The sequence below is a fragment of the Marmota monax genome, unplaced genomic scaffold, assembly GCF_021218885.2.
Source record: "Marmota monax isolate L192 unplaced genomic scaffold, Marmota_monax_Labrador192_F-V1.1 WCK01_AAM20220418_F8-fsc00101, whole genome shotgun sequence".
Classification (NCBI taxonomy): Eukaryota; Metazoa; Chordata; class Mammalia; order Rodentia; family Sciuridae; genus Marmota; species Marmota monax.
Genome location: NW_026692786.1, coordinates 1,436,569 through 1,497,516, shown reverse-complemented (window position 1 = coordinate 1,497,516; position 60,948 = coordinate 1,436,569). Strand labels below are relative to the sequence as shown.

Sequence of the window (60,948 nt, the reverse complement as noted above, 5' to 3'; positions counted from 1 at the left end):
ACTTGGTGAATATATACAGAAAACATTGACAAAAATCTAACACTCATGATAAAATCTGTTGGCAAATCAGTAATAGAGTAGAATCTCCTCAACTTGATACAAGCCAGATAGAAAACCATTTAACTAACATTACAGTTAATGGATAGAAAATAAATGTTCCCTTACTTAGATCACCAGCCTACACCATTCTTGCTTGATGTTAGAGAATGACATTATCTAATATCAGTACTTACTGTAAAGTTACAGTTCTCAGGGTGGTGTGTATTGGTGAAGAATAGATAAGTCAATGGAACAGAATAGAGATCCCAGATATAGATGCACTCATATTTAATCCTGAATTTTTCTATATAACTTGCATTTTAATATTAAAAAGGTCATCATTTTAAAAGAACATTGACCAAAAAACATGGAATTCTCAGAAATACACACTAGATCAATAAACATGACAAGATTCTCAATCTAAAAACAAACAAATGCAAATTTAAACAACAATGAGTTACAATTTCACACCTAATAGAATGCTAAATTTTCAGTTTCACAAAATTGAGCAGTGACACTAATGGTTGGCAACCGAAATACATATGAACTCTGGTAGGAGGGTCAATCCGTACTATTTTGAAAAGCAATCTGTCATTGTATAATAAAGTCATAGATGGAACACACTTTGCCCTGGCAAATGTTATTCCTTACTATATACTCTAAGCCTTGGGAGGAAGCCAGCTGAGGCCACAGTGGTTTTTTTTTTTTTAAACTCCGGCCCTTACAGTAATTAAATACCACATTCACAAGACAGACCGTCAAAACATTGTCTAATTAACATCAGACACATAAGGACAAGAAAATTCATAGCCACACTATAAAAGTCAAAATTTAAAATTTAAAAAGAAAGCAAATAACCAAATATACACCAATACTAGATTGTTCTGGCCTATACAGAGCTGAAAAAAAATCATAATTTTGTAAGATATGAATGGCAGATAGAGAATAAATTACAATCTGTGTAATTTATTCTGCTCTATCAGCCATTCAAAATTCTCTTTCCAAGGGATTTTTTAATTTCCTAAAGGGTGTCCACCACCCCTTCAGGCAGGCTGGACAGTCAGACAAAGCCAAAGCAGCACGTCAGGGGACAGAGGCGGGTCAGGCTGACAGTTGTGAGAGGAGCGATTCTTCCCAGGGTCAGGGTTACTATCATCAAAACGCTCGCTACAGTTCATTATTTCCAGGTTTTTTGTGAGCCTGTAATGCACACCTGAATGGCCGACATTAGTGCCATCGAGATGCCTTGTCCTCATGAACTTCCGGAAATGTCTTGGGTTGGTGGACGACGACTGTTGAGACGGTGCGGCCACTGGGCATCGTGGGAGCTATAACAGTTCAGAGCAAGCGGACGCCAAGTATCCCACACGACGCGGACAACGTGACAACAAAAGTCGGCTAAGCAAAGGCCAGTTCTAGGGCGCCAACAAGGAGGAGAGCGCTTTTGGAACTCACCGATGACCCGGAAGACGGTCGTCGCTGCCGCGTGGCTTTCTGGGAAGTGTAGTTTCGTGGTCTGAACGTTCACGTAAGGAGAGCGTCGCCTTTGTCCTGGGAAGGATAGTGAGCCGGAAGACGCTGTGTGCTCCCGTCCCGCTGAGCGCACATCCCCGTTGGCCCGCTTTGGGGAGACATCTCCCGGCGGTACCATTTCCTAGAAAGCCGAGGCCGTTTTCCTCGCGGCGCGCCGCGGCCGCAGAGGCTCCCGGGAAGTGTGGTTTCCGGAGTTCCGCGTCCCCCGTGCCCGGAGCGTCCGTTCCGGACGCGGAGGGGTCCGGACAGGTCGCTGGACTGTGGCGTCCGCTCTGGGCTCGTCCCGCGACGCTGCCCGGCCTAGCTCCGCTCTTCTGGAATCGGTTGGGAGTCTGGGCGGACTATTTCCGGGAGGCGGCGGCCGTTGCCGGCTCTCTGGCGTCCGGAGCGTCAGGTACGCAGAGATGCCCGCTCACGACGCCTGGCGGCTTGGCGCCCGCGGGGTGCTGCTGAGGACTCGGGCAGGTGTGGGTCCCGGGGAGGCTGCCGGCGGAACACGGCGCCTCACCAGATCCCCGGAACTGGCCGACTGCAGGGTCCTCCCGGCGCCGGGTCCTCGAGTGCGGCCTTAGAGTTACCCGGCCTCCGTGTCCTGCTCTGTAGAGAGGGAGTGAGGAGGGACGGCGCTGGCCTCCCGAGAGCCGGGGAAACGCACCGCGCGAGTGCCCGCAGTCCGGGCTCAAGACAGATGCCATCCACAGTTTGAATGTTATTCAGTCAGGACCCTGACGCCGCTGGTTTTGTAATCCTGATCATACGTTTTAAGTATCTCTTGGGTTTCTGTTGTCATTGTTTAACAAGTAAGTCCAGAATAACGTGAATGCCTGTCATGCCTAGAAGGGAAGATAGAACGTGGTGATGCTCCACATTATTTTATTGCTTTATGCATCTGCCTCTTTAGTACACAGTAGTTGATTTTCGTCACCGGTGGAACCTGGTGAAGGTTTACTTCTGTCAGAGACGAGAGCCCAAGAGAGTGATTACCAGTGTGCTTTTCCATTATGGTGAATCACAGAGCTCCAAAAAATGCCTGACCTTCCCCCCCACCCCCCTTGCTCTGCTTCTCAGGAACACTACCCATCCGTAAGCCACGAGGCTAGAAAAGGAACTGTGTGGACTATTGGAAATTGTAATGACTCAGGTAAGTCTGCATGTCCCCAAATCTTTCTGAAATGCTTTCTTACTAGCATTTTCTAGTGTTCACTTTGGGGCTGCTTCCAGTTCCCACTTAAGAACATTTAGGGATTAGATTTATGGTTCCTTCTGTTATAGGAGAAGATAGAGCCCACAGGAGAGTTGCAAGGTACTGTTCTCTCTCAGTTCAACCATAATTTTATACTAGAAGACTCTTTGGAGTCGTTGCCCCAAAATTTAAAATTATAATTCAAAACACAAGTTTGGAGTTTTAGGTTGTTTGCTTTATGGTTGTCATGTGGTCTGAATGGTGTATGGGTCCTGCCAGTTGCTCAAATGAAGAGATGTCTGGAGTTGTCCTTGATTATTTTCATGTATTACATTCAAATGCTCTAGGTGGAACTAAAGTATAAACAATATATATAAAATCTGACTTGGTTACCCCACCACTCCCTCTACCACTGTGCCTCTGATCCAAGCTCTCTGGATTATTGTAGTAGCTACTAGCTAGATTCCTTGCTTCTGCCCTTTACTCTCTTCAGTCTTTTCTCAACAGAGCTGTCACAGTGGATTCTGCTGTTTTCTAAAATTCTGTCATCCCTTGACTTAAAAGTTTTTAGTGGCCCCAACTCAAAATGGAAGTTAGATTTGCAGTGATGTATGAAGTTTGAACAATTAGGATATTATCTCTCTGATCCCACCTCATTTTCTGCCTTTCTTGTCCCTGTGAGTGCAAGTGATTGCTGCCAGGCCTTAGAAGTTGCTGTATCATCTTCTTGGAATGTTTTTTCACCAGATATGTACAAGCTTTCAGTGACCTTCTTTGTATCTTTGCTTGATGATTACTTCCTCAGGAAAATTTCTCTGAACAACTTTTTAAAATTGTAGCCACCTTCCCTGACCTGTCACTTCTGCCTTCATCACTGCTTTGTGTTACATGTGTTCAGTGTTGAGATCTGCTCATTGTTTGTCTCCTCTTACTGGAAGGAATACTGTTTTTCTTTTTTGTGTATTCAGAGTAGTACCTGGCACCAAGCAGATGCTTAGTAAATATTTACTGAGTGAATAAAATAAGTGACAAAAAAAATGGGCAGAATTATGGAGTGGAAGGTGAAGCTTTGAGAAAATTAGACTATTAGAAAAACTTTTTTTGAGATACTGGGGATCAAACCCAGGGCCTCATGCATGTTAGGCAAGCACTTTACCACTTGAGCTACATCCCTAGCCCTCTTATTATTATTATTTTTTTAAACAAGGACAGGAATACCAAAATCATTTGTTGATTTATCTTCTAAGCAATTATAACGCACTTGGTAGGAAAAATTGTACATCAGTTTGGGTATACACTGATAGGACTTCCTAATGTGGTACAGTACTGTCTAAACTTTCTACATTGGTGGAAATGTTCTATATGTGTGCTGTCTAGTACAACAGACACCAACCTCCTATGATTACTCAGTATAATTTTAATCTAATTTTTAATTTATATAGCCAAACTGGTTAATGGCTACTGTATTGAGCACTGCAGGACTGGAAGAAAAATAAGAAAGCAAAAGATATTATGGGACAAATGCTAGGACAGATCTCCTGAATTCTTTCTGGGACAAAGATAGTGAACCCCAGGATACCCAGGCAATTGAAAGGAAGAAAGGGTTGAACCACCCCTGGGGAAGTAAGGGTACATTGGCTGTGGTGACATAGCAACAGGGAGGAAGCTATAGAAGTGAAGTTATATTGAAAACCCCTGAGTATAGATAGAGAGGCCTTAGCAGGTCTTTCAAGGAGCTACACACATTTTCTAAAGCGGTGGTTCTCAAACCAGTGATTTTACCCCCTCTGGCTGTACCCATAGGAGATATTTGGTGATGTGTAGACATTTTTGTTTTTTTCCAGTTATCACAGCCTGGATGGGGGTGAGATGTTATTGCTCCTGGCATCTAGTAGGTAGAGTCCAGGAATGCTGTTAAATGTTCTGTAATGCACAGGATAGCTCCCCACAACAAAGAATTATCTAGCCCAAAATGTCAATAGTGTCAATGCTGTACTAAATAAAGAAGAGAGAATATCTGTTGTTGAGATTATGTGGATTTTTTCTTTAATATTAATATATGTTAAAAAAACATGAAATGACTTTATGGAATGAAAGGTAATGTTTTATGTGTCTATTTTGTGTTGAATTTTTTATTAGGCTTATCAGATTAAATTTGCAAAAGCTAATAATTTAAAAACTATTATGGAAAATAGGAAAAGATAGAAAACATTCAGTTCATATATGACTTAACCCTGTAGTACCTGGCTAAGTGCAAACAGGTTTAAATAAATAATAATAAAAAATAAAAAAGGAAGGAGACTTCCATATCCTTTTCTAGAGTATTTTCTTGTGAAAAATCTATAATTGTAAAACCATTCCCCATCCCTTTGAGTCGTGTGTAAATTTTTTTAAAAGTTAAATCAGCCTCTTGCCCATTTTGCTAGTCCTAAAAGTATTGAAGTCATCATTTTGAAATGTAGACATTATGGAAATTAGTGTCCATCTCTGCGGTATGTGAGTATTTAGCCTAGGTTCTGGCTCCAAGTTGTAAAGACTTGCTTGTCATTAAGATATGAAAAAAAAATTTTATTTTTCTTTGGGATAAATGCAATGAACTAACCCATGGACACTCCAATTAACAGGTGAATTTAGGATGAACTATAAGGTGGCATGTTTTTCTGTTAAGTCCTCTTAGTTGAGGACAGTTACCATTTATTTGAAAACATGTATATAATGGATTATATCTTCCTGGCTTTGTAAAAGAGTGAGATTTCTTTCTGTCCTGGCAATCTTTAGTGGGTTTCCTGTGTAGTGCATCTGTTTGGTTTATTGCTTATTCAAGAATGCAACTTTTCTTTCTTTTCTACATTTGTGGAGAGGATCTTCTGCATTGGTAGGAGATTCAGTTTTTAATTATTTTCTCAGCACTTGTCAAGGGTAAATCCCCCCTTTAAAACTAAAGATGTGTTACTGGTGAACGTACATATAAAACACTGTACATGAGTAGTAAAATATTAAATCAACCTCTCTCGTAATGAAAATTTACCACTGCCAAGTCATGTCTTTTTGTAAATGAAAGCAACAATGCCACTTTAAATGAATATATTTTAATTTGACCAACCAATAATATATTATTGAACATTTAAACTTTTTCTAAAGTTTTGCCATTTTAAATAACATTATGAATGAATTCTGTTGAGAAGAAATTTCTAAACACATCTGTGAGCTTTCCTTTAGAATATAGTCTCTGATATGTGTCCTTTCTTTTATTTTTTTACCCTTACTTTGAGATCCTGTTAAAGTACTATCTATTGGCATGAAGCCATCTGTCAGTCTTCTCACCCATGGGTGTCAAATTATTTTAATTGTCGGTGACTGGCAATACAAGGCTTAAGGATACACCATAAATATACTTTCTTTTTTGTTCATAAATTATTTATGTATATGTCAGTCCATTTGTGCTTCCATGCAGAATATCACAGACTAAGTAATTTATAAACAATAGATATTTATTTCCCACAGTTCTGGCAGCTAAGAAGTCTAAGATTAAGGGGCCAACATCTGGTAAGCCTTCTTGCTGCATTATCCCATGGCAGAAGGGCACAGAAACAGGATATAGAACTCATCCTTTTAAAATGAACTCCCTCCTACCATATCAGTTATCCTTTCATGAAGGCAGAGCCCTTGTGACCTAATTACCTCTTCAAGGTCCCAATTCTTAGTATTGTTATGATGGCAGTTTAGTTTGTAGCACATGCCTTTTGAGGGTCATGTGCAAACCATAGCAGTTTATGTTTATCAGTCTTTAATAGAAAAATGTCTTTTTCTCTGAATCCATTAGATCATTCTTTTTTCCCTTGAACCTTAGTGAATCATCTTGAGTATCTCATGTGAGAGAAATTGGTTTGGCCTTATTTTTCATTACTTACATGACACTTAACGTATATAAGATTTAACTAAGTACTTTAATGTATACTGTCAAATGTTGAATGCTGATTATTCAAATTTTGTATACTTTTATTCTCTTTGATGAAGTTAACTCTTCTGAAGCAAAGTTCTTGTATGTGCCTGTCATTTGTACTATATGACAATGCTGAGCACATAATTATTCAGTTATCGTGTAACTGAGTTTGGATTTCTGATCATTATCACAAGTCCTGAATCTTGTTTGCTTTCTTCCACAACCAAGAAATTTTACCCCTTGTACAGTGTTAGAAGAGGCCTGGGCTGTGGTTGAATCTAAATATCTTGCTGTTTTAGGTGACATTTAGTGATGTGGCTATAGACTTCTCTCATGAAGAGTGGGCATGGTTAGATTCTGCGCAGAAGGATTTATACAAGGATGTGATGGTGCAGAACTATGAAAATCTGGTCTCTCTAGGTAAGATATCTCCCCCTCCACTGCAGTGAGGGAGATCTTTCTTTTGCTACTCCAATTGCTGAAGCTCCTCCTACGTAAATGGCTGAATTTCTGTGCCATGTTCCGAAGGGAATGTGTAGCTCCTTTGTGCCTACCTGAAGCTTATCTTCTCATTTCAGTGGACATCCTTCCACCCTTCCTTTGGTTGCTCTTGTGATGGTCTCTCAACCTTGAGGAGCATAGCTTTAAAAAGTTCTATATTCTTTCTGTAAGCAGGTCTTTCCATAACTAAGCCATATGTGATCACTTTATTGGAGGATGGAAAAGAACCCTGGATGGTGGAGAAAACACTATCAAAAGGTATGCTTCTGGGTGAGTCTAGTGAATCAAGCAAAGGAGGTCTTTGTTAAAGATGCTTATTGTGAGTGTGAGTGTGGAGGCATTTTAGGGACACTAAAATGAGATCTCAGAGGTAAACAAAATTGAGGTACCCTCAGCTTAGATTCAAAACAGTCACCCCACTCCCAGATTATTCAGAATAATATATGATATGATATTAGACTCATATCATCTAATCAGAAGTGAAGGGTTTTGCCATTACAGTAATTCAAATTCCTATTTTATTCATAACACAGTAAGACAAATTATTTTTTAGTCCCATTTAAGGAAATGGACTTACTGATTGTTTTAAGTTAAGAAAAGTTGTCAATTAGATGAAAAATCACTTTGTCTTTAACGCTGAGTTTCTTGGGATATACGTGAACATAAATGTTAGTGGAAATAAGAAATGTATTAGAATATATTTCTAAGAATAATATTTTCTAATGTCCAGTAAGTTCTCATATGATTTCACACAGATATTATATAAACTCAGAAAGTCTTAAACTTTATTACCAAAAAGGAGCACATAGATATATTTTGTTGTCATTGTAACTGTTTAATGTAGTAGTATAAATTCTGTATTTCACGCATGTTAATCTGGCAGCTAGTTGAGATTAACTGAAAGTTGCACAAGAAAAATGTAAAGTAGAATGTGATCTTTCATATGAGTATAGGCACAAAATGATGGCTGAATACAGAATGCTTTCTACATTTTCTTCCTAGAATAGCTTCATTTTTTTCAAATAGTGGTTGTCTACATTTTCCTCCTTTCGCTTGTTATACTCTGTTCCTGCTTCTGTGAGCTCTCTGTATTTTCTGTGCCTCACTTCAGCATTGTTCAGAATCTTTGAAATACATGAATTGTTAGAGCCATGTATTTTCTAGAGGCTTTGTTTCTTATCTAATTCTCCTATTTCCATCTGAGAAGTTTCCTCTCAAAAGTATAGAAAAAGCATTGCTTTGCTTTCTTGATGTATTTCAGATTGGGAATCAAGATGGGAAAACAAGGAATTATCAACAAAGGATATTTATGATGAAGATTCACCCCAAACAGAAAAAATAGAAAAAAACATAAGGCGGCATTGTGAATTTTCAGATTTTAACAAGAACGGAAAATATAAAGGGAAGTTGGAGGGGAAGGATGGACATCAGGTAGAACATTGCAGACTAATGACCCTCACCTTTAGTGAGAGCCCCTCTGGGGAAAGTGTTGACAAATACAGTACGTCATTTAGAAGCATCTTCCATGTAAAGCCTACTCTTTCTGAACCACAGAGTATTTCTGCTGAAGGGACATCGAATAAATATGATATGTTAAAGAAGAGTTTACCAATAAGGTCAGTTATAAAAAACGAGAAAATCTGTGGCAGAAAGAAAGTTTTGAGTTCTAATGAAAGTGTGGCAACTTTTAGCAAAAGCAAATCTCTTACCCTTCATCAGACTTTTAATAGAGAGAAGATCTATACATGTAGTGAATGTGGGAAAGCCTTTGGTAAACAATCAATCCTTAATCGCCATTGGAGAATTCATACAGGAGAGAAACCTTATCATTGTCGTGAATGTGGGAAGACTTTTAGCCATGGCTCATCCCTTACTCGACATCAAATAAGCCATAGTGGAGAGAAGCCTTACAAATGTACTGAATGTGGAAAGGCCTTTAGTCATGTCTCTTCTCTTACTAATCATCAAAGCACTCACACTGGAGAGAAACCATATGAATGTACGAACTGTGGAAAGTCTTTTAGTCGTGTTTCACATCTCATTGAACATCTGAGGATTCATACTCAAGAAAAACTTTATGAGTGCCAAATATGTGGGAAGGCCTTCATTCATAGGTCATCTCTTATCCACCATCAGAAAATACATACTGGAGAGAAACCTTATGAATGTAGTGGATGTGGGAAAGCTTTTTGCTGTAGCTCACACCTTACTCGACATCAAAGAATTCACACTATCGAGAAACAATATGAATGTAACAAATGTCTGAAAGTCTTTAGTAGCCTCTCATTTCTTATTCAACATCAGAGTATTCATTCTGAAGAAAAACCCTTTGAATGTCAGAAATGTAGGAAATCTTTCAGCCAGCCTGAATCACTGAATATGCATTTGAGAAATCACATTAGATTGAAACCTTATGAATGCAGTATATGTGGGAAAGCCTTCAGTCACAGGTCATCCCTGCTTCAACATCACAGAATTCACACTGGAGAAAGACCTTATGAGTGTATTAAATGTGGGAAGACCTTCAGCTGTAGTTCAAACCTTATTGTACATCAGAGAATTCATACTGGAGAAAAGCCATATAAATGTGATGAATGTGGAAAAGCTTTTAGTAAAGGTTCAAATCTTACTGCCCATCAGAGAACACATAATGGACAAAAACCCAGTAATGCAGTAAATATGGAAAGGTCTTTAGACCGTATAAATCAGTATGCATATGAGAAATCATACAAGAGAGAAACTATGTGAAGCATCATTTTTCATAATAAATTTCAGCCACAAATCCTAATTCAATATCAAAATTTTTGAGAACAGCCTTACAAGTGTAGTGTTTATGGGAAGACCTTTATGATGAAACCTTTATTGTCTATCAGAGTTCATGCTATAGAAAACCATAAGAGGATAACAAATGTGGGAAGGCCTTTGTCAGTATTAATCCCTTAGTTGACAAAAGTAAATACAGACAAGAAAAAAAAAAAACTATACACATAGCAGATTTAGGAAAGATTAGGTAGTATGAATCTCTTACAAACTCATATGGGGGAAAAGCTATAGGAATATAGAAAATTCAGAAATTATGGGCAGTCCTTCATTCAATGTATCCCTCATCTTACATCAAAGAATTCACATTGGAGAGAAATCTGATGTAAAAAAGGTAGTATTTGCTAAGGGTTAGTTTGCTAAACATCAAGACATGAATCGTAGAACAACTTGAAAGATGTAGGAATTATGTATATATCTTTCTTTGCAATAATACTATTTGTAAACAGTTTTACAGAAGAGCAGACAAGCATATTATAAATAAATATGCATCTCATAGCAGTAACTTGCAATTTGAGACCTACATGGAAATTAGTTTTACCTAATGGGTATGTGAAGATACTTAGTCATCCAGTGGATCCAATAAATGTTATAATGTTGAAAAATCAAAGCTGCAAAAGAAGAATGGGGTCTCTAATAAAACAATTTTATACATAAGGAAATTTCACTGTGGCTCTATTTCTTGCGGAATTTTTGTTGTTGTTACTTCTTAAAGCTAATTTTAGTCATACTTTAACGGGAAACTGGCAAACCTAAGGAAAAATAGCCTGGTCTGTGTGCAAAGAATATTATTTTGGTGAAGAAAATTTGTAGTTCACTTCTTATGGGCTTTATTTAATTCACATATTTCAAGATAATTTGTTGAGCATTACTCATATATTACAGGTCCATGGGTCAGGAATTTTAGTGAACTTTAGTGGTATGTCAGAATCACCAGGAGAGCTTGTTCAAACACTGATTGCCAAGCTCCACCTCCAGAATTTCTGTATCAGTTTAAGGTGAAGAATTGGCATTTTTTACAAGTTGTCAGGTAACACTAATGCTGCCTGCCAGGAAGCACCTTTTGATAACCACTGTAACAATTAATAAATTTATCCTTTTCTCAGGGATTGGAGTTGTCAAAAGAGAATAATAGCAAATTTGAAATAACTCCCAAATGCTGTGACAACAATTAAGAAGCAATCTATTACGAGAGATTAGAGTGTGCTTTGCTGTGGTGAGCTTTCAATCTAAATCCTGATTTTGTAACCATGTGTCCTGTAGATGTTGTGTGCTGTGGAATTCTAGGTAAAGTAGGCAAGCAAGTTCTCTCTTACATTGTACAGCTGGACTCTGTTCCAGTGTCTAATTTCAAGTTCTGTAGCTTTGAAATACTGCTGCCTGCAGCATTGGTAACAGCAGAGTCATTTTTCCATCCCTTGGTCAAGTTATGGGTTTTTACCTTGAAATCAGTAGTTCAGAAGTAGTAGTCATTACTTTTGCCAGCCTGCCAATTTTGAAAGCTTTAACTTCCTGCATTATGTTTTCGTAAAATACTTAAAGAGTTTCTGTTTTCTGCACTAAACTTAATATAGTATGTGAGGAGGATGGCTTCACATATTCTAAGTTCTTGGTAAGAAATGGAATAGTCTTGGTGACCCTGTGGCTTCCTATTTTGTGATTAGAAAGATAGCACAGATTAATGTGATTAGGAGTGTATGGTCACCTGCAAGCAATGGGCAGTTACGTAGCTTATGTTTCATATTGTGTTCTTTATGGCATTTTGGAGTTACAAATAAAATGTTGTCTTAAAAATGAATATTTTATTGATATAAAATATCATGGAATGAATGACAGGGTTTCTGATTTTAGGCAAGATGCTCTCTAATAGCTGTGTAACTTTAAATGAAAGCCAAAGCAGGGAGCATAGTTCAATAGCAATGCCCAATGCTCAGTAGAGATGGTGGGCTGTGAATGAGATAGTGATTTTTTTTTTCTTTGTTGTGGGGATCAAACCCAAACCTTCATGCATACCATGGCAAGTGCTCTACCACTAAGCCATCATGGGGTGGTAAGTTTTTAATATTCACCGAGATGTATCTTTGATTTATTTTTAGTGACAAGATTTATTTTGAAATTCTATGGAATGCTGAAGGATCTTTAAGAGAGTTATAATTAAGGAAGCATGGCATGGTGTGTGTATATATATTTATTTATTAATGGCAGTAGCTATGTTTCATTTTCTTTCCCATGCCCTCCCAAGCAACTGGTACTGCAAAAATGAAGTAGTTCTATGGTCATTTAATCACTAGATTTTACTCGCTTTCATTACCATTGTTTTTTTTTAGCTTAACTTAAATTAATTAATTAATTTTTATGTGGTGCTGATGATTGAACCCAGTGTCTCACACATTCAAGGCAAATGCTTTACCACTGAGCTACAGCCCCAGCTCCCACTATCATAGTTTATACCACTTTGACATTTTGTTATGAGAGGAATCATGTAAATATCAGTGTGAACTCATTATTTTACAATTCTTGAGTTAAAGTGCCTTTACAATGGCTCAAAACTAGGGGATAAGAAACCAAATTTTAAAATAAAGACAGGGTTTTAGAAAAGCAATGAAATGATGTTACCTTATGGTAAAAAATTGGGCTAAGATCTTAATAATATGCCTTAATTGACAGAATAATATTGTTTGTTTCCAAATAATATTATTTGTTTCCTCAGGTCTGTTAACCATTTCTTGAACATCTGCTGTGGGCTAGACAAATAAGACCATACCTTTCAAGAGCTAAAAGCTTTGTGTGTTGTGTGTGAGGAGCACAAACTCTGGAGCCTGCTATGTGGATTTGAGCCAGGTTGCATGTTTACGGGCTTTGTGTGACCTTGGACAAATTATTCCAGTGTGTCCTGCCTTAGTTTTTCCATCTGTAAAATGATAATAAGACCTATCTCACTGAATTATTATGAAGATTAAATAAGTTACTTGGTATAAAACACAACAGTGGCACCTCAAAAACGGTAAATATTAGCTATTGATTTAATCATTTTTCGTGGCTGCTTTGTCATTCTAGTCTCAAATGTCACATCTAGTGTGTCTTCCTAATCACTTTTCACTCTTCTACTTACTGTTACACTTTTTGTGGGGAGAGGCCTTATAAAACACTTTCATTTCCTTCTAATATCTCCTTTGGTGTCTGAACCATTTTGAAGGGAAACATGTTTCTTGCCCCAAATAACCCAAGGACACAAAGAGACCAGGCAGAAGGTGAAACAAGTATGCAGTAGGGATGTGGGAACACTTCCAAATCCTACAGATTTGGATAAGGAGAAGAATAAAGAAGTTTTAAGTCACTGCAGGGAGAAGAGGAAAAGCTTTACTTTGTGAGGGCTGAAGCCTGCAAATCTTCAGCATCATCCCAGTACAGGATCCCCTGGGCTGCCTGCAACTGCTCTCTTCCTGAATGAAGGTTACAGCCATGTCACTGCACACTGATGCCTGGTAAGTCAGTCATGTTATTAGGCTTGGGCTAGTCGGGCATGATTACAACCTCTTGATCAGTCATTAGTAAATATTTAGAGAAGAAATCAAGGCACATACCACATTACTTTCTGGGAGCCTCGCTCTATGTTGGACTCCCAGGGGGAGTCAGACACTGTCTTTAAACAGGTTGCAATTGGGGTAAAAAGGCTATGTAGAGAAGTCACTGATGAAAGAAAACAATGACAAGGTCATAAGGCCTAAGAGGTGCAGAACATAAGTGTTCTGGCATTAAATGTGTATAGGGGAAAATTCAATAATAATACAGTGTTTGTACCTTATGGGTGTGTGTTGGAGGTTTTGGGGGCAGCATTTATAAATTAAATTAATAAATTTAATTAAGAAATTAAATATTCCCAGTTCTGGACCTGTGTTTGAATTCAGCCTATTGATTCTGACATTTGCCAATTATATAATTTTGGGGAAGTCACATTTTTCCTGATTTCTGCTTTGAAATGGTGGTATAAGAATTAGAAAATATTCATCAAGTAAACACTGCAGTGCTTGGCACATGTAAGTTGAGTGGTGTGTTTTTTCTTCTTTTAGTAATCTTTCCACAGACTATAAGGCAAATTCCATAATCATCTCCATGTTAATAGTGACCTGAGACTCAATTGGTTCTAACAAGTTCCCCAAAGTTATCCCTTTTAGGGAACATAGGCTAGATTTGAACATCCGTCTTCCTTACTATTTGCTATACTTTGGATCTTGAATGTTTCCCCAAAGCCCCTATTTTGAAGGCTTTGTCCCCAACTGTGGCACTATCAGGAAGTGGTGAAACCTTTAGGAGGTGAACTAAGGAAAGAAGTGAGGTCATCGGGAGTGTGCCCTTGAAAGGAATATTGGGACCTGGGCCTCCTTTTCCTTTTCCTTTGCTTCCCAGTTGCCAGGAGGTGAGCAGCTTCCTTTGTGCTCCTGTCATGATGTACTGCTTTTCCAGATAGTCAAAGGAATGAGCCAAACACTCATGGACTGAAACCTTTAAAAATGTGAGCTAAAAAAACATGAACATCTATGTGCCAGCAATTAGAAAAAAAATAATCAGGCAAAATACATAAATTACCTAAATCTACTCAAGAAGAAATAGAACATCTCAACAGTCAGAGGCAACAGTGAGTTGTACTGATTAGCACCAATTCTCAAACACTTCCAAACAATTAAAGGAAGGGAACACATCCTAAATCACTTTATGAGGCCAACATGGCTCTGATAGCAAAGGCAGAGAAAGACATCACAGGAAAATTATAGACCAATGTCCTTTATGAACATAAACATAAAAATTCTCAACAAAATAGAATCCATTAGTACATAAGAGGTTTATTCTTCATGACCATGTGGGATTTATCCCAGGAGTGCAAGGATGATTCAATATTAAAAAATCAGTGTAATTAATCTCACTAATAGAATGAAGAAAATTCTATGCAATCAATTTATATATAGTACCCTTTCATGATAAAAATTTTCAGGAACAGAGGAAAGTTTCTCATCATGATAAGTGGTATTTGTAAGAAATCACAGTTAACATCATATTTAATGGTGAAAGAATAAAAATCTTTCTTCCAAGATCAGGAAAAGTCAAGGATATCTTCTTTCATAGCTGTTATTAAAAACTGCAATGAAAACGCTATCCAGAACTATTTGACAAGAGAAATAAAGAAAAGGCATCCAGAATGGAAAAGAAATTGTAAAACTATGTTCACAGATGACATGATCTTATATAAGGAAAATCCTGAAGAATCCACAAATCTGATGAACCCAGTAAATTTGGAAAATCAATACCCCCAAATAATTTTTATGTATGTATAAAAATGTATTTGTGTATGATACACACACACACACACACACAGTCCAGAAAGGAAATTAGGAAACACATTCAACTTATAATAGTACTTATAGGGAGTAAATACTAGAAATAAACCTATGTTTAAAACTAAACAACACTGCTGAATGAGATCAAAGAAAGACTTAAAAAATGGAAAAATATCCCGTGTTCATGGATAGAAGTATGTAATGTGTAAAAATGTAACTACTATGCAAGGATATAGACAGATTTCATGCAATTCCTATAAAAATCCCAACAACCCAGAACTGGAAAAACCAGTTCTTTAACATCAATATTGATTTATTGATTTATTTATTTATTTTTCTTTCCCCATAAATTTATTTTAAATTGACACATAATATTTGCACATATTTATGGGATCCAGTGTGATAATTTGATACATGTGTACAATTTATAATGATCAAGTCAGGATCATTAGCATTTCTGTCTCCTCAAACACTTACCATTTCCAAGAGTTGCAAACTCTTCTAGTTATTTTGAAATATATAATACTTTTTTTGTAGACTATAGAACAATAGAATAACTGTATTTTGGTGCTTGTTATCCAATCCTTCTTTATTCCCCCACTTTTCCTAGCCCCTAGTGACCACCATTCCACACTCTTATTTCTATAAAATCAACACTAATAGCTTCTGCATATGAGATAACCTGCAGTATATGTCTTCTTGTGCCTGACTTATTTCACTTAACAACATCCTCCAGTTCTAGCTATACTGCCACAAATGCCAGGATCCCATTATTTTTTATGAATTTTAAGCTCATACTCTCATACACACACACACACACTCACATGCACAGAATTGCAGACAAAGACATGCATTTGTACACATGCCCACACTGTTGGAAAAATATACAGTTTTAAGAAACAGTCTTCTCCTAACTGAGATCATCTTCACAAAGAGTAGAGAAAGCAAGCCTTTTATTGTGGATAAGCATTATGCATCCATTAACTTTCCCATGGGAATGATGACAGAACGAAATTTTAAAAAACCATTTACAGAGTTCTCAGCTAAAAGTTTCTAGATCCAAAGGCAAGAGATAAGCCAAAACATGCTGTGCATCAAGGGCAGACTGTTAAGATACAAATCACAATCACTATTTTGTGTGGTCAGCAGACACAACCTGTTACATACATGTTTTCTTTTTTCTTTTTAATTTTTTATTGTTGGTTGTTCAAAACATTACATAGTTCTTGATATATCATATTTCACACTTTGATTCAAGTGGGTTATGAGCTCCCATTTTTACCCCATATACAGATTGCAGAATTATATCAGTTACACATCCATTGATTTACATATTGCCATACTAGTGTCTGTTGTGTTCTGCTGCCTTTCCTATCCTCTACTACCCCCCCTCCCCTCCCCTCCCCTCCCCTCTTCTCTCTCTGCCCCCTCTACTGACATTCATTTGTCCCCCTTGTATTATTTTTCCCTTTCCCCTCACTTCCTCTTGTATGTACTTTTGTATAACTCTGAGGGTCTCCTTCCATTTCCATGCAATTTCCCTTCTCTCTCCCTTTCCCTCCCACCTTTCATCCCTGTTTTCACTATTGATTTAAATAAATAAATAACTCATAGTACCTAACTTCAAACCTTAGTACAAAGCTATAGTAATTAAAACATGGGTACTAGCATAAGGATAAACATAAATCAACTGAATAGGATAGGGAGCCCATATATAACTCTTACATACATAGTCAGTTTTCAACAAGGATGTCAAGGCCATCAAAAAGAAAAGGACAGGGGCTGGGGTTGTAGCTCAGTGGTAGAGCACTCGCCTAGCACGTGCAAGGCCCTGGGTTCGAACCTCAGCACAACATAAAAATAAATAAATAAAAATAAAGGCATTGTGTCCAACTACACCTAAAAAATATTAAAAAAAGGAAAAGAATGGTGTTTTCAAGAAATAGTGCTGAGAAAACTATATATATAAAAGAATGGAGTTGTGGGGTTGGGGTTGTAGTTCAGTGGTAGAGCGCTTGCCTCACGTGTGAGGCACTGGGTATAAACAAAAAATAAAGGTCCATTAATAACTAATAAAATATTTTTAAAAAGAATGGAGTTGCACTCTTACTGTTTACCATATGCCAAAATGAATTGAAAATGGATCAATTATCTTAATGTAAGAGCTAGAACTATAAAACTCCCAGAAAAATTTGGGAGATATTTTCATGACACTGGATTTGGCAACAGTTTTATGGGTATTGACATTGAAAGCAGAGGTAACATTAGATAAATTGACTTAATAAAAATTAAAAACTTTGTGCATCAAAAGATAGTATCCCATCCTTCTATTGTATGAGAGAAATTATTTACAAATGATATAGCTGATAAGAAGTTAATATCCAGAATATATTAACAACCCATAAAACAGTATTTGACATCAGCAAAATGGTGGACTTCACAACATCCAAGCCCTTTTATTTCCAAGAAGACATTTTTAAAAACCCTATAAGATATGTCAAGATCATTGTACTGTCATGTGTAACTAATTAAAAAAAAAAGATGTACAGTTCAAGTTTCTACTTACTAGAAAAAAAAACCTACAAAAACTAGCTAAAATAACCTTATTGGAATTGTTGAAGAAGGGAAAAGGCAGACTTTATTCAAAGGGGCTGCTATAATAGGGTTTTGTTGTAGGAGAGAAAGATTGGACTCAACTCCAAGGACAACAAGAATGAGAGATCAAGGATCAGGATGAGGGTCAAGCAGACAGAAAATTACAAAAAAGGAAACATCAGGGACAAAGGGAATTCTGACTAAACTGAATTGACAGATTATTGATTGCTAAAGGCAGACCAGGTTGATACAATATCAAGAGTTGGGGGGTTTGCAAAACGGACTCATCAGAATTCTTGCTAAAATCAGACTAAATGGACAAAGCCACTGGACTAAAAAAAGAACCCAGGGTTAGATCCTAGTTAGAGGTTCAGAGGACTTTGGACAAAGAGAGAAAATAGCAACCATGTAAATGTCCAATTAAGTAAAACCAGATCTTAGAAAGAAGGAAGTTTCCTGGCATGTGCATTCTTTTTACAGTTCATCATGCTATGGCATTGTTGTGGTCTGTAGGAGACAGCATTATAGTTTCCAATTCTCTTCTTTGAATTAGAGTAGCAGAGCAGATCTTATTGAAGTGTTATAACCTGTTGGGATTGCTAGAAAAACTGAGCTCTGCCTTGCCTAACTCAGATATTGGGTAGAAGAAACATCAGGCACTGCTTGGGAAAGCTTCAAGGAGACTCCCTGCAGACACAAGGAGGAAGAGAATACAGATGAAGGTCCCAAGTTAACCTGCGGTATGACCCTGGGAAATCAAGATATTTAAATGCAGGTGTGTATTCAAGGAAATCAGAAGACACGGAGACCCAGGCAAAATACATGTTCAGAAAAAATACCTGAAAACCTTAAACTTTTTCCTCACACTGGTCTCAAGTCTCAGAATATAACCAGCTGGTATTAAAGGGCTTCTATGGGAAGCCACTCTGAATGACCACGCCTTCCAGTCCTGAAGCACAAGGCTCTGACCAATCACTACATTTTGTGGTGACTTGGGTGTTGTCCCAGCGCAAATAGCAAAGTGGGTCTTAGGTGTAGGCATCACCTGTGGGGGTTGAGCTACACTCACCTATTCCTTTGTAATCCTATCCCTTGTCTCCTTTGAATGGCTTCTTACCAATAAAAGGGTTCATGATGTGCTCCTCTCTCTTTTCATGACCCCTAAGGTCAGAGGAGCTGTCATAGGACCCAAAGAAAAAGGTATTTCTCTCTCTTTCTGATTATTTCATGCAGCCCAGTTCACCTGAAGTGACCTTGAGTGTTTAGTCATGGAACACAACAGGCTTCCCTGGGAACACAGCCAGTTTGCAAGGACTGGAGAAGGGGATGTTTTCTGTTTCTTTCTTTTTTTTTTTTTCAGTGCCCAATTTTCATTGAAAAATCACAAGTCAAAGAAATAGGAAAACATGGCCTATTCAAAGGAAATAAATAAAGCATCAGAAACCACCTCTGAAGCAAGACAGGTATCAGACTTACTAGATGAAGAATTTTATAATTGTATTAAAGATGCTTGAAGGCATAAAGGAAGCACAAAGAATTATAGGATATCAGAAAAATAATAAATGAAATGAAAATATCAACAAAAGCTATATATTAGAAAAAAGAATCAAACAGAAATTTTGGAGCTGAAAAAATTCAATAATTGATTTTAAAAACTCACTAGAGAAGCTCAATAGTAGACTTGAGCAGGAAAAAAAATCATCAGACTTGAAGGTAGGACATTTGAGATTATTGAATATGAGCAGTAGAAAGTAAAAAAGAATGGAAATAGTGAACAAAGTCTAAGGGTTTTATAGGAAACCATCAGTGGATCATTATATGCATTATAGGAGTCCCAGAAGAATAGAAAGAGAAGGGATGGAAAAACTATTTAAAATTTTTTTTTGTAGTTGTAGATGGACAGAATACTTTATTTTATTTGTTTATTTTCATGTTGTGCTAAGGATCAAACCCAGTGCTGCACACATGCTAAGAAGCACTCTGCCACTGAGCTACAGCCCCAGCCTGAGAAAAATTATTTTAAGTAATATTTGCTGAAAACTTTCCCAGACTGAGGAAATAACATGGACCTACAGATCTAAGTTGTTTGATAAACTCGAAGATAAATTTGCAGAGATCCACATGAAGACATAATCAAATGCTGAATGTCAAAGACAAAGAGAAAAAATTGTGGTACTGGTAATTAAACCCAGGAGCACTTTTAATACTGAGCTATATACTCAACTGGTTTTATTCTGAGACAGGTTCTTGCTAAGTTGCCAAGGCTTGACCTCAATTTCTCAATTTTCCTGCCTCAGCCTTCCAAGTCTCTGGGATTATAGGACTCAACTCCCCAGCCCAAATGATTCTCCTGCCCCAAGCTCCCAAGAAGCTGGAACTATAGGCATGTACCACCATGTCAAGCTTACAAAGAGAATCTTGAAAACAACAAAAGAAAGATGACTTGTCTCCTACAAGGGATCCTTGGTAAAATCATCAGGTCATTTTGCAGCAGAAACCCTGCAGGTCAGAAGGCAGAAGTATAGTATGTGTAAAATGTTGCAGCTGGGCAGGTGGTACATACCTGTAATCCTAGCTACATGGGGGGCTTAAGCAGGAGGATCTCAAGTTTGAGGCCAGCCTTGGCAACTTAGTGAGACCTTGTCTTAAAATTAAAAAAATAAAAGGGTTGAGTTATTTCAAAGAGTCTGATCATTTTGAGGATGTAGCTCAGTGGTAGAGCACTTCTGGGTTCAATCCTCAGTACTGATGAATAATTAAATACATAAATAAATGTATTATGTGGAAAAAAACCCTTAATCAAGAATTCTGTATCTAGCACAGCTGTCCTTTGAAATGAGAGTAAGTTAAGACATTCCTTACAAATAGATATTCCCTTGAGAAATACTAAGTTCCTTCAAATTGAAATGAAAGGAAGCTAAAGAGTAACTCAACAGACACATGAAGAAATAAAGATCCATGGCAAATTTAAAAGACAGTATTTTATAATTGTGGCTTGTAACTTCAGTTTTTTTTTTCTAAACAACTTGAAAGGAAAATGTATAAAATAATTATAAACCACAAAAAGGCAAGTGCTGCTTGATATCACTTATGTGGAATTTATAAAAGTTAACTCATAAAAGTAGAGGGTAAATTTGTGGTTAGGAGGAAATGGGGGTGGGTAGGTTGGGGAGATGTTGCCTAAAGGATGCATGTTTTCAGTTAGAGAGGATCAGTTTAAGATATATCTATTGTACAGCTGGGCATGGTACACACTTGTAATCCCAGCAGTTTGGGAGGCTGAGGCAGGAGGAGTATAAGTTCAAATCTAGCCTCAGCAACTTAGCAAGGCCCTAAGTAACTCAGTGAGACCCTGTCTCTAAATAAAAGATAAAAAGGGCTGGGGATGTGGCTCAGCTGTTATATACAATATGGTGATGTAGTTTCATGAACTAATAAATCATTTCATTTTTATTGAAGCCATTTAGAGCAGAGTCGCCTGGAAGTGAGACTTCTACCGGACACACAGCAATTTGTCCTCAGTGTTATTACCTGATACCACTGGGTTCAGGAACAGCCATGTTTTAATCATGCTAAGGAAATTCTCTTGCCATAGCACAGCTCTGTTTTCCACAAAGACTAGTTCACAGAGAGGCCTGTCCATTAAGAAGAAAGATGGCTTCCAGCAACACAGCTCCCACCTCCTGGCTAATCAAACCCCAGGAAAAAGCCCCTCCTTCCTCACAATTCTAGCAGAAAGTCTTAATAATACTAATGGAATTGGCTCAGGGAACACAAGAAATTCCTGAACCAGTGGTTGTAGCTGCAGTTAGAGTGCTCTGATTGGCCAGATTTGAGGTGTGTGTTCAATAAATATCTGATGAATGAGAGTGTGAATAAATGAGCTGCTGCATGGATATACTATTTCTCTCACTGTTAGCAACAAAGTCCTCTTTGGATCATTCTGCATATCTACCAGGTCTGCTTAGGGCTTTTGAGGCTAAATGATTATAAATACCAGAGCCTGATGCATTAGTGCAAATCTCAATTAAGACAGGGGAATGAAAAAAAGAGACCAAAATGGACCTTCTTGCTGACATCTATAAAGCAAGACAACACCTTACATTATGAGTTACTTCAGAGTCTGAAAGTATCCAGCGAGGAATATTCAAAAGAGGGTCAACTTGTTCTCCAGGGTAATATAGAAAATTCTGAGTATTCATAGCTATTTCAATTTTTTGAGGAAATAATGACTACCCTGAAGCCATGAGGACTACAGGTAGAAGAGTACTTTGCTTCCTTGGATATCCTTTAAAAAGACAAAAACACCCCTAGACACTAAATCATTGAGCCATTTTCTTTATGTGTCTGGGTCCCTAAAACAAACAAATATAAATATTTCTTTGAGTTTTGAAATTCACAGGTACAGCTGCACTTAGGAAACTTAAAGGTGCAGAGGACCAGAGTTCAGCCTGAGGTTCAGTAAAGAACAAAGAAATAGGAAGACAATGATGTCAATCTAAATAAGGGGATTCAAGTGGTTTATGAAGAACAAGACTTTTCAGATGAACTGTTGAAAGGATGACACTGAAAAAGGTGTAGAGGTCTGGGGAAGGTGTCCCCTACTGGTTGAGGAAACAGGAAAATGTGTGCTACCATTTGTGAGGGGAGAAGTAGAATCTCAGGGCAGCCAGGACTCAGCCTAAAACAAAAGTTAATAGAACTTCCCGTCCATAACATGCACAGATCAAATGATGGGCACCCATGAGGTGGAAAACATCTCCCAAGCCCTAAAGTTAGCTTCTGAGTTAAAAATACCAGAGATGACCAGAGGCTAAGGTTGTGGAAAGAGTAAAAGGTCTCTTCACCTATGGAATGAAGGCTCTTTTACAGGAATTAACCATGGCTGACCACACAAAGAATTTGAACCCTGATGACTTATGTTTACCGATCATTATTTATATGCTTAAGTATGTGAACCCCATGTGACTTTTGTAGACTTTTACTCTCATTCCAGGCAGACCCTCCGTGTTGTCTGCAGTTAGGAGTCAGGAGTTATATTTAGGAAAAGAGGACCTGAGATCAGGTACCCAAGTACAACTCAGGGTGGTAGAGAGAATTTCATTAGAACTGTAGCACCAACTGATCAGATACCTATGTGCAATTCTGTCCCTGGAGGTTAAAGTTGGTATACTTTCCCCACCACATAGCTCTTAATATCTGAGGATACCTTTTTTCTTCCCAGAAAGTCTACCTAGGAGTTGTTCTATTCTTTTTTTAAAAAAATATTTATTTTTTTAGGTACAGATGGACACAACGCCTATTTATTTTTATGTGGTGCTGAGGATTGAATCCAGGGCCTCACCCATGCTAGGTGAGCGCTCTACCACTGAGCCACAACCCCAACCCCAGAGTTTTTCTGGTTTTTTTTTTTGAGAGAGAGAGAGAGAGAGAGAGAGAGAGAGAGAGAGAGAGAATTTTTAAATATTTGTTTTTTAGTTTTCAGTGGACACAACATCTTTATTTTATTTTTATGTGGTGCTAAGAATTGAACCCAGTGCCCCACCCATGATAGGCGAGTGCGCTACCGCTTGAGCCATATCCCCAGCCCCAGAGTTGTTCTATTCTTATCTGAAAGTTATAACTATTAGCTTAGGGAAGTATCTTCAGCCAGTATATAGGTTTTGCTGAATCAATTATATTCAAATTTTTATTTATTTATTTAAAAATATGTATTTGGTTGTTGATAAAACTTTATTTATATGTGGTGCTGAGAATCATACCCAGTCCTTCACATATGCCAGGCAAGTACATTACCGCTGAGCCCGAGCCCCAGCCCCAGCCCTCACATTTTTATTTTTAAATTAATTTCCTATGTCAAGCAACTTTTCCAAAGTCAAAATATTCCATGTACAACTTCAGTTTCTGGTCAAGTTGGAGAAACAGGAACTAGATTCACTCTCTTGCTGTAAAAAGCTATAAAGGCACACATAATATATGAAAAATAGTTCTGAATATATTGTGTGCCAAGCAAAGGACAGTGATCCCTGAGGGATGGGCACAAAGTAACTGAGCCCTACCATTGTCACATTTCTTTCTGCTGGAGAAAATACCAATGGGAAGGCAACCCAGATGGAATGTGAAAATCTCCTCAGGTGAGAGGATGGATTTACAAATATGGGGTGGGGGGACCGAGGCACCTGGCATTCACAGCCAGAACAACAGAGAAAACCCTACATGTGAGCACCTCAGAGATCTGCAAAGGGTCCCTTCCTGTCTTCATTCAAGAACCAATGAGCGTGTGAGGAAACTACCACAGAGCAGGAAAAGAACTATCAAAAAGACAAGTGAGGAGTTCCGGCTCCCGGAACCGTCCCAGAACCGCCCTGGCCCAGGGCTGCGGAGCCTGCGGAGGCTGCTTCTTGGACCCTGCGCCTATCAGAGCAGACACCAAGCACTAAGCAGCCGAATTCCGGCTCCCGGAACTGAGCCCGCGGGGACTGCTTCTTGGAGCTTACACTTATAGGAGCTTACACAGAGCACGGAGCGGCACTTCCCTGGCCCGGGGCTAGGAGCCCGTGGAAACTGCTTCTCGGTCCGGGTCCTGCTGAGGGCCGGTCAGGACTCACCCGTTGCTTTGGTTGCCCGGCAAGGGGAACGAAATGCTGCCATTCGCATAGGATACCAACATGGCAGAGATCTGATGTCAGCAGAAAGCGGCGGAGGAGAGAACTTCATCAATACCAGCGGTGACATAAGCAGTTGGTCTCCTGGTAGGGGGGGTGAGGCACAGTCACCCGAGTCTCCTCAATTTGTCGTCGAGCCAGAGGGGAGGAGCCGGGCCGCCGCCAGTGCCCGGAGCAGGCCCAGCGGCTCGCCAGCGTGGTGACCGCGTGACCCCAATTGAGAGGGGGCGGAGCGGAGCCGCCACCCGCACCCGCAAGGTGGGCAGACCCGCGACCCAGTGGTACATGGGCGTGGTAGGAGGGGCAGGGCAGAGCCGCCGTTCGCGTTTGCAAGGTAAACAGACCTGTGACAGCCTGGCGGGTCAGGCCCAGTGGCCTGCCAGTGTGGTACACACGTCACCCCAACTGGAGTAGGGGCAGAGCAGATCCTTCTCCCACACCCGGATCAGGCCCTGCCTGTGTGGTGGTCACGTGACCCCAATTGGAGTGGGGGCGGAGCGGAACCGCCACCCGTGCCCGCAGGGTGAGCAGACCAGTGATCAACCTGCAGATCAGGCCCAGGGGTCTGCAGGCGTGGTAGGAGGGGCAGGGCAGATCCGCCGCCCGCGCCTCCAAGGTAGGCAGACCTACAACAGACCGGCGGATCAGGCCCATGAGCCTGCCAGCGTGGTACAAACACCACCCTAATTGGAATAGTGGCAGAGCAGAGTCGCCGACCGTGCCAGGAACAGGCCCAGCGTCCTGCAGGCGGGGTAGTCACGACACCCCAATTGGAGTAGGGGCAGAGCAGAGCCTCCACCCGTGCCCTAAAGGTGGGCAGATCTGCGACCGACCAGCAGGACAGGCCCAGTGGCCTGCCGGTACGACAGACATGTCACCCCATTTGGAGTAGGGGCAGAGTAGAGCCGCCTCCCGCGCCTGCAGGGTAGGCAAACCTGCAACCGACCGGCGGATCAGGCCCGGTGGCCAGCCGGCGTGGTACACTCGTCACCCCAATCGGAGTAGGGGCAGAACAGAGCCGCCGCCAGCTCCCAGAACAGGCCCAGTGACCTGCCGGCGTGGTAGCCACGACACCCCGATTGGAATAAGGAGAGAGCAGAGCCACCGCCCGCACCTGCAGGAAAGATATGCAAGCAGTATGAAAAGACAAGGAAAGAAAGGACCACAAGCAATGCAGGTCAACGCAACTTTAGAAGAGGTAACAGCTGCAGCAGATGGAATGTCAGATAAAGAATTCAGGATATACATGCTTCAGATGATCTGGAGTATCAAGGAAGACATTAAACAGCAAAATCAGACAATGAAAGATCACTTCGACAACGAATTACACAAACAAATCCAGGAAGCAAAGGATCAACTATACAGGGAGATAGAGGTTATAAAAAACAAACAAACAGAAATCCTAGAAATGCAGGAAGCAATAAACCAACTTAAAAACTCAATGGAGAATACTACCAGCAGAGTAGAACACTTAGAAGATAGAACATCAGACAATGAAGACAAAGTATTTCAACTGGAAAAGAACATAGACAGCTCAGCAAGACTGTTAAGAAACCATGAGCAGAACATCCAAGAAATATGGGATAACATTAAGAGACCAAACTTAAGAGTCATTGGGATACAGGAAGGTACAGAGCTCCAAACCAAAGGAATGAGAAGTCTATTCAATGAAATAATACAAGAAAACTTCCCAGACTTGAAGAATGAGACAGAATCCCAAATCCTAGAAGCCTACAGGACGCCGAATGTGCAAAATCATAAGAGATCCACACCTAGACACATTATAATGAAGATGCCCAACATACAGAATAAGGAGAGAATTTTAAAAGCTACAAGAGAAAGGAAGCACATCACATTTAGGGGTAAGCCAATCAGGATAACAGCTGATCTTTCAACACAGACTCTGAAAGCTAGAAGATCCTGGAATAACATATTTCAAACACTGAAAGAAAATGGGTTCCAACCAAGAATTGTGTATCCAGAGAAATTAAGCTTCAGGATGGAGGATGAAATTAAAACCTTCCACGATAAACAAAAGTTTAAAGAATTCGCAGCTAGAAAACCATCTCTTCAAAACATCCTCGCCAAAGCATTACAGGAAGAGGAAATGGAAAATAACAATGAAAACCAACAGTGGGAGGTAGGACAGTAAAGGGGGGGGAAATAATCAAAGAGGAAAACAAACCATGTTTAGTAACAGAAATAAACAAATATGGCTGGAAGAACAACCCATATCTCAATAATAACCCTAAATGTTAATGGCTTAAACTCACCAATTAAGAGACACAGGCTAGTAGAATGGATCACAAAACAAGACCCAACAATATGCTGCCTACAGGAGACGCATTTGATAGGAAAAGACATACATAGGCTGAAGGTGAAAGGTTGGGAAAAATGATATCACTCATATGGACTTCGGAAACAAGCAGGAGTGTCCATACTCATATCAAATAAAATAGATTTCAAGCCAAAGTTAATCAAAAGAGATAAAGAGGGACACTACATACTGCTTAAGGGAACCATACACCAACAAGACATAACAATCATAAATATTTATGCCCCAAACAATGGTGCAGCTATGTTCGTCAAACAAACTCTTCTCAAGTTCAAGAGTCTAATAGACCACCATACCATAATCATGGGAGACTTCAACACACCTCTCTCGCCACTGGACAGATCTTCCAAACAAAAGTTGAATAAGGAAACTATAGAACTCAATAACACTATTAATAACCTAGACCTAATTGACATATATAGAGTATACCACCCAACAACAAGCAGTTACACTTTTTTCTCAGCAGCACATGGATCCTTCTCAAAAATAGATCATATACTATGTCACAGGGCAACTCTTAGACAAAATAAAGGAGTAGAGATAATACCATGCATCTTATCTGATCATAATGGAATGAAACTGAAAATCAACGATAAAAGAAGGAAGGAAAAAGCATACATCACTTGGAGAATGAACAATAGGTTACTGAATGATCAATGGGTTATAGAAGACATCAAGGAGGAAATTAAAAAATTCTTAGAGATTAATGAAAACACAGACACAACATATCGGAATCTATGGGACACATTGAAAGCAGTTCTAAGAGGAAAATTCATTGCATGGAGTTCATTCCTTAAAAAAAGAAAAAACCAACAAATAAATGATCTCATACTTCATCTCAAAATCCTTGAAAAAGAAGAGCAAAACAACAGCAAAAGAAGTAGAAGGCAAGAAATAATTAGAATCAGAGCTGAAATTAATGAAATTGAAACAAAAGAAACAATTGAAAACTAAAAGTTGGTTCTTTGAAAAAATAAACAAAATCGACAGACCCTTAGCCATGCTAGCGAAGAGAAGAAGAGAGAGAACTCAAATTACTAGCATACGGGATGAAAAAGGCAATATCACAACAGACACTTCAGAAATACAGAAGATACAAATTAGAAGATAGAGAAGGCACAGATAAATTTCTTAAGTCATATGATCTGCCCAGATTGAGTCAGGAGGATATAGAAAACCTAAACAGACCAATATCAATTGAGGAAATAGAAGAAACCATAAAACCTCTAAAATCTGGAACAAGACAGGGATGCCCTCTCTCACCACTTCTGTTCAACATAGTTCTCGAAACACTGGCCAGAGCAATTAGACAGACAAAAGAAATTAAAGGCATAAAAATAGGAAAAGAAGAACTTAAATTATCACTATTTGCAGATGATATGATTCTATACCTAGCAGACCCAAAAGGCTCTACAAAGAAACTATTAGAGCTAATAAATGAATTCAGCAAAGTGGCAGGATATAAAATCAACATGCATAAATCAAAGGCATTCCTGTATATCAGCGACAAATCCTCTGAAATGGAAATGAGGACAACCACTCCATTCAAAATATCTTCAAAAAAAAATAAAATACTTGGGAATCAACCTAACAAAAGAGGTGAAAGACTTATACAATGAAAACTACAGAACCCTAAAGAGAGAAATAGAAGAAGATCTTAGAAGATGGAAAAATATACCCTGTTCATGGATAGGCAGAACTAACATCATCAAAATGGCGATATTACCAAAAGTTCTCTATAGGTTTAATGCAATGCCAATCAAAATCCCAACGGCATTTCTTGTAGAAATAGATAAAGCAATCATGAAATTCATATGGAAAAATAAAAGACCCAGAATAGCAAAAACAATGCTAAGCAGGAAGTGTGAATCAGGCGGTATAGTGATACCAGACTTCAAACTATACTACAGAGCAATAGTAACAAAAACAGCATGGTACTGGTACCAAAACAGGCGGGTGGACCAATGGTACAGAATAGAGGACACAGAAACCAATCCACAAAACTACAACTTTCTTATATTTGATAAAGGGGCTAAAAACATGCAATGGAGGAAGGATAGCATCTTCAACAAATGGTGCTGGGAAAACTGGAAATCCATATGCAACAAAATGAAACTGAATCCCTTTCTCTCGCCATGCACAAAAGTGAATTCAAAATGGATCAAGGAGCTTGATATCAAATCAGAGACGCGCCGTCTGATAGAAGAAAAAGTTGGCTACGATCTACAGTCTGTGGGGTCGGGCTCCAAATTCCTCAACAGGACACCCATAGCACAAAAGTTAATAACTAGAATCAACAAATGGGACTTTTAATCAAACTAAAAAGTTTTTTTCTCAGCAAAAGAAACAATAAGAGAGGTAAATAGGGAGCCTACACCCTGGGAACAAATCTTTACTCCTCACACTTCAGATAGAGCCCTAATGTCCAGAGTATACAAAGAACTCAAAAAATTAGACAATAAGAGAACAAACAACCCAATCAACAAATGGGCCAAGGACCTGAACAGACACTTCTCAGAGGAGGACATACAGACAATCAACAAGTACATGAAAAAATGCTCAACATCTCTAGCTGTCAGAGAAATGCAAATCAAAACCACCCTAAGATACCATCTCACTCCAGTAAGATTGGCAGCCATTAAGAAGTCAAACAACAACAAGTGCTGGCGAGGATGTGGGGAAAAGGGTACACTTGTACATTGCTGGTGGGACTGCAGATTGGTGCAGCCAATTTGGAAAGCAGTATGGAGATTTCTTGGAAAGCTGGGAATGGAGCCACCATTTGACCCAGCTATTCCCCTTCTTGGTCTATTCCCTAAAGACCTAAAAAGAGCATGCTACAGGGACACTGCTACATCGATGTTCATAGCAGCACAGTTCACAATAGCAAGACTGTGGAACCAACTTAGATGCCCTTCAATAGACGAATGGATAAAAAAAATGTGGCATTTATACACAATGGAGTATTACTCTGCATTAAAAAATGACAAAATCATAGAATTTACAGGGAAATGGATGGCATTAGAGCAGATTATGCTAAGTGAAGCTAGCCAATCCCTAAAAAACAAATGCCAAATGTCTTCTTTGAATATAAGGAGAGTAACTAAGAACAGAGTAGGGACGAAGAGCAGGAGAAGAAGATTAACATTTAACAGGGATGAGAGGTGGGAGGGAAAGGGAGAGAGAAGGGAAATTGCATGGTAATGGAAGGAGACCCTCAGGGTTATACAGTGGAGGAGGTAGAGAGAGAGGAGGGGAGGGGAGGGGAGAGGTGGGGAGGGGGGAGGGTGGAGGATGGGAAAGGCAGTGGAGCACAACAGACACTAGTATGGCAATTTGTAAATCAATGGATGTGTAACTGATGTGATTCTGCAATCTGTGTATGGGGTGAAGGTGGGAGTTCATAACCCACTTGAATCAAAGTGTGGAATATGATATGTCAAGAAATTTGTAATGTTTTGAACAACCCACAATAAAAAATTAAAAAAAAAAAAGACAAGTGAGAGCTGGGAGTGGTGGCATGCCTGTAATCCCAGCGACTCAGGAGGCTTAGGAGGTCACAAATTTGAGGCTATCTGGGCAACTTAGTGAGATTCTACATCCAAAAAAAAGAAAAAGAAAAAGAAAAAGAAAAATTTCCAGATAGCACAAATGCCCCCAATTACTGTCTGTTCTACTATCAAAATAGAGAAACCTTTCAATTCATATAGCATCATTAAAATTCTCCAGAATTTCATCACAGCAATGGGAAAATTAGCCCTAAATGAAACACTTCTCTGGTCTTTCCTAAAAAAGCTTAAGTCCCAAAAGGACATGCTTTCCAAGCAATGTCCAATTGCTTCCCAATTGCTTAACCGTATTTTAAAACAAAGCTAAAGAACATTTACAAGAATATAAACTTTCAAACCACAATATCTGACATGCAATAAAAAATAAACGGATATATAGAAGCAGGAAAATAAATCCAAAATGAGATGAAAAAGCAATCAATCAAAATAGGCTCAGAGTGACAAAGGCAGTGAAACTGGAAGACATTAAAGCAAAAATGTAAAGGGCCCTGGATTCAATCCCCAGTACCCCCCCCCCAAAAAAAAAAAAAAGTGAAACTAGCAGATCAGAGAGCTATAGAAATATTTGAATAATCAGTTCTACACAGGAAAAGGCTTATATGGAAAAGTAGGTATCAATGCTGATCCAGATCATTGGCAAATGAATCAAATGGCCTCCAAAGTTCTTGATTTTTATTATTTGAATATTGTGCAGTCTTGCAATTGTGTCAATAGCAATGGTGACTCTTTTGTGCAAATCTCTATTGGTGTATAGAATCCCAAATTCCAAGGAGTTTAAAGGGAAAAATTTGAACTGCATTCTAGTCCATTGTAAGTGGAACAAAAAAATATGAGCGACCTAAAAAATATTCTGTGATTAGGCTGGGGTTGTAGTTCAAGTGGTAACTTGCCTAACGTGTGAGGCTAAATAAATAAACAAACAAATAAATAAATAAATAAAAATGTCCCTCAACAACTAAATTTTTTTTTTAAGATTCTGTGATTGGATTTATAACAGTTTCATTCAAGAAGCTGTGTTGGGGTTTTTAGCCCCCCACCCTCCCGTTCCCTCCTGACCTGCAGGAGAGACTGGGGAGAGCATGCCCCAACCAGGGCAAGCCAAGAAAGGCAAAGGTCACAAAGGTCGACTGACTGCCCCACTCAGCCCTCCCCCACTAGAGGACAATCAGTCAGGGAGACCAGTCAAAGCAGGATCTCAGTTTATTGAGAAAACACACACAGCTAACATAATGTACAGGAGCCAATCAGGATAAAGGTCAGCAGAGTGGGGCGAGTTCATGTGTACACCCATCCTACAGGCTGTAATGGGAGCTGTCCACGAGGGCCGAAGGGTTCTGAGCCTATCCTAGAGGTGGTCTGATTTTTCGTCACACCCACGGCAACACCTTCTGGCTGACAGCCAGGTGCTATCTTAGCCACATGTGGCCCTAGGACAGGGAATCGGGTAGCAAGTTAGGTTTCCTCTTTTCTGATGCAACATGCCCCACATGTTACATCATACCCTACAAAGCTGAATGCTATCTTCAGGGCAAAAACCTGTCTTCAAGGTTTTAATTTTGGATAATGCCCTATTCCATTGCCATCAAGAACTTGAAAATTCTCACCCCAAACTAGATGTTCTTTTCATGTCCCCTAATGCTATATTTGTTATCCAATCTCTCAATCAGGGAACACCAGGGCACACTTAAAAAGCTTCCAAAATGTTTCAACATGAGGGAGCTTTACAGCAAGTCTTGCAAGGCTCTCATCACCTAGGAAACCACCATGAAAGACCAATGGAAGTCAGTCACTATATGTAGTTATAGTGCTGACAAAGCCTGGAATTGGCTCAACAAGCCACTATCAACGATTGTTGGAAAAATATTTAAGTAACTGGATCATATGAAACATTTTGAAGGCTTTGAAAAAATTATAAAAAGTAGGAAGAACAGTATTGAACAGAATGCACAGTGCAAGGCAAGTAAGCAGAAAAGGCATCAATGACATGAAAATATGGAGAACATTTTGGCAGGAAAGTCCCTAGAACCCACCAACGAAGACATAGATGAGATGCAAAATGAGACACTGAAGCCAGTAATGACAGGATAGTGAAAAAGTCAGCCTTATTCCATAAATTGTCCTTTTCACAGGAGCTAAAATATCAAACTGGAATTCTGCCTTGGAAAAATGTTCAATGACATCTAAGAATATGACCCTATGCTTAAATGCAACTTCAGATTGATGCCCCAACTTCATTTGTGTGGAATGCTTAAAGTGAAAAGCCAAACAGGGCTGATAAAGTTTCAAGCCATTTTTGGAGGGAAAATTCCTGATACTGTCAACAAGTGGCGAGTCAAGCTCTTGAGGTAGCACTAACAGATGTTAACATGTCACCCTCATAAATGTTTTACTCTTCTGCAGAATAAGTTTCATCAGCCTCTTCTTGGGGCAAGTCAAGGTCAAGAGGTTTCATCACACTGAGTGCTGTCTTATCACACATCCTGCAGCTCTACTGAAAGTAAAATTTAAATCTTTAATAGATTTTTTTCTATGGATGATTTTATTTGCCTGGATGAATAGACCATATGCTCAACGTACTGTTTCCTATGAATAACATAGTGTTTATTGTACATGAGTATTGTACAGGTATACTGTGCATGTTATGTATATAATTGAGTTAAAGCAGTACACTAATATACATTATACCAAAATACTATACTTAAAACATTTATTGTAAAGGAAAGTAATTATAAATTTTTACAAAATATATATTGGATTCAAAGCTAGCCTTAGCAACTTGGCAAGATTATGTCTGTAAATGAAATATATATTTCATTTACACACATGTATATGGCTGGGATGTGGCTCAGTGGTTAATTGCTCCTGGGTTCAATCCCTGGTAACAAATATATATATATATATTTTCATATTAATATATAAGTTGTCTTTAAATTAAAAATGAAAAATATCATGAATTTATTGGTTAATGAAAACGTTTGGACCAGAGGCTTATGGGACTCTAACTGTATTATTTCCCCTATCAACAATGGTTCCATATTTACCAATTCAGTGTTGCAAATTCATAGGACACAACTACTATGAATAACAAGAATTCACTGTAAATACAGAGAAGTATGCATGTGGGTATTTCATGTCTCATGCTTTTTTTCCTCACAAAATCTTATGCTACTTGAGAGTAGAAATGACAATATTTTGGTACAAAGAATGCTTTTAATAAGTGTTGGCAAGGCTACCCTTAATGGTCCATCTCTCCTGAGGATGAGGCCTTTTTTTTCTCTCATCAAAAGAATAAAACTCTAAAAACACTTATTTCAGAGGGACCCCAGGGGTATATCTGTTGCTCAGTTTGAGTTATCATTATAGGTGTTCCACCTCTGGGTTGATGAGACAAAATGGATTAAACTCTGGTATGAGTCTTTCGATGGTGAGTGAAGGATGAACTGTGGCTGAAGGTCTTTCCACACTCACTGCATTCAAAGGGTTTCTCTCCAGTGTGAGTTCTCATGTGCTGAGTTAAGGAAAAGTTGTCACAAAAAGCCTTCTCACATTCTTTGCACTCAAAGGGTTTTTCTCCAGTGTGGATCCTACTATGCCGAACAAAATTTGCAGGTTGGGTAAAGGCCTTTCCACATTCTCTGCAAACATAGGGCTTTTCTCCAGTGTGAATCCTCATGTGTCGAATGAAGGATGAGCTATAATAAAAGCCTTTTGCACATTCTTTACACTCCAGTGGTTTTATTCCACTGTGGGTCCTATTATGTCGGATAAAAACAGAGTGGTGTGTAAAGGCCTTTCCACATTCACTGCACTGATAGGGCTTCTCACCAGTGTGAATCCTCATGTGCTGAATCAAGGAAGAGCTATCACAAAAGGCCTTCCCACATTCTTTGCACTCAAAGGGCTTCTCCCCAGTATGGATCTTCTTATGTCTAATAAAAGTGGACCGATGAGTAAAGGCCTTTCCGCATTCATTGCACTCATAGGGCTTCTCACCAGTGTGAATTCTCATGTGTTGCGTGAAGGATGAGTTGAGACAAAAAGCTTTTCCACATTCTTTGCACAAAAAGGGTTTTTCTCCTGTGTGGGTCATATTATGCTGGATAAAAGTGGAGCGGTGAGTAAAGGCCTTTCCACATTCACAACACTCATGCAGCTTCTTTCCAGTGTGAATCTTCATGTGGTGGGCGAATGAAGAGCTATAGTAAAAAGCTTTTCCACATTCTTTGCACAAAAAGGGCTTTTCTCTAGTATGCGTCATATTGTGCTGCATAAAAGAAGAGCGGTGGGTGAAAGCTTTACCACATTCTTTGCATTCATAGGGCTTATCTCCAGTGTGAATACGCTGGTGCTCCGTGAGGTGAGACCTGCGTTTGAAGGCCTTCCCACACTCCTTACACTTGTATGGTTTTTCCCCAGTATGAAACCGCATATGTCGAATGAAGTCGGACATGTAACGACAGGCTTTCCCACATTCACTGCATTCATAAGGCTTTACTCCAGTATGAATCTGATGATGTCGAACAAGGGCCCAATTTTTGCAAAACCCTTTTCCACATTCTTTGCATTTATAGAGGCTGCTCCTTGAATTAATCCCAGTGTCTTTTCCTGGTCCTTGGGAGTCATGTTCATGGACAGCATCTTGTGGAGTGACTCGCTCCTGTAAAACTCTTAAACACAGATTATCATCTGTCTCGAAATCATCATTTTTATGGCACCACTTTCCAGGGCATGTCTCCTTGTAGGGGTCTGTTCCTGGTCTCCAGTTCCTTTCCTGCATTTCTGATTCTGCATTTCCGATTTCCTGCATTTCCTCGTCTCTGGTTTGCCCCAATCTGGAATCCTTTGAGGACCTCTGTGCCAGTTGTTCTTGAAAAGAAGATTTCTCACAGAAGGTCAGTTGAGAAGCAGTAGGTGCTGTGATGTTGGGTTTTGCTTTTTCACCTGAAGGAAATCCAACATAAAAAGGTGTTTTAGTGATGTACACAGAATAAAGAAAATCATCACTTTAGTAAAAGAATGAAGATGAAAATAGAGTCTCTAATGCCTGCTGCATTTGTTCACTTTTTTTTTTTGTACACCTCTTAAAACTAAATTTGCAATTTCTTTTCTAATCCTTGGGCTCTTGATATATTTCAAGGGAAACACATAAGGAAAAGTTGGTGGAGGGGACAGAGAACATGGAGTGGAGACTGCCTCATTATCTGGAATGAGGGAGGGTGGGCAGAGGAATGATTACACTGTATGTGATTCATGTGCTCCAAGAGAAGAAGCCCCATGGCACTGTAACAACACAGGGAGCAACAGGTGGAAGAAAGACATCGGTGGAGGCTATGCAGCGGAAAAGGCACTATGGGAGCTTATTTCTAAAGAAGAGTAAGAGTTACCAGACAAGGAATTAGGAGAGAATACATATATATTCACATAATTTACTGCAGTATATTATTATAATTGTTCTGTTTTATTATAATACTGTAACTGTTTTAGAAGGCAACAGAGTATCATCTAGTAAAGCTCTTCTTTTGCTAACCTTATAATCCCCAAACTCCAGTCTGATGAACATTACTAAGAGAAACTCCTATACATGTATATGAATTTTCATGGCAGCACTGTTTGTGAGAACAAAAAACTATAATGTAAATGCCCCTAAAAATGGATGAATACACTGTGTTATATTCATGTAAATGAGTATAGCAGAAAAAAGTGAACAACTGCTATACACATCATGAATTAGTAATATCCTGTTGAACAGTATGAATATCAGAAGACAAGATAAACTGTGATACACTTAAAAGCAATATATATATATATATATATATATATATATATATATATATATATATATACACACACACACACACATACAAAAAGTACAACAAAACTACCTTAATTTTTTTTGAGAATGTTGGTCAGTTTTTAGTGGTATTATAAAAACGGTATCTATACATCTTAAGTTTTTTATTGCAGTAGAACATATATAACATGAAATTCACTATTTTAATTAAGATGAAACAAAAAGTAATAGGTAAACAAATCAGATAATGTAGTCAAATCCCTTAAGTGAGTCAAATTACCAAAGCTGATACAAAAAATAACAGAATCCATGGATAGCCTGTATTTATCCAAAACATTTATTTTCCTATGGAACAAGCACAGGAATAATAAATCCACAATAAAGTAGCCATATAAGCAAGGGAAGTGGTGTAGAAATGGGAAAGGAAAAAGCATATTAACAGATGTGGGAAGAAGGTAACTTTGTACTTGGGTGAAGGGTTCATAGTTGTTCATTATAATCTTTTAAAAGGCAATGAATAAATAAATACCTTAACAAAATAAAATATAATAGAAAACTAAGATATGAACTGACCAATGATGGTAGTGTGTTATATATCACAGTTAGTGAGTTGTCTAAATCTGCACACCTTAAGACAGTTATAAAAGTCAGAGAGGACCTACAAAGTACTGCAGCTAACTTCATGAACTCTGAAGACAAACACCCCAGTCTGAAATTCCTGCAGGACCCCACACTAGCTCTGTCACCTTTAGTGACCCACTTGAATTCCTAAAGGTTCAATGAAAGGACTATTGTGAGGATGATGTGAAACAGCACATACACAGTCCGTAGTAAGGCACAGGCACTGGGTCAGCATCCCCGTCATGGCTGTGTTATGGGCCAACTGCACTAGGGTTAAAGTTGATGGTAAACATGAATGAGTATACCTAGAGAAAGTGTACAGAATAGAAAGAAAGGGCCATGAATCCAGTGTTGAAGAATGGATGAGAATCAGAAAACAATAGTAAAGGTCAAGTCAGAAGAAGGAAAGAAGAAACAAGAACAGAATGCTATAAAGCTGCAGCATGATAATGTGAGGAAAGTTTCTGGGGTAACTGAGAAGCAGCAGAGTATCATTAGGCATGTAGAGTATAAAGCCAGAACACTTTGTTCAAATTCTGCCTCTACCAAAGCTAGGTGTTCCTGGCAAATTAGCTTGTTAGGAACTGAATATTTATATTCTTCCCAAATTCCTATGTTGAAACCCTAGTTCCCAGTGTGATTGCATTTGGAGATAGGGCATTTGTGAAAGTAACTAAGGTTATATAAGGTCATAAGGATAGGGCCCTGACCTATTAGGATTAGTGTTCCTATAAAAAGAGATACTACAGAGATGGGGAGGCCATCCTCGCATGTGATTTGAGTTACCTCCCTGGTTGGATGAGAGGCGCTTAGACATGGCTGTGTCAGAGCTTTCTCCACCCTTCTCCAGGTCCGAGGGCTTGTCTGTGCAGAGGGTGTCTGGCCACTGCCCTGAAGATCCAATTGTCGCCCCTGACCTTGGGATGCTGCCCCCCTTAACCTTCATTGGATGGGATTTTCCCTGGAATTTTTTGTTCCCCAGTAAAAGTCCACTCCCTGGCATGTTCTCTCTCTCTCTCTCTCTCTCTCTCTCGCTCGTCTCTTCTGTAAACCTCGCTACTGCATTATGTGGCTGGAGGCGGGAGCTAGGAGAAGCAGTCCCAGAGCTGGTATTAAAGGTAATTAGAGTCTTGTCTCTTTAATTTAGAACTCCCTAGTGTTTACTCATGAATTGAACCTTCTTTCATGAAGCCAGCGCTGGTCGCGTGGCAGAGAAAGATTTCTCTCTCTCTCTCTCTCTCTGCATGCATGCACCAGGGACCCTATGAAAACACAGCAAGAAGGCAGCCATCTGCATAACCTAACCATGCTGGAACCCTGACTTTGAACTTATAGCCTCCAGAAAAAAAATAAATTTCTATTTCATAAGATACCTGTTATATAGTATTTTGTTTCAGCAGTTGAAGTAGTAATACTTTTAAAGACTCAATCTCCTCATCTGAAAAACTGGGAGATTCTCAGTTCCTGCCTTACAAGTTGTTATGAGCATTACATGAGATAAAACATCCATTTGCATGTGAAGAGTAAATGTCCAGTAAATTGCAGACCACTATATATTATTATTATTATTATTATTGTTGTTGTTGTTGTTGTTGTTATATTTGGCAACAGGGACCTGAGTAAGAACACTTCTAATCTATGGTGCTGAGAAACACTGCTCAGAGAAAAGAGGAAGACACCAGTTGCTCAGGAGTATGTGGAGCAATGATGACTCATATGGGGCAGGTAGAAATGTAAAATGGTACAGTTACTTTAAAACTGTTGGTTTCAATTAAACTAATCATATGTCTACAAATAAATATAAAGGGTAGATCTTGTGCAGATGTCTCTTCTAAGAATGAGAAAATCCAAAAAGCTTGGTTATTCAGATGAGATAGAATCAATAATATTTAGATACTGTTGGAAAGCCAAGAAATTTTTAATTTTTGTTTCTCCCAAATGTCAAGAACTTCACCTTTTTTTTTTTTAAGGTTGAGTAGAGAGGATAGAAAAGTAGGAAATAAGAGAAGTGTGTTCCTGCTGCAGCATTCAAGATTCGTGTATGGCTTCCCACAATCCCCACCTCATGATGTTCACACCCGTTATACCCTTTTATGATCCCTTCCATTTGAATATTGGCAGGATTTTGCTTCTAAAGAATAGACTATGAAAAGGTGAAAGAATGTATGTGATAAAATATATCTGATTTTACAAGATTGCAGCTTCAGTCCTGCTGCAGTCTCTCACACAGTTGCTTGATTTGAAGAAGTGAGCTGATGTGATGTCAGCTGCCTACAACTGTGGCCTTACAGAGGACCCAGCTAAGTGTGCCTGGATGAGATAAAATGAGGGATTCTCAGGCTGCGATGTCTGTGTTATATACACAGCAACAGATAACTCACACATTTGAGAAGGCAGGAGAGGTGTAATCTGGACTCTGCTGGGGGAATGAGCCACGCTGGGGTTGAGAATGCCTCCACAAGGTGAGAAGGAAGCTGCAGGGTCGACTCAGTAAGGATGAAGGAGCAAGAAAGACAAGCACGTAGGCTTTGTTTTCAACATGAAGTAGGTCATATGCTGAGACATCAATGGCAAAGCAGGTGGTGACATTTGGAATAGTGTGTGAGTAAATGGGGAAGTGAATATAACACACTGAGCTGCGGCATGCAGCAGATGTAGGAAAACCAGTTCTGGATCTGTTATCATCATGCAGGTTAAGTGGTAAAAACAGCTTAGCCCAGAGTGCTATCGCTGGAGCTGATGGGACGGGTGACGGTGATAGATTTGGAGCTACGTATGTTATAAAATGGTCAAGATTCGGAATGCTGAATATTGGGTTTGGTAGAGATGGAGATATTGGTGGGTTTTCTAGGTTTGCTTTTGAACTTATCCACTGATTAAAAGGGCCACTAGTTGAAAATGAGAAGGGAGGAGTGGGCAAGATCATGAGGTTATTTTTAGGCATGATGAGTGTAGGGAGCCCCGGAGACATTCAAGTGAAGATGGGGAATTAGGGAGAGGGCTGAAGCTGGCTGAGCAGCCTAAAAGAACACTAGAGGGGAGAGGCCACGAATCTGCAGTGTCAGCAATACACACACCTGATAGTTCTAGATGCTCTTAGACCGGCAAGGGAAAACATGTCACCTTGAGGGTTTAACAGGACAGCAGGGCAAGAGGACAACAGGATTAGGGGATGCTTCTGAGCATCTGATTCACAAATGGAAGGCGAGTTACGTGCATTGATGGTTAGGTCAAGAAATGACTGTCTGGAGAAGGGAAAGAGGATGGGATGCAGAGTACAGCTGGAGTTACATGCAGAAAAAGAAAGGCCCATCTTATGAATGTGGAAGGAAGTTTAGATGTCACTATTCACTATGACTAATAAAGCATAAATATTAATACCACAGGGAACTTTTGTTGAGCTACTCTGGGTCAGGCTATGTTGTCATGAGCCATCCGTGGGCTGTATGTGGGCTATATTGCGTATAGTAGCCTAAATACCCTATACTATTTTTTCCCTTGTATTTTTGTACTGAGGTATAATTTCTATATAGGGGATAGGTCTGGCATTTTGGAAACCTCCTATGGCACCCTCACAGGGATTGATTGCCTGATGCAGGTGAACTTCCCCCTCAAGCTCGGCCAGAGATCCCACACAGCACCTGAGATGGGTGTGAACTGCTAGTTCTAGAACCCATGTGGACTAGATCTATCAGGGGCTTTGCCTTTTGTAAATATATTTCTGAATATTTGTGTTTTGTTATTCAATAATTATTTGAGATTTTAAGTTTTTTTATGGTGGCTTAGATTCTCCTGGGAAGGAAGAAGAACCCCTCAGTGAGATGCTGGGCATTGACCCCAGTACTGTGTGCTAAATAATTTCCTGTTATCCAATTACATTCTCAAACAACCCAAGGATGCAGAAACTATTATTACTACCTTTCCCAAAGTTTAGCAGGCCAAGTATACCCCTGAGATCTTTTCCTTGGGCACAAAACTAAACTACATTTCCCAGCTTGGTCAAACATGTAGCCTAATACCCAGTTCTCATCAGTGAGATGTAAATGAAGTGACATGCATGTGTGAGTAAATATGACAGCTGCCCTTCTCACCTATTTCTATGGGCCAGGGAAAACTGAAAAACACATGTTGACAACAGAATACAATTGGATCCCTAAATAAATATGTGGTACAGAGCCTCTGTTGACCCACATGGAAGAATGGCATGAATGAGAAAAAAAAAAATCTGTTGAGCCACCAATATTTTGGAGTTTATCTTTGAGAGCAGGTAGCATTAACTCAGGAACAGTGAGATTGTGCAGCTCCCACAGCATCAAGAGGCTGGGAGTGCCAAATAATTTACAGCCCAGAGTTTATCTCCTATCTAAGTGTGTGTGATGTGGGTGGGAAGGTAGGGGGACCACAGTTCAAAGTGCTCCATACAAACTTGACCCCAGTAAGTCCACAAAAAGAAGCTGCCCATAAATTTCAGACACAGTGATCCTTTGGTAGTCTGCAGGCTGCCATGACACCCAGTGCCAGATTCTTAATCACCTACCTGCACAGGTGCTTTGGGAGAGGTGCCTCTTCTCTGTCCATAGTCCCTGCTCATGATCCAATATCGACTCTGGTTTCGGAACAGGATGCCCTGGCGTAAGAAATAAATAGAACATCGGTATACAGGTAAAGACAAGAGGAAAAGTCTCAAGTTTATGGGAGTACATATCTTTAACATGCTGCTAGGCCACAACAGAAAGGTGACCCAACTCTCACATCTGAAGGTAATCTCTTAACAAATCCAAGTCAGTAGATTTCACTTCTCTGTGCCTGAGAACTACTTAGCAATACCTGGTTCCAAAAATGGAATGAAGTGAATGAAATCTTTGGGCATCAGGACAGAGCACTGCTAGTTTTTAAAGTTTCCCAGGCCATTCTTGTGCCCAGGGATGATTAGAAATACTGAACCAAATCAACAGATGAACAGATCTACTAACAGTCAATTGTCTGAGGCAGGAAGGTGACCTAAGCCAGCTACCCATTCTGAAAAAAAAAAGCTTTTAATTCATATTTGGAGGAGAGAAGTCCATGTGGCAGCCTCCTGCTCTAGTTGCTTTGGTATCATCCTGGGGCCCCTACAAAGGTGCTGGCCTGATGATCTAGACCAGGAGGGAAAACAGATGAACAGAGCTGGGTTGGTCTCTGTCAACCTGAGAACCAGTACTACCTTGGGTTTCTTATTTGATGAGGTAATTTTTCTTTTCTTCGGGATGAAAACAGCATGAGATAGTCTTCCATTATACTCAGTCACACAAACTTGGCCAAATGTGAAGGCTAAAATAAAACTCTGAAGAGAAGTCAAAGACTGAGGAAAAAGGACACAAATATCAACTGGAAAATCTTGGACAGCAGGCCAGAATGCATCCAGTTGTCACTTAGCCAATGTTCGCTGATGTCTGCCATGGCACTGAGGTAGGTGATGGGGCAGTGGTAAAGGTGAATCAACCCTTTATGTCTGTTAAGGATTCGAGCTCCCCGTCCCCTCAGGGACTCTGCTAGAATGCTGTTCTCCATACATCTTCTTTCAATCACAGCTGTCATAAAATCTACAAGAATGTTATTTTGTCCTCCTTACTTAACAGGATAATATCCTCGAGGATGGCAAGACTGGTAGAAGCCTAGCAGAGGTAACCATTCGAACATCTGGGAAAATGGAGACCTCGGGTCTTATTCAATTCCTACTCAGACCAATTTCTGGATAAAGTGGTCATTGTCAAAGGTTTAGATGGGAGAACACTTGGGATTTATTCATTTGTTACACAAACAAATACATGTGCAAAACTTGCTTTGTTCCCATTTTTCTTCTAAGCACACTGTAAGTATTAGCTCACTTGCTTTTAGAAACTGGCAAAAAAGGTACCATAAAAATGATAAAATTAAAATGATATTAAGTCCCAACAAGCTCATGCCTGCTCAAGGTTGGGAGTTTGGGGCTACTTCTTATTGCTTTTAGGCAATAGCTATGGGAATGTAAGAAAGGACAGCTTTCTCAGATGCCCATCAATGCCATTTGATAACCTGACCATGCATCAGCTAAAAGTCATCTCCCATACAAGCAGAGAAGCAAAGCACATGCCTAAATAAGGGTCAACTGTGCAGGTACTAGGGATCAAAGAAACCTTTTCTTTTTTTGGACTGGGGACTGAAACTAGGTGGTACTTTACTGCTGTGCTAAATCACTGGTCCTTTTTTATTTTGAAACAGGGTCTTGCTAAGTTGCAGAGGCTGGGCTTGAACTTGTGATTCTCATGCCTCATTCTCCTGAGTTGCTAGGATTACAAGTGTATATCATTGTGCCTGGTCCCAAAGAAGCCTTTCAGATGAGAGTGTTGCTTAGAAAGATGCCAGCAGCACTGAAGACAAATGCCTTCTTATTGCTTGTCTGAATAAGACAAGAACCTCCCATTCTCGGTCAATCCTGCCAACCAGACTGAGGGCATTTGCTTCACCTATGCTGGGCCAATTACCTTCCTTCATGTGGGATTATGGAGAAAGGATGTCAAGACTGCTTTTGGCTTGTATTAGACACTGAAAGTGCTGAGAAGGACTGTGTAGCCTACACAACAATCCCTGATGGAGATGCAGAGAAACCAAGCAAGAGGAAATCAGACCACAAAACGCTGAGGTGGCAGGAAAGAGGGAAGTGGGTTCCTGAGGCCTTCTCTTCAGTCATGCCTAGAGAGAGAGAGAGAGAATGGACTGAAAGAGAGTTCAGGCTCTACCTGAAGACAATGAAGCCTTACCCAGTGAGACCAGGAGCCCACAGATCTCTAGCATCACCTCCTGGTAGAGGGTCCTTTGGGTCAGGTTTAGATGCCTCCATTCCTCTCCAGTGAAGGTCACGACCACATCTTCAAATGATACCAATGCCTGGAAAGCCAAACAGAGTGGTGGTCGGGGAACTGTGTGGCTAACAGATGAGATTAGAGCCTATTGCTTGGTTACTGTCCCAAGGCCTGAACCACTGAGTATATGAGAACCTAGCTTGGTACTGGGCCTCAGATGAGGAAGACATGGCTTTGACAAAATACAAAGGTATGGGGGAGAAAAGCTTCCTATATAGGAAGCCACAAGACAATGATAGTCCCATGTGGACTGTGAGGAGCAGATAATAAGTGCTCTGGGACATTAGAAGAGTGAGGAAAAACAATAATTCAAACAATGTTTACAGTAGCAGCATCTGAGCCTGTTTGCCTTCCCCTGAAGACTGTGCATGCTGGTTAAAGCAACTAAAAGTCTCCAGTCTCCTGAGGTTTCAATCCAGCCTCTTGAACCGATAATTGCCAGATGTTTGACCTTGGGGGATATCTCTTAATTACTCTGAGTTTCAATTTCCACATGAATACATCAATAGTTCCTACTTCACTAGACTGTTGTGGGTATTAAAGAGAAAATGTTCATAAAACAAACATGGCAGAGTCTGCCACATGTCACAGGGATAGATTTGTGTGTTTGCAAATTTTATGATCATCCCATAGTCCATAAGATAAATGCCATCATCATCTCCATGTCACACTCAGCAAATCGAGGTTGAGTCAAGTCACTCAGAGCTGTACATGTAATGAGAAGAGGCAGAACTTGAACCCAGATCCTCTGATTCGAGGTCTAAGGGTATAATCCTCTATTACCACAGTGAATCCACAGTAACAAGGGCAAGAAACATTTCCAATATCGACATTAAAAAGCATTTCAGCCACTCCTGAAAATATTCCCATAGATATAGAAGAGCAGAGCCCTTGTCAAGTGCCTTACAGAAGAGATATCTGAGCAGGTGCCAACTACTGGGGCTTGGCAGGGTTCCAACAACCTCTCCCTGTCCTTAAGCTATAGCTGGGACTTGCAGATTCCCTGAAAGATTCCATAAGGAATCACCAGTCTATTATTTGTCATTCTGAGCCACTGTCAGCACATTTCCCTAAGATATTGCTACCTAAGCACCATGTAACACAAGTGACAAAGGATACTGCAGGTTATGGATCTCAGAACATGGGCAGCAACATTTAGTAAGAGGTCTATCTTGGTTGAAGATGGAATGATTGATGTGGATTCAGGGTTACACAATCTCACCTTCCAGAGACACACTTTAGTAGCTTATGAGACCCCTTGGCAATCCCCCAGGTCCTTTCATGCCTTCTTGAACAAAGCCTGCTTTTGTCCTTGGCAGCTCCTTTTGCCTAGAAGTTTCCCAAAATCCCCTTTGTTCCCATGGCCACCTGCCAGAGATAGGCCTGTACCTTCCTCTTGCAAAGATTACTTTGGGTATCAACCCTAGAACCCCCAACCCATTGTGGGTGGAATATTGTTAAGAATTTTTCCACTTGCTTCTTAGCACCCTGGGAAAGCTCAATGTACACACCTCCAAGGGGAAGTTTTGCAGAGATTTGGTGACAATGTGACAGAGAAAAGTGGGCAACCAGTTTGGCACATTTAGGCCAGCATGGCCCAAGGGTAAGGTAGAGAAAAGAATGAAATAGTAGCTTGGTGGAAACTTTCGGCCATGGTGAAAAGTTTAGATTAACCACATGGAAGGTTAATTTAAGGACGATGGAAGCTCCAGAAGGCAGAGACTTTCACTCATCAACCACTTACTGAGTAAGTGGTTCAGGTCCTACCTGTTCTAGTAGCTCACATTCCAGGGTTGAGGATGGTTTCTCGATAATAAATGAGCAAGGTAAAATCAGATGATTCTAAGGGCTTTGAAAACAACAAGAGAGTGAGATAACCATAAAGATTAGGGGAGATGTTAGATGAGGCAGCCAGGGAAGACTTCTCTGAAGAGACCCTGAACAAGGCTGGAATGAAGTGAGAAAGCAGGTCAGGCGAGCAAAAATAAATAAGACAGGTTCTGAAGGTAATCAGGGTAATAATGAGAGTAACCAGGGTGGCATGCTGGAGAGTAACTTGGGGCCTGTTTTGTGTTCACATTCCAAGAGACAAAACACTGCTGGTACACTGTCATGAAATGAATACTGCAATGGATTTGCTTTGCCAATACAGACAAATGTGTTAAACAGGAAAACGGATTCACTGAGGTCAAGTGGTAAGCAAAATTCACTTGTAATAAACAGATGACATCTGCGAAGATGAATCCAGTGATCTTGTCCCCTAACCTCTTGGGGTACTTTCTACTCCTGTCAAAGAGCAGCAATCCCAAAAATGCTGCTCCCAACTCACCTCTGTCCTTGAGATTCCCATCTGGTCTCCCAGCTCTCAGGGGGATAGAAGCCTTAGACAGGAAGGCCAGAGGGCCCCTAAGATAACAGTGAGCCCCTAAGAAAACAGCAGGATCTGAGAAGTTCCTCCCCAGAAATGACAGTTATGCTTATGTACTGAGCACGAAGGGCACAAGTCACTTTCCTCAGTTCCTCAAAAATAATTATTAATATTCCCGTTTCAGACCCGGGAAGAGAGGACAAGGGTGGCCAAGCAACAAGCGCCAAGGTAGAGCCATAAATGGGTAATTCCTACAAACCCCGACCTAGATTGAAATCCTGGGTTGGAAGTGCCCAGTGCCCCTGTCCCTTCCTGCCCTCCTTCCCCGGGATCCCCAGATCCAGGAGGAACCCTCCACTCACCAACGCTGGCGCAGCCATGGGACCCAGTGGGCAGAGCGAGGCCGCGAGTGGAGGCTACAAAAGCTGGTCCGGCGGCCTCAGGTGATTCCTCACTTCAGACCGAGGCAGCCTAGGACCTCAGTCTCTGCCACGTAAAATGAGCACAAAGCTCTGGACGCCGCCTCCGGGTGCTGTGGAGACCGGTGATGCCAAGGTCCCGAAAAGCGCTCAGCCGTGAACCCTGCTGAGGGGCGGGCAGGAGCGGGTAGCGGTTCGCACAAAAGGTGGAATTTGGTCCTATTCTCCACACCGTCCTTCTCCTTTTGGTGTTGAAAGGCCTGGGAAGCCGCTTCCGCCCAGCGCGGGTAAGGACAGATCAGCCACAGCCCAGGGACATCCCAGGATAGGAAGCCAGAAGCACCGCCCCCGCGGCCCTGGGCAACGCCCCCTTCGTGTTCCGTCATTGGCTCGGCGCCTGCTTGCCCTCGACGCCCGAAGCACTGCCTTCTGGGTAATGTAGTTACCTGAACCGAGTGGAACTTGGCGCACACTTCCTGTACTCTATGAAACTGCCACCTAAGGTTCCAAAGAGAGGGCGTTGAAGTATGATCTTCCAGAGTCTTTAACAGGTGACCCATGCCTTGACTTTCCTGCCCCGCACCAACACTTAATGTCTTTGAACCTTGAAATTGGAGATTTATAAGAAAAATGAAGATAATTCTTTAACATAATAATATTAAATGTTTAGATCATGTCAGTATTACCTGGACATCTGTTACAAATACAAGTTCTCAGACCCTACCTGAGATTCATTACATCAGACACTGTGTCCTCTAGGAGTTTTGATGCTCCAACAAGTCGAACGTAATGGTTCATGCCTGTAATCCCAGCTACTATGGAGTTGGAAGCAGGAGGATCTCAACTTCCAGGACGGCCTAGGCAATTTAGTGAGACCCTTTCTCAATACAAAAGAAAAGGGGTGAGGGGAGGAGCTGGGGATGTTCCTCAGTGGTAAAGTGCTCCTGGAATCAACACCCAGTACCACAAAAACGAAAACAAAACATGTATATAAGAATTAAAAATGTTTAGTCCCCTAATAACATAATTTTTGAATACATGAAGCAAAATCTGAAAGAACTGCATGGAGAAGCTGGGTGTGGTAATGCATACCTGAATTCCAGAAGCTCAGGAGGCTGAGGCAAGAGGATTGCAAATTCAACACCAGCCTCAGTAACTTTAGGAGACTCTAAACTCTGTCTTAAAATAAAAAATAAAAAAGGACTGGGGTGTAGCTCAGTGGTAAAGTGCCTCTAGGTTCAATGCCCAGTACCAAAAAACAAAACAACAACAACAAAAATGCATGACAAAATAATCAAATCCTCCAAATAACAGATGACTAAATAGATAGAAAATCAGTAAGAGTATAGAAAACCTAGAGAATACTATTGACAAGTTCAGAATCCCACAATCAACAATAGCAGCAAACACATTTGTTTCAAGTGAACATGGAACATTTACAAATATAATCTATATACTAAAGCTACAAGGAAAATCTGAATAAATTAAAAAAATTTTAAGCCACAAGGTTTGTCTTCTAATCATAATGGAATTCAATAAAAATTAAAAATATATGGAATCTTGAAAATTTCCAAATATGTGGAATCTATAAATAATCCATGGATCAAAGAAATATTAAAATGGAAATTAGAATATAATTTTCCAACATCTATTCATAATAAAAAATTCTAGATAAACTAAAAATAGAAAGTTATTCTTCCAACCTCATAAGGAATATCTACAGAAAAAAATCTGTAGGTGACATCAATTTTAATGGCAAAAGAATAAATGCTTTCCTCCTAAGATTGGGAAAACAGAAAGGATATTTTATCACACTACTCTTATTCTTATTATAACTGGAATTCTGGCCATGGCAACAAAGCATGGCAGGAAATAAAATACAAATGAATAAGATTAAAAGAAATAAAACTGTCTACATTTGCAGAACATGGTGATCTATGTGAAAACCCACGTTATCTGCAATAAAACTATTAAATAAAGTAAGTGAACATAAGATCAACACCCAAAACTAAGATGCATTTTAATGTACTAGCAACAGACATGGAGATACTGAAAATAAAAGCACACTCTCATTTATAATCACTCAAGAAATGGAACACTATTGTGCAAAATGTGTATTGAATATGTGAAAAATGACAAGACACAAAGATATCAAAGACCTAAAAAAATGGACAGGTATACTGTTCATGGATTTTTATGCATCAACACAATAACAACGTTGATTATTCCCAAAATGATCTGTAGCTTTAACAAAATGTCAGTCAAAATCACTGAAATTGTTTTTATAGATATAAGCACACTTTAAAAAATTATATCTGGGCGGGGCTGGGGTTATGGCTCAGCAGTAGAGCGCTTGCCTTGCACGTGCAAGGCTCTGGGTTCCTTCCTCAGCACCGCATAAAAATAATAAATAATAAAGTTAAAATAATAAAATAATAGAAAAGTTTAAAAATATATATATCTGGGGTCTGGGGTTGTGGCTCACTTGCCTAGCATGTGTGAAGCACTGGGTTCGATCCTCAGCACCACAGTAAAAAAATAAACAAAATAAAGGTATTGTGTCCATTTACAACTAAAAAGGAAATTTAAATATATATATATATATATATATATATATATATATATATATATATATCTGGAAAGGTAAAGGATCTAGAGTAGCTAAAACAATTTGAGAAAGAAGAATAAAATAGGAGGAATCACTCAGCCTGATGTTAAGCTCACTATGTTGCTACAGTAAACAAGATACAATAATGTGGTGCTGGCTAAGTGATAAACACACAGATCAAAGGAAAACAGAATAAAGAACTGTGAAGTAGACCCCAAAATAAAATCAACTGATTTTTAATAAATGAACAAAACAACTAAATGGAGGTAGGTCAGTTTTTTTCAATAAATAATGTTGGAGTAACTGGGCGAAAAAAGCTCCACTTAAACCTCATATTTTTTTATATTTATAAATATAAAGTGAAGCACAGACTGAAATACAAAATGTATAACTATAAAGGTTTATGAAAAAGTACAAGAGAAAATGATCAGGACCAAGCCTAGGTAAAAATTTCTTGAACAAGATACAAAAGCATAAAAGGGGAAAATTCAGAAATACTAGACCTTACCAATTAAAAAAGATTGCTCTTGGATATACAAAAAAGGAATATCATTTGGCCTTAAAAAGAGTGGTGTCTTGCCATATGCAACAACAGGGATGAACCCAGAGGGCACTAAAACAAATGCAATAAGCCAGGCACAGAAAGACAAAACTGCATGGTTTCACCTACATGGGATACCTAAAATATTCAAACTCAGAAGCAGAGGGTAGAAAGGTGGCCCCAGGGACTGGGGAAGGAGTAAATGGGGAGCTGCTGTCCAACAGATATAGTTATGGTTTGAATGGATCTTACTAATTTGGGGATGTTTAGAGGTGAGATGATTAGAATCTGAGAGCTATAATGTAACTAATGGATTAATCCATTTGGTAGAGAATAATTTGAATGGATTACTAGATGGTAACTATAGGCAAGTGGGGCATAGCTAGAGAAAGTAGAGCACCAGGAGTGTCCCTGGATGCCCTCACTTCCCCCCCACCTCTCTCTCTCTCCTGTCACACCCTTCCACAATGATGTTCAGCCACACTTCCGGCCCGAGCAATAGAGTTGGTCTGAGACTTCTGAAACCATGAGACAAAATAAACTTTTCTCTTCTGGATTGTTTTTGTCTGGAATCTTGATCACAATAACAAAAAGCTGACTAAAAGGTATAAAGTTTCAGTTATGGGGTGGGGACTGGGGTCGTGGCTCAGAGGTAGAACATTCTCCTAGCATGCATGAGGCACTGGGTCAGTCCTCAACACCACATAAAATAAAAAAAATAAAGATATGTGTCCACCTATAACTAAAAAATAAATATTAAAAAATTATAAAGTTTCAGTTATACAAGATGTATAAGTTCTAGATTTGCTTATGATATAATATTTAAAAATTTTTTTGAAAGAGTGAATTTTAAGGTCTTCTTATTACAAGAGTGGGACAGACAGAGTAGGATTCTTGGAGGTGGCAGGGGTGCTCATTACCTTAATTGTGATACTGGTTTCACAGGTGTGTGTGTGTGTGTGTGTGTGTTTGTGTTTGTGTGTGTGTGTGTGTGTGTGTATGAGCAGAAAAAATAGAGAATAGTAATGAAATCAAAATCCTTAGGATCAGTAAAATGGATAATCATCTAGCTAAGTTTTACCAAGAAATATACAAATTGCTACTGCCGGGAATGAGAGAGAAGAGATCACTATAGAGCTGACAGACATCCGAAGTCAGGAGGTGGAAGTGAGGGGGGAAAGCAGTGACTTTGCTGAGTCTCTGGCTTATTGACTGATGTTTAGAATGGCTGTAACTACTTAATAAAGTGCTACAGAATTTGATATTCTGAAAAAACAAAAGAAGAAAAAGTGATGGGAAAAACATGAGCCAGGGTCAGATCAGGTAAGCTGAGTCAGTTAAGGATTTGAAAAATTTGAATAATTTTGGTGAATCTTGGGCTATAAGTGTGGTTGGTTCCTAGAGGTTCTGTACCTGGCCTGGAGTGGCTTAGGGCAGAGGGATAGTGTCCTGGACTGCAGAAGGTAGGCGGGAATATGGACTCAGATTCATAGGTTTACGTATCAGTAACTTGCTTACTGCCCAGTTGTTTATTACAAATGAGTTATCCAGCTCTAGGAAAGGGGGGCTCTCCAGGAGACTGAAGCCAGGCCCCAAGATGTCAAAGCATCATAAAATATACCTTCCAGATACAGACAAAAGTGAACTTGATCGTCTTCCTTAACCCCTAACACCAGGCCCAAAAGCTAATGCTTCCTCCCACAGGCATATCACTCTAGATCCCACCTGTGAACCCCATTGCCATTGCAAACCAACATCTGCATGGGCTCCCTGCAAGTCTCTCTGTACACAGCATTCAGAGATTGTCAGTAAAAGCAATGAGGATCTCATCCTGCCCTAGATGCAGTTTCCTAGAGCTGCTGTAAGAAAGTACCATAAACTGGGTGGCTTGAAACAGCAGACTTTTTTTCTTACAGTTCTGGAGTCTAGAAGACTTAAGTCAAGGTGTTGGCACGACTGTGCTTTCTCTGGTGGCTCTGGGGAGAATTTTTCCTTGCCTCTTCTAACTTCTGACACTTGGTGCCAACATCTTTGGTGTCTCTTGGTTTGAAGAGGCGTCACTCCAATCATGTGGCTGTCTTCTGTGTCTTTTTTTATCATTTAAAAATTCTTTTTAGATATTCATGGCAGTAGAGTGTATTGTGACATATTGTACATACATGGAGTATAACTTGTTCCAATTAGGATTCCATTCTCATGGTTGTACATGATGTGGAGTTACACTCTTCATGTATTCATATGTGAACATAGGAAAGTTATGTCCAATTCCTTCTACTATCTTTCCTATTCCCATCTCCCTCCCTTCCCTTTATTCCCCTTTGTTTAATCCAACAAACTTCTATTCTTCCATCCCCCTTTATTGTGTGCTAGCATCCGCATATCAGAGAAAACATTTGGCCTTTGGTTTTGGGGGATTGGCTTATTTCACTCAGCATGACAGTCTCCAGTTCCACCCATTTACCGACACATGCCATAATTTCATTCTTTTTATGGCCAAGTAATATTTTATTGTATATATGTACCACACTTTCTTTATTCATTCATCTGTTGAAGGGCACCTAGGTTGGTTCCATAGTTTAGCGATTGTGAATTGAGCTGCTATAACATTGATGTTGCTGTGTCACTGTAGTATGCTGATTTTAAGTCCTTTGGATATATACCAAGGAGGGGGGGTAATTGGGTCAAACTGTGGTCTCATTCCAAGTTTTCTGAGGTCTCTGTGTGTCTTTATGTTGTCTTCCCTCTCTGTCTCAGTGTCCAAATTTCCCCTTTTCATACCAATACCAGTCATATTGGATTAAGGTTCACCTTCATGACCCAAGGAGGGGGGTAATTGGGTCAAACTGTGGTCTCATTCCAAGTTTTCTGAGGTCTCTGTGTGTCTTTATGTTGTCTTCCCTCTCTGTCTCAGTGTCCAAATTTCCCCTTTTCATACCAATACCAGTCATATTGGATTAAGGTTCACCTTCATGACCTCTATATAAGACTATTTCCAAAAGAGGTCACTTTCCGATGTACTGATTATTGAGACTTCAACATCTATTTTTTTGGCGAGGAGAGGGGCACAATTCAACTCAATACACCTTTGATGGTTCCCACTGACAGGGACAGCACCAAATTTATTTTGAAGACCTTGCCTGGCCATCTGGGGCTTCAACCTTTCACAACCATACATACATCTAATACCCTCATATCCTCTTTCTCGACTGTGTTTCATATTGTGTCTCTTCACCCAGGGAGTGGTGTCCAGTCACCACCAAAGCCTGATGAATCCATTCAAGGGTGAATAAGCTCCCTCACAGGTCATATTGTAACTTGACCTCCATTCCCTCTAAGCCTTAGCATTCCTCTCAAATTGACCCTCCCTGGGACAATTTGACATTGCCATATTCTGATCTTCCCTATATGTACCCTCTCATAGCCACTCTCCTGTCCCTGTGACACCTACTACCCAATGATTTGCCCAAGCAAGGTGACCCATTCTTTGCCCCCTTTACTTGTACATACTAGTGTTGCCATCATGACCAGAAAATTCCTCTTTCTAAATCACCACATGTGGGCAGCGGGAAAGGCGCAGGTCAACATCATTCTTTATATCTTGGCACCAAGAACCTGAGAGTAGGAGTCTGAACATCTTGGGGCCTGAGATCTTCTACTCACTCACTGGGTCTGTCAGCACCAGGACCACCAGTGAACAAAGTGGGTGCAGTAGGGTCATGACAGCTGAGAGACAAGCGTGCCTCCCAGGCTCAACCAGCTCCCACTTTGTTCTACAGTTGATGTGGTGTGATGTTTGGCACTCCAAGATTTGGTCTCCACCAATATAAAATACACACAAGTCCTGTGGCATCATGGAGATGAAGGGTGGGTGCAGACATTCTGGAGGATCCTGGCAAAACTCCTGATCTGGGGACTCATGGCTCATACAGAGGAGCGGAGGAAGGACCTTTCCTTGGCACTGTTTCCTTGCTTGGTCCTGACAATTTACTCGACGAGACTCTAGCATATTCTTCTAAATTCTATTCTCAACTAGAACTTGACTTTTGGACTTCCATGTTGTCTCTTCAGTTTTAGCAAGAATCCTAAGTCAGTTTAACCTGAGTGTCCCCTTATTTCTGATGCTTCCTCTTAGAAATTTTCCATGCACTGACCACCGCCCTTCTCCTTGGCTATAAATCCCGACTTTTCCTTGTGTTTGGAGTTGAGCCTAATCTATCCACCCCACTGCAAAACCCTATCACAAAGTGGTTTCTACAGCTCTTGCAATACTCTCTCTGAGTGAAATCTGTTCTATTGTTCTTTATAAGTTTTATGAATACTTTTTAAACAGTCCTGAGGACCTGCCTGGGAATCAGCTTGGTCTCTGTGGAGTGAGTGACCCACCACTGCCAGATGAACATCCCTAACAGCATCTCCAGAAACTCCACTACTGTCTTTGTGGGGTACAGAAAATGCCTTCTTCCAGTGGAGGCAAAGAAACACTTTGGGGTAGTATAGTTTCTGTCTCGTATCTGTTCTTCATGACAATGGCCAACCAGCACTCCAAGGTCTCTGGGAAATATTCTATGAATCATCACGAGACTTCCATTTATACTGCAAGTCTAAGATGTCCCGTTTGTATTGCATTTGAGATATTTGTCAAAACATAAAATACAGGGGGTGGGTTTGTGGCTCAGTCGAGGAGTGCTTGCTTGGCATGTGTGAGGCACTGGGTTCAATTCCCAGCACTGCATAAAAATAGATAGATAAATAGATAGATAGATAGATAAATGTCCATTGACTACTAAAAATATTAAAAAATATAAAATATAATCACTACAATTAAGCAAGTGGCCTCAGAGTATTCATTAAAGTTTTTACATGAAAGTACATCTTTGTAACATGTGGCTCCTTTTAAAATTTTATTTTTAAAAACAGATCATGCATGAATAGGTAGGCCTATTGCCTGTGATGAATTTTCACAGGCTACATGATTCAACACTTGACAACTAGCTAACTGCCCATCGGCCAAAGTGGAGAGTGCAGATGACATGATTTCAAACGTCTAACATCAGTTGACAAGTGTCTAATTCTCAGGAAATTCACCTCTCTTCTGCCTCCCCTCTGACCTTTAGGGCAGCCATACCAGGTACAAAGTCTGGATTGAGAGATTGCAGAGTCTGATGTTCAGTGATTCAGTTACCTGGTATCACCCTCAGCAAGATTTAATTATTCCATTACCTGAATCTGCAGTCCCTCAAGTGAGAACCAATTTAAGTGTAAGGGAAGCCAGGTCCAGGAAGGGAGAAAGGGATTGCTGAGCACCTAGCACAGAACAATTATTTGATTAGCAGATATTCACATTATTTTTCCTACATACCAATACTCTCATTCTCTTTACCAACAATCCTAAGTTTCTCCAATAATCACTGCTCTCTCAGTATTAGGGTTTTCTGCTCCCATCCTAACTTAATACTTGAAAGCTATGACTAGAATAAATTATCTGTCACCACTCTCTACCTATGTATACATAATTATGATTCGGGGATCAGTTGAAACTGCTGAAGAAAGAACCATGAGCCTAAATTTCTATACGTAGTAAAAATGTCTTTGAAGAAAGCATGAGATGAAAGTACTTCAGGCTAAAAGTTTAATGAAAAATAAACTGCATAAGATGGAATTCTTATTTAAGGAAATTCTATTTAAGGATGATGAAAAGTCATCTCAGGTGAAATATCTTCGATAAGTGATGAAATGAAGATCTGAGACAGAAGAGCATCTGTGGATTAAAAACATTGCTCATTATCTGTATAAAATGACTAATGTTCCACTGCGAAGTTAGAAAGATGCCACGTTAGAGTCTCAAAAAAGTATGTACTAAGATGAGGCGGAAAGAATAGATCACAGGGCTACATGGCTTCCCAAGCCCCCAGGAAAGTCACAAGATCCTTTCCTGTTCCCAACAAGAGGTTCCCTACTGTCTGTAGGGTACAGGGATCCCCACCATCACCACTTGCCTGGATCTCAGACACTCACCTGAGCAGGAACTTTAGGAGTGGCCTCTCTTTACCATACATAGATTTTGCTCATTTTCTGGCAGGCCGATCAGTTCTGGTTTGGGAACAGGATACCCTGAACATGGAAACAGGACAGAAATATTCTGGTAAAGACAAAATGAACCTCTATATTCAATATGGTATTCAACATAAGAACAAGATCTTAGAATGTGGCTACTCCTTCCAACCATGCAAAGAAAATGCTGACCTGTAACCTGGAAACCAAGAGCACAAACACCATCCTTGCGTCAAAAGTCTGCAGAGGGTTGTGATGGCCATCTACCTAACAGCCACTCCCCTGGATCTCCATCCTGCAGAATCTGACTCTGTTCAGGAGCAGCCCTTCCCCCTTTACACGAATCATGGGACCCCCAGAATGAGACCTTTCATTCAAGAAACTATTTTCTTTTTCCTACATTTTATAAAATTGGCGAGTTACAGTTGTTCATACTGATGGTATTTGTTGTTACATATTCAGACATGCACATAATGCACAATATAACAACATAATTTGGCCAATATCAATCCCGAGCACTCCCCCCTCCCTCCCCACCTCCTACCCCTTAGGCCCTTTCCTCTACTGATCTCCATTTAATTTACATGAGATTGGCCCTATCTTTCTTTTCCTTTTCCCCCCTCTAGAAAAAGCTATTTTTGAATTAACCTAAGTAAGTAGGTCTCAATCTCCATGGACATTAAAACCACCTGGGAATGTCTGATGTGATTCATGAACCAAATGGAACAGAATCTCTGGGGATTAGATCTGAACATTAGTAGCTCTAAAAGCTCTCCAAGTATGCGGGGAGGATTGAAAAAGCATGGTTCAAATTGATCTACATCTGACTCTGACCTTGTTCGGTTTTATTTGGGAAAACAGCTATTCGAAGCTATTCTAAGGAAGCAAAGTGAAGCGAAGGGAAAGTGTATGAACTAGGGAACATCTGCATCAATGATCTCAGGAAAGAAAGTAATACTTGTGCTATGAATTTCTCAAACAGGATGTTGAACAAGATACCCAAGACACAGAGAATTATACAGTGTGAGTCCATTCATATAATGTTCAAGAAGGGACCAATCTAATCTATGGGGACAGAGGTCAGTGGAGCGGTGCCTTTGTGGGGAACTGACTGGGAGGCAGTGGGGGAAATCTGTCGTAGGCTGAGAATGTCCAAGCTTGATCCAGGTGGAAATCACAGGAATGAAAGCCACAGATGAAATGTGCATCCAGATGAACACTTAGGATCATACATATTACCAAATAGTAGGTATACCTCAATAAGGAAGCTTATTAAAAAAACCCCTAATGCTAAAAATGTCATTGTTGTCTTTGGGCAGCAGCTTTCTACAGGGGAGAGAACTGGGTGCAGAGTCAGTAGCCTTAAACAACAACAACAATAAAGCCACATTTCACAAGGGACGTTGTGAGGATTAAATCAGTGGAGCAGGGGGGGTGACTGGAACAGGGCTTAACATGGTGTTAGTGCTCAAGGGACATAAATGTGACCATTACTGTAAACTATTTTTTCTTTGGGCTGACACACATTTTGTTTACTTAAATAGATTCTTTCAGAAATGGAATCTTGTATGACTTTTAAATGGGAAAACTAGTTTCATTTTTCACAAATAAGTTGCCATCACAATACAACAATGAAATAACAATAATGCTATAGATTCTTGTGCTGTAAATTAGGGCTACTTCCTCTGTTGAAAAGGAAAATTAGCAAAAGTTAGGGCAGGCACCAGAGACTCATCACTAATTAAAACTTTCTCCTGACAACAATGAGAAAGCAGCACAGAGGTCTCCATTCAATGCCATCAACGATACATTAATGATACATTGTGCACCTTTTAAAATCATCTGCACCTAAAGAGGATTGTGAGACAGGCCCTAGGAATCAAGGATGATGGTGTAGACATCAGGAAAAAGTGAGCGTAATGGATACTGTGTAATTTAGAAAGTTGCCAGCTGGCCTGCTAGACTCATGGACTTTTTTTGAGAATGGACCATCATCTGCAGCCCAAGCAAACTGGGTCATGGGAACACTTAACCAACAAAACTTGCCCATTCAATCTCCCTCTGGTGAGAATCAGGACTAAGGACCTGAGACAGGGGGCAGCTTGTGCTAGATATTAGAATTGAGAGTGCAGGCTTGGTTCTTGATTTCCTGTATTCGGCCCCTCAGGGTGCCTGGGTAGACAGGGATAATAAGATAGGGGGAAGTGAAACAAAAACAGCAGGAATTTTGGGCAGGGCGAGTGGGCTCAGAGGCCTTTCCTACCAGGCAGACCTGAAGTAAGAGGCTGTCTACACATGGGAGAGAGGTGAGGCTTACCTAATGAGACCAGGTGCCCACAGGTCTCCAGTATTACCTCCTGGTACAGGGTCCTCTGAGACAGGTCCAACTTCCCCCATTCTTCCCAGGTGAAGATCATAGTTAAGTATTGGAAGGCCATGGACAACTGAAAAGTCAAACACAGACATATTGGCCTTGGGCTGGATGAGATCAGACCCTATTGCTGCGTCCCTGGTAAAGGTGCAGACAGACCCAAGGCTTGAATCACCAAGCGTATCTAGTGACTCTGTGACATGCTCACTGTGGAGGCAGATGCTGCCTTTGGATCTTGTGTGTTGAGTCAAAGAAAAAAGCCTTTTATGGGGAAGCTACTGGAGACACTACTGAGAAGGGGACTACAAGGTGCAGACAGCAGGTGCTCTGCTGTGTCAGGGTGAGGAAATGTTGACAAAAATTACAACAAAGCTAACAGCAACAGCAGCATCAGGAGCCCAGTGGTCCCTGGTGGGTGTTGGCACCATGCGGAGGGGTTCAACGAACTGTAGTCAAGTGTCTGAGGGTCCCAGCTCTGAAGCCAAACTCTGGGTTTCAGTCCAGCCTCTAGAAACCAAGATTTGCTGGGTGCATGATTTGGGGGAAGTCACTTCATTCTTTGAGCCTTAACTACCCCACTGATACAATAAAAGTTTCCACATTGCCAGGTTGTTAGAGAATTAATGTTTCAAAACACAAATACTGAAGTGGATGGCTTATGTAAGAATTTTCTCTGAGTTTTGAAATTTGTTTTCCTTTTTTTTTTAAACTGGTAGACTTTATTTTTAGAACAGTTTCATATTTATAGAAAAGTTCTGGGGATAATACAGGGCTCTTATATTTACACTCTCCCACAATAAAGTTTCACTTATTGTTATCCTCTTACACTAGTGTGGTACATTTATCACAGTTAATTGATCAATACGGAATCGTTATTATTAACTGAGGTCCATAGCTCATTCATATTTTCTTAGTGTCTATTAAATATAACTTTCCTGTTTCAAGAGCCCATCCAGGATATATGCTGCATTAGTTATGTCTCCTTAGCTGTAACAGTTTATTAGATTTTGCTTGTTGTTTTAAATATATACTTATATATATTTGGGTGTGATATAGATACAGTGAAACTGTTGCTATAGTCAAGCAAATTAATGTATTAATAATATCACAGTTACCCATTACTTTGCAACAAGCATCTAAAATCTAAAATTTGGGCAAAATACAGTATAATTAACTGCAGACCTCACATTGTATGTTAGATCTGTAGATTTCTCATTCTACATATGTACTACTATTTGTCCTTTGACTTATATGTCCCTATTTTTTCCTTTATTGAATTCTGATTCCATGGATTGATGCATCCATGTGGAAAACAGTCTGGTGATTCCTAAATAAATTAAAAATAAAGTGACAATATGACCAAGCAATGTTTCTTCTCATTATACTCCCAAAGGAAATACAATCACTATCTGGTAAAGATATCTGCACTTCCATGTTCATTGTAGCATTATTCATAATAGCCAAGATACAGAAACAGCTGAAGTGTTTCTTGACAGATAAGTGGATAAAAAACCTGATACACACATTTGCATACACAATGAAATATTACTCAGACGTAAAGAACGAGATCCTGAATTTACCACAATATGAATGAAATTGGAGGACATTATGCTGAATGAAGTAAGACAGACACAGAAATAAAATGGGCAAATAAGTGAGACCCTGTAATAGAACAAAAGAAAAAGATTAGAGCTCTATCTGATGTGTGAGAGGTAAAAATTTGCTCCCAGGATGTAGGCTCTCTATTCACCTCACAGATTGTTTCTTTTGCTGAGAAGAAATTTTTTAGTTTGAATCCATCCCATTTATTGATTCTTGGTTTTAATCCTTGCGCTATAGGAGTCTTATTAAGGAAGTTGGGGCCTAATTCCACATGATGAAGATTAGGGCCTACTTTTTCTTCTATTAGATGCAGAGTCTCTAGTTTAATTCCTAGGTCTTGGATCCACTTTGAGTTGAGTTTTGTGCGTGGTGAGAGATAGGGGTTTAATTTCATTTTGTTGCATATGGATTTCCAGTTTTCCCAGCACCATCTGTTGAAGAGGCTATCTTTTCTCCAATGCATGTTCTTGGTACCTTTGTCTAATATAAGATAATTGTAATTTTGTGAGTTAGTCTCTGTGTCCTTGATTATGTACCATTGGTGTACCAGTCTGTTTTGGTGCCAATACCATGCTGTTTTTGTTACTATTGCTCTGTAGTATAGTTTAAGTTCTGGTATAGTGATGCCACCTGCTTCACTCTTCCTGCTAAGGATTGTTTTAGCTATTCTGGGTCTCTTATTTTTCTAGATAAATTTCATGATTGCCTTTTCTATTTATATGAGGAATGCCATTGGGATTTTGATTGGAATTGCATTAAATCTGTACAGTGCTTTTGGAAGTATGATCATTTTGATAATATTAATTCTGCCTATCCAAGAGCAAGGTAGATCTTTCCATCTTCTAAGGTCCTCTTTGATTTATTTCTTTAGGGTCCTGTAGTTTTCATTGTATAGATATTTCACCTCTTTCATTAAGTTGATTTCCAAGTAAAGAACTCAAAAAGGTAAGCAAAAAAACCCCCTAAATAACCCAATCAATAAATGGGCCAAGGACCTGAACAGACACTTCTCAGAAGAGGATATACATCAATCAACAAATATATGAAAAAAACTTGATAATTGCTAGCAATTAGAGAAATGTAAATCAAAACTACTCTAAGATATCATCTCACTCCAGTCAGAATGGCAGCTATGGCAGCTATGGAAAGCAGTATGGAGATTCCTTGGAAATCTGGGAA

General features: G+C 39.8%; 2 protein-coding genes across 3 annotated transcripts; one reads left to right on the top strand and one right to left on the bottom strand.

The window, feature by feature from the left end:
• Positions 1 to 1,586: 1,586 nt before the first annotated feature.
• LOC124094945 (zinc finger protein 181) lies at positions 1,587 to 10,231 on the top strand. 2 transcript variants are annotated; one of them, XM_046447962.2, is made up of 5 exons: positions 1,587 to 1,966; positions 2,641 to 2,713; positions 6,998 to 7,118; positions 7,371 to 7,457; positions 8,461 to 10,231. In XM_046447962.2, the coding sequence occupies exons 2-5, from the start codon at positions 2,705 to 2,707 to the stop codon at positions 9,945 to 9,947; spliced, it is 1,704 nt and encodes a 567-aa protein (XP_046303918.1). In that variant the 5' UTR covers positions 1,587 to 1,966; positions 2,641 to 2,704; the 3' UTR covers positions 9,948 to 10,231. The 2 variants fall into 2 exon arrangements, with proteins under 2 accessions (XP_046303918.1, XP_046303919.1); XM_046447963.2 differs by having other exon boundaries at positions 1,588 to 1,966; positions 7,374 to 7,457.
• A 21,462-nt stretch (positions 10,232 to 31,693) lies between these two features.
• Znf599 (zinc finger protein 599) lies at positions 31,694 to 46,935 on the bottom strand. The gene is made up of 4 exons (XM_046448162.2): positions 46,540 to 46,935; positions 43,708 to 43,834; positions 41,466 to 41,555; positions 31,694 to 35,457 (listed from the first exon to the last, which is right to left on the bottom strand). The coding sequence occupies exons 1-4, from the start codon at positions 46,555 to 46,557 to the stop codon at positions 33,914 to 33,916; spliced, it is 1,779 nt and encodes a 592-aa protein (XP_046304118.1). The 5' UTR covers positions 46,558 to 46,935; the 3' UTR covers positions 31,694 to 33,913.
• Positions 46,936 to 60,948: the final 14,013 nt, after the last annotated feature.

Excerpts from the sequence above, each read along its gene's own strand:
- LOC124094945 (XM_046447962.2), top strand. Across the intron at positions 7,119-7,370 it reads TGAAAATCTGGTCTCTCTAG|CAGGTCTTTCCATAACTAAG; the intron begins GTAAGATATCTC and ends TCTTTCTGTAAG. Across the intron at positions 7,458-8,460 it reads GGAGAAAACACTATCAAAAG|ATTGGGAATCAAGATGGGAA; the intron begins GTATGCTTCTGG and ends GATGTATTTCAG.
- Znf599 (XM_046448162.2), bottom strand. Across the intron at positions 41,556-43,707 it reads TGGGCTCCTGGTCTCACTGG|GGCATCCTGTTCCGAAACCA; the intron begins GTAAGGCTTCAT and ends TTCTTACGCCAG. Across the intron at positions 35,458-41,465 it reads CTCCCAAAGCACCTGTGCAG|GTGAAAAAGCAAAACCCAAC; the intron begins GTAGGTGATTAA and ends GATTTCCTTCAG.